This window comes from Lissotriton vulgaris, chromosome 1_1 (genome assembly GCF_964263255.1).
Source record: "Lissotriton vulgaris chromosome 1_1, aLisVul1.2, whole genome shotgun sequence".
NCBI lineage: Eukaryota > Metazoa > Chordata > Amphibia > Caudata > Salamandridae > Lissotriton > Lissotriton vulgaris.
The window spans coordinates 281,665,994-281,738,082 of record NC_141685.1 but is presented as its reverse complement, the minus strand read 5'-3'; the positions used below and the strand labels follow the sequence as shown (position 1 = coordinate 281,738,082).

Sequence of the window (72,089 nt, the reverse complement as noted above, 5' to 3'; positions counted from 1 at the left end):
TGCTTCTTGGCGGGTGGGTTGGCGTGTCTTGGGGCATTCCTGGGAAGGTCTAATACCGGGTAGAAGTGGTTGGGACAAAATCCAGGCCGATTTTTTTTTGGCTATTTCTGACATTTTGCTCAATGTAGCGTTTTCGGGGGCCTGTTTGGGGGGCTTCCTGGTGTTTGTGGGTGGGTTTCGGGGTCTGGGCGCACTGCTGGCTATATATACTTTACTTTGCAAGAGGTTTGAAGCAAATCCATGGTGGCAGAGGGGAGTTAGGGCCTAGCTGCAGAGCACGCGCGGAGTGATTTGTGAAATTTGTGAAAAATTGACTAAGTCCCCATTTTTGTACTTTTGCTCTTTGGCTGTTTGGCAGTCTTCTACTCGTTTTCTCCTGGGTTGACGGCTCTGGGGCCATTGCTGGGAAGCTCTAATACCGGATAAAAGTGTTTTGGACCAAATCCCAGGCGGAATTTTTTTTGTGTTTTTGATGACTTGCTTGCCTTTGAGGTGCTCTTAGGGGGGGTTCCGTCTGTTTGTGGGTGAGTTTCGTGGTCTGGGAGCACTGCTGGGACACTCTAATCTTGATTGCATTTGCTTTTCAGGAAATCCGTCGTGGCAACCCCGACTTATGGCCTAGCTACGCAGCGCGTTTGGACCGAAGGCCGAGAAATATTGCAAGTATGAGATTTTGCTTTCGGCCTGTTTGGGGGTGTTATGCTTCTTGGCGGGTGGGTTGGCGTGTCTTGGGGCATTCCTGGGAAGGTCTAATACCGGGTAGAAGTGGTTGGGACAAAATCCAGGCCGATTTTTTTTTTTGGCTATTTCTGACATTTTGCTCAATGTAGCGTTTTCGGGGGCCTGTTTGGGGGGCTTCCTGGTGTTTGTGGGTGAGTTTCGTGGTCTGGGAGCACTGCTGGGACACTCTAATCTTGATTGCATTTGCTTTTCAGGAAATCCGTGGTGGCAACCCCGACTTATGGCCTAGCTACGCAGCGCGTTTGGACCGAAGGCCGAGAAATATTGCAAGTATGAGATTATGCTTTTGGCCTGTTTGGGGGTGTTATGCTTCTTGGCGGGTGGGTTGGCGTGTCTTGGGGCATTCCTGGGAAGGTCTAATACCGGGTAGAAGTGGTTGGGACAAAATCCTCTCGGAAAAGCCTTTTGGCACTTTTTGTAACTTAGGGTTCGTTAGGGTTAGCCCTAGCAGCAGGATTGCATGTGTTTCGGGGTGTTCTAGATTTTTGCAACTGAGTTCGGGGGTCTTAGAGCACTCGTGAGAATGTGTAATTTTGGTTGCAAGTCATTTGAAGAAAATCCATGGTGGGAAAGGGGGGATTTGGCATAGTTAAAGAAAGCCTTTGCCACTATTCTTAACTTACGGTTCGTTAGGGTTAGCAGTATTTCTATAACATGTGTTTGAGTGGGGGGGATTTTGAGTCTTGGAGCGATGCTGGCTATGGCTACTTTTGCTTGGTTGCTTGCAAGTGGTTTGAATGCAATCCACGGTGGGTAAGGGGTAATTAGGAAGGGGGTACTTCGGCCTACTTTTACTTTCAAAGTAAGTTTTGTCACCAGTTTTCTGCTAGGCCTCGTTTTTTGAGATTTGATTGGGGGTCTTCTACATTTTTGCGACTGGCTTTAGTAAGGGTCTGGGTGGGAGCACTGCTAGGAAGATCTAATTATGTTCTAAAACACAGTTTACAGTACACCTAGCTTGAGGGGCAAGATCCGCTACATTAATTTGCCCATACTTATTTATCCTTCAAAAGGTGACTCAGAGTACGCACTTTCAAAAATATTGTACTGTCTACTAGGAAAATCAAATTGTGACTTTTTGCACTCCACAGCCTACATACCTTATATTTATTTATCAGTGGTGTTGTAATATTATATCACTTCCTGTTTTTCTTTGAATAATCACAGGCCGGGTTTCAGTCTCTGCAATGGGGAAAAAAGGATGGAGTCAGGCTTCACAGTAGCAAGCCACAATTCAGCATCAGGCAGGCAGTGGACAGGGTGTCTTCTGGTGACCAACATCGATGGACGAAGCGTCGGCTGCAATGGAGGAGTGCCGCTAATAGGAGGATTTTTTTTCTGCAGGCAACTTACTTACCACTTCCAACAGGACCACTACAACCACATAGATACAGTATCCCTTGCCTTTTTCTCTGACTGTGACTGCATTTCTTGGATCTCTCTCTGCTTCTAAATTGATCCCTTAACACATCACTTAGTCCACTCCACTATCACATCTGCACCACACATAGTCATTTGTAAGTGCTCCTACGTAATTCGCAAGTCGCAGCACGCCCCAGGCCGTAGAGGACTGGGATGGCCCCAATGATGAAGCATGTCACCAAGGGGCAACCCTGGTGAGTGAGGGGACACCTAGAAAAAAAGCAATTTCTCCTTTTCTATCTACTATACCTTCCAGACCAACCCCACTGAGTGTTGTTGTGAATGGATGTATAGTGACCAGCAAGGCTCTCGGGTATCTGGCTAAGTACAGAGACCTTATGTTGAATATCGTTATCAATAATTCCACACAGGCCCTGTACTGTCGCATTCTTTCTTCCACAGTTGTCGAATGTACTACTTACTTTTCACTGACATGCATGCAGTAGTGCATGCACTTTCAAAGATTGATGGATAGGTTTGTACCCAAAGAATTGTTTATGTTCCATTGTTTGTCTATGCTGTGCTTTTTTTTACAGGGTGTCTTCTGGTGACCAACATCGATGGACGAAGCGTTGGCTGCAATGGAGGAGTGCCGCTAATAGGAGGATTTTTCTTCTGCAGGCAACTTACTTACCACTTCCAACAGGACCACTACAACCACATAGATACAGTATCCCTTGCCTTTTTCTCTGACTGTGACTGCATTTCTTGGATCTCTCTCTGCTTCTAAATTGATCCCTTAACACATCACTTAGTCCACTCCACTATCACATCTGCACCACACATTGTCATTTGTAAGTGCTCCTACGTAATTCGCAAGTCGCAGCACGCCCCAGGCCGTAGAGGACTGGGATGGCCCCAATGATGAAGCATGTCACCAAGGGGCAACCCTGGTGAGTGAGGGGACACCTAGAAAAAAAGCAATTTCTCCTTTTCTATCTACTATACCTTCCAGACCAACCCCATTGAGTGTTGTTGTGAATGGATTTATAGTGACCAGCAAGGCTCTCGGGTATCTGGCTAAGTACAGAGACCTTATGTTGAATATCGTTATCAATAATTCCACACAGGCCCTGTATTGTCGCATTCTTTCTTCCACAGTTGTCGAATGTACTACTTACTTTTCACTGACATGCATGCAGTAGTGCATGCACTTTCAAAGATTGATGGATAGGTTTGTACCCAAAGAATTGTTTATGTTCCATTGTTTGTCTATGCTGTGCTTTTTTTTACAGGGTGTCTTCTGGTGACCAACATCGATGGACGAAGCGTCGGCTGCAATGGAGGAGTGCCGCTAATAGGAGGATTTTTTTTCTGCAGGCAACTTACTTACCACTTCCAACAGGACCACTACAACCACATAGATACAGTATCCCTTGCCTTTTTCTCTGACTGTGACTGCATTTCTTGGATCTCTCTCTGCTTCTAAATTGATCCCTTAACACATCACTTAGTCCACTCCACTATCACATCTGCACCACACATAGTCATTTGTAAGTGCTCCTACGTAATTCGCAAGTCGCAGCACGCCCCAGGCCGTAGAGGACTGGGATGGCCCCAAAGATGAAGCATGTCACCAAGGGGCAACCCTGGTGAGTGAGGGGACACCTAGAAAAAAAGCAATTTCTCCTTTTCTATCTACTATACCTTCCAGACCAACCCCACTGAGTGTTGTTGTGAATGGATTTATAGTGACCAGCAAGGCTCTCGGGTATCTGGCTAAGTACAGAGACCTTATGTTGAATATCGTTATCAATAATTCCACACAGGCCCTGTACTGTCGCATTCTTTCTTCCACAGTTGTCGAATGTACTACTTACTTTTCACTGACATGCATGCAGTAGTGCATGCACTTTCAAAGATTGATGGATAGGTTTGTACCCAAAGAATTGTTTATGTTCCATTGTTTGTCTATGCTGTGCTTTTTTTTACAGGGTGTCTTCTGGTGACCAACATCGATGGACGAAGCGTCGGCTGCAATGGAGGAGTGCCGCTAATAGGAGGATTTTTTTTCTGCAGGCAACTTACTTACCACTTCCAACAGGACCACTACAACCACATAGATACAGTATCCCTTGCCTTTTTCTCTGACTGTGACTGCATTTCTTGGATCTCTCTCTGCTTCTAAATTGATCCCTTAACACATCACTTAGTCCACTCCACTATCACATCTGCACCACACATTGTCATTTGTAAGTGCTCCTACGTAATTCGCAAGTCGCAGCACGCCCCAGGCCGTAGAGGACTGGGATGGCCCCAATGATGAAGCATGTCACCAAGGGGCAACCCTGGTGAGTGAGGGGACACCTAGAAAAAAAGCAATTTCTCCTTTTCTATCTACTATACCTTCCAGACCAACCCCATTGAGTGTTGTTGTGAATGGATTTATAGTGACCAGCAAGGCTCTCGGGTATCTGGCTACAGAGACCTTATGTTGAATATCGTTATCAATAATTCCACACAGGCCCTGTACTGTCGCATTCTTTCTTCCACAGTTGTCCAATGTACTACTTACTTTTCACTGACATGTATGCAGTAGTGCATGCACTTTCAAAGATTGATGGATAGGTTTGTACCCAAAGATTTGTTTATGTTCACAATTGTTTGTCTATGCTGTGCTATTTTTTCTTGTCTCCCAAAACCTTTCCCAAAAACCCCCGTACCCATCCATTTTTCAAACCCTAACCCTCTTCCCCCGGGCTGTGTGGTTTTGATTGATGTGTGACTAAATGACAGCAATAAATCCACACACTTGCTGGGGAGGATAAGGTGATAGCAACAGGCTGGTGAAGAAATCCGAGGATATATTCTTACTCTGCTTGACAAAGAACCATTGCTAATGTGAAAGAACTTCAACCGAATTAGTAGTTATACTTTACCATTTGTTAGGCTACAATGTGGCACTGTTCTACTGTACTTCTGTCACCTGCTATATTCTCAGTTGTACCGTTGAATTGCTCAGGAGGACAAACCAGATTTCATTTTCTTTTTTTTCATAGGCATGCAACTGCCACTGTGTCACACCACTAGTACCACCGCTATGAGGAAATGTTATCCGACCAAGATTGCCAACCATATTCGCTGTTTCCCGTGGAGCCAGCCCTGGGTCTAGCCCTACTTTCAAACACAAATTACAGGTAAGATAAGCGTTTGGTGGTTTGTGGGTATAATGGAGTATTAGTACGAGAGACGAGAGACTGAAGGTAGTACTACTAAAGTCCTAGGACTCTTGGATTCACTTCACTTAGTCTGTGAGAGGCACTTAGTGTTGAAAACATTTGGGGATTTACACTTAAAGGAAGAAAATGGAACTAAACTTTCAGGAAAACAAAGTCAACGTTAAACCCCCACCCACCAGGCAAGCAGTAAGAAACGGGTATGCTCAGATAAAGTTTGAAAAAGTATATTTATATCCCTAACAAAATAATCTCCCGCAAGACCCTCCCTAACCCCAACGATTGTCCTTCAAAAGTCCCCAAAAACCCAACTCCCAATTCCCACCCCCCAAAAGTCTCTAAAAAAGGGGCAAGGGACACTATGGGTGGATGCTGTCAACTTTTTGGGCCAGGGCATCATGCTCCTGGCGGAGCAAGGCGTGCTCTACGCGGAGCCCCTCCAACTGGTTGGAAAAGTGGTGGAGCTCCTGCTGGAGGCGGGACACCATCAGGGTACTGCGGCGCAGGCGTGCCTTCAATGCCTTGTAGGTGCAACGGCTGTGAGAGGAAGCTGTAGCTGTTGTCCTTGCTACTCGGCGGTGGCGTTTGGCTTTGGCAGCCCGGCTCAGTCTGGGTGGACCACTGTGCTGGGTGGCACTGGCAGCCCGTGGGGGAACGGAGGCCGATGCAGACGACGTAGTTGTTGTGGTCGACTGCACACTTTCTTCGTCCTCCAGGGCCACCAGCCGCCGATATTCGGCCACAGTGGCATCGATCCTCCGTTGCCGGGCCGCTCTAGCCAGCTCCTTCCTCCTTGTTCGTTTGGAAGGAGAACCTATATGAAGAAAGAAAGACATAGTCTGTAACCAATGCTCCTTAAGATTAACTCAATCATTCAGCAGAAATTTGTGTTGCACTACAACTAGCAACTTGCAAACGCATTACATAACTATTGAGGCCAGTATCTATCTAACCTCACACTTCTTCATCCTTGCTCTAACATTAGTGGGAGTTTAAGGAACAAATTCTACGAGCACTATGGACTTCCATTGGAGTCGACTATGAAAGTACACCAGTCTTATTCTTCTTCTTGTCTCTTGTTTTGGAAAATTGGTACGTTATCTTCTGCAAGCCGGCATAATGCCAGCGCAGTAAACTTGCACCCGAGAAAAAGAGACGCACGCCATGAGGAGTGACCTAGACTTGCGTTGCGTTACTGTACCCGTCCAGTACATGCAGGTGGTGAAGCTCTTACTTTTCTATTACGGGTGGCACTGAGAATACTCTGTTACAACTCAAGGGCTACTGCTTAATTAATTTAACTTTCACCCTACAGTGGAAATGAGTACTAGAAATGGAAAATTGAAGAAGATAAATAATCGGATTATCTATCACTTCACATGGGATGTTTTTGCTTATATATGGGATGACTTTAGGTGCTTTGCTTTTTATTGAGTGACCAGTGATACATCCACACATGAATGACTGAGTACTACTAAACTTATTAAGAGAGGTAGGGAGTGGCCACCGTAATAACCGGATCTATGCAGTGCTTGCAATACAAACTACTGCTACTATTGATGGTAGTGTTTGGACAAAATTAAAAGTTCTTTTCCTTGCCTTTCCTACACTGGAACGGACGTGCGGGTGCAGTGTTACATGCTCTTCAAAGTTACACTTAGTTCATCCACTGACCGTCTACTCTCTCTAGATCATGGGTACTCACAAACTTTCTCTCAGGGGCTACATTTACAGTGTAGTTTGGGGCCGAGGGCCGCACTGGTGGGGGCGGAGTCAGAGGGGGCGGGGCTAAAGCAAAACGATAACTTGTGACCATGAGGTTGCACACAGGTCCCTGCAGCAGATGCCCTCACCCACTGAGCCACCAGACCCAGCATTTACATACATCTCTCTCCCTCCTGCTCTCCCTCCTGCCTCCCTCTCCATCTCTCTCTCCCTCCTGCCCTCCCTCTACCTCCCCCTCTGTCATCTCACTGTGTGTGTGTCTATCTGTGTCAGCCTTCAGCCCGGGTTGAGACCGCTTCCTCAACGCGCACACACAGACAACAACACCAAAGTACTTAACAGGTCTTTAAAAGACCATTAACATATTATTGAGGCTTTGTTTGTTGTAGCGCCCCTGCTTCTCCACCCTGACAATCACTGCTTGCCCGGCCCCACAGAGCAGAGGCTTTGTTCTATTTCACCTCTTTGTGGCCTTGCATCTCCACTCTGCTCTGTGGGGGCCGGGGAGCAGTGATTGTCAGAGTGGAGATGCAGGGGCGCTAACAGGTGAAATACAAAAAAGCCTCTGCTCTGTGGGGGCCGGGGGAGCAGTGATTGTCTGCAAGGTCTGCGCACCGCCAAGGAAGGCTTGCCGGGCCACCACCGGCCCGCGGGCCGTACTATGAGTACCCCTGCTCTAGATACACATATGCTATCTAAGAGTCAGATAGTAGCATGATCCAGGTATATGGACACATACAGTTTCTGTGTCACCCACCCAGGCTGTTGTCCTTCCACCCATCATTGCTTCATCATTCACCCAGCCATGCATCTCATATTCTTGCCTTCCCAGCTAGTCTTCAATCTCAATAAGTAAGGAATATATAAGAGCTTACCTCTGGCCGCCACCACCACCGTCTCAACTCTCCCAGCCGCCGCCTCCTCCCCTGAAGAATCGCCCTCCGCCTCCGTGTCGAGCACCACCACCTCCACACTGGCCCCGCCACCAGATGTTCCACCTACAAAGTACATTTAAGAATGTTAGAATAAAGCACTCACTAGTCTTTGGTCTAGGAATGAAGACATATGAAAACAATGTAATTTGTGACTGTCTACGTTAAAGTTAAAAAAAATGTCCCTTTTTCCAGGGAAGGTTGTCTTGCTGCACTTTTTGGCACAACTCATGAAGGCTGTTTTTTTAACACGCACCATTTTTCTCCACACAGACAGAAGATGGATTTCTAACAACAAGATCAAGTTGAAACCAGGTGAGAGCTCGGCTCGACCACAAGAAATGTCTTCAATTAATCGTCAGCACTAACCACTTTTCCATTATCAGTTAAACGTTTAGTTTTATTATGACTTCATTTTAATAAATGTGTTTACTTTTAATAAAGCTTTTAAACTTAAATACAATCTGTGTATTTTGGTCCAGACTAGAGTGACTGAGCGAAAGGTTTTGCAATTTTTGCAAGCATGAGTCCAGATAGAACACTTCAAAAGACATTATGGACAATCCCAGAGGACTGCACTAAGTTGATAGAGCTATTGCTGACTAGAATCATGGGAGTTTCGCCAACCGTGCAATCTTAGTTAGCTACACAGACAGACTAATAAGAATAATCTAGTAATACCACAGGGAGTCATAGTAGAGGCAGGATAAGAATTTAGATACAGTCTACAAGAAGAGCAAAGACAATTTTGAAAAAAGTCAAATGAGGAACGCTAGGAAAAATAGGTACTAGTCTAAAATGAAAACTTACTGGGGCCAGCAGAGGAGCCCTCGCCTGCCCGATCCTGGCCCTGTTGAACAGCATCCGCCGCCTGCTGCTCCTGTGTCCTCCTCTCGCCCCTAGGGGGAGCTGACGTACAACATGAAAGAAAGAACAGAAAACATGGATGATTGTTGCTTGTCAATGTCAACCAAATCAAACATTTCAAAACAACAATAACAAAATATTTCCGCGAAATTATAGTGATTAGGGTTAGTTTTCATTTATTTGCGGACCTGTGACTTCGAAAGTCACGTAACTCACTAAACAAAGTACTGAAACGTTCACCTAGGACTGGCAGGCAGCAGTCCGCAGGCAAGACGCAAAGTGACAGACAAACTCCATTGTGATTTCAGTCAGATCAGTGACAACACTAACAGTTGCCTGCTACATTACCAGTCATTTAAATAGTCAAACTATCAATCCACCGCCACTATTTTTCTTATTGACAGGGGTACAAAGGAAGGGGCAGATTTAAGCCCCTTGCGGCTCTTTTGCGCCGTTCTTGCGTGACTTTTGTGACGCAGCAGCTAAACAAAAAAGGGCGCCATGGTGCGGCGTATAATATTATAACAACCTGACGCATTTGGGAGATGCATCCCGTTATAAAGCCCTGCGCCATCAGGGGGCGTTCCGGCGCAAGGGAGGGCATTCCTGCGCTGGAACACATCCTAATAGTGGCTGAGGGAAATCTACAAAATTTCAATCAGTCACCTTTAGGACAATGATGCGTCACACAAACCCTGCACCTGCTTGAAGCAGACGTACGGCTTGACCCAGCATTGGGGAGATAGGGCACCCCAGAGCATTGCTGGAGCTGCGCCATCGTTGCGACGCAACTCCAGCAGTAAAGCTTCGGTGACGTTTTGGGCCCATGGTGCGCCGCATTGCAAATACGGCGCACCATGTTTGGTGGTGGTAGCGGGCCGCACAATTAATGGCGCATCCCTGCTACTTTGCAGGGATGCGGCGGTAATTGCAATTCTGCCCCTTAGGGGCATACTTACTTATGCGTTCTGGTGCATCTCCAGAGATGCGCCAGATCAAATGCGTCACGTAAAACTACCCTTGCGACACGGCAGATGCGCCTCATTTACAATGTGGCGCACCCTGGCGCAAGGGTAGGCACTTGCATCTCGTCACGTAAGAGCGGCGCATCGCTGGAGTCACGTCGCCAACGCAATGCAACTCCAGTAATGCTCAGGGCCACCCAATACTTAACATGCTGTGTCAGTCCTTTCGCCTGCTTCGAGCAGACATAAGGAATTGAATTGACGTAGCAGCGTCGCAGAAGTGCCTGCGTTAAATCTTGTAGATTTCACGCAGGCAATTTTGCGAGGCGCACAGCCGCCGGACCGCCCACCCTGCGTACTAGGAACGCACCCATTGTGGTGCAGGCCCATGGCTTTATAACGTGACGCATCTCCCTAGATGCGTCATGTCGTAAATGACTCGCAGGGATGTGGCACGTTTACGCTGCTGTTGCGTCACACAAGGCAACGTAAACGTGGCGCAAGGGGCTTGTAAATGTAATCTGCCCCCTAGTGTCTAGCATTACGCAGTTCTGTAAAGTACACTCATACATAATAGTTACTCAGGCCAATGAGACCACGAAATAGAAAACAAATAAGCATAGTAGCAACGCCACTGAGAAGGAGAGCAGTGCACCTGAAATGCACAGAAGATTTTGAAATATAATTTAACTACAATGTAATCGTCATCAGCGGCATTATTGGCTTGCTCCATGTAAAAAACAAATATTTGCAATACAACAACACAGAGCAGGAGAAAACATCATAGTAGTGAGTGATTAAATGGCTACTACTACTCACCAAGCCCGGGGATCTCCAAGCCGAGCTGGTCCAGCAGGTCGCGCTCGCGGTCCAGGAGGTCCGTCCAGCGATGGGTGACCTGGCTGTAGGTGCGCTGGACCCCGTAGAGGTGGGATATGGCCCAGCACACCTTCTCCCACCGCTTCCGGCGCTCCCGCATGTTGTAGCCGCCGGCCGCGATCCTGCCGCCTCCCGCGATGGTCCTGGGCAGGCGGCGCTGGACGAAGTAGACCAGCGCGCCCACTTCCTCCGGGCTGAATATCTCCCGCCGCGTCACCTGCTCCCCCCTCAATCTCCCGCATGCTGTCCTGGCACTGGGTCCAGCACTACTCCCCGCTGCCGCTGCGGCCCTCAAGTGCCTGGGCAGCTTCACGGCGCCTGGCTTGACCATGGTCTGGGCAGGTAAGGTAGGAAGAAGTAGAAAATTAAGAAAGAATAGGATAGGGAAGAAGAAAAGAAAAGAGTTTAAAAAAGTAGTTTAAAAGTAAAGAAAAATAGCAGAAAAGACAAAAATATACAGCTAGGAAAAGAGAGGGATAGATAAGAAGCAAAATCGTAAAAAAAAAACTGAAAACAAGCAAAGGATGGCAAAGATACCAAGAGGATTAAACACCATGCCCAGACACAGGAAATGAATGAAAAACAAGATGGCCGGCGCCCGTTCACGAGCGCGAAAGTAAGTTCGCGCGAGATTTTCCTCGCGATCTCGTGCGAACCTCTAGATTTCCCGCGCGATCTCGTGCGAACCTCTACTCGCAATGCGCTTACTGCGCGAGATTATACATAGCGGGCGGAAACGGAAATACGTCACGCAAACAAAATGGCCACGCCCGTACTCGACCTTGGGGTAAATTCGCGTGTTGCGCTGCAAGCGGCTCGCGAATACTGCAAAAAAACTCGCGAAACAACAAGCCGCAAAAAAATAAAATGCTCATTCGCACGAATTGGCGGCTTCCGCGGTCGGTTTCGCACGACGCCGCGCCCCGCGAATAGCGCGAAAAAAACGAAAAACGATTTCAGCAAAAGCAAAAGCAATGAGCAGGTGCAAAAGGTCAACCTCATGATTTGTAACGATTCTCTGTAGTGCTTCCTGAGGGGGCCCTCCAGAATTCGGTTGCCTGCTTGCAACTATTGTGTGACCCTGCTCTGACCTTAACTGTATGCCACAAAGGTCCTGATTTACAGCTAAAGGAGCAGACAAGCAGGTGCCCGGCTGGGACTTGAAATTCTTTCAGTGACACATTAATTAGCCCCTAATTCATTATTGTCAGTTGGGGCAGGGCAGGTGTTGTTAATAAACTAACCCCAAATTAATTCATGTCAGTTCAAGCAGGGCAGGTGGGCTTGCTTTTCCCCCCCATCTTCTACAGTGATGATAAACCAGAGGGTGGCATTGATGTAACAGAGGGTGGCATGGGTCAAAGAGAGGGTGCCAGTGGTGAAACAGAGGTGATGATGAACCAGACGTAGAAACAACATAGTCGCGACCGTTGCGAGCCGACAAGTAAGTTCGCAATTGCGAACTAGTACCAAATCCTCGCGAACTGGTAGAAACACTTGCGAACACAAAAAAAAAAAATCCGCAAATTCGCGAGAATTCGCGGATTTTGCGGATTGCCAATTCGCAAATCCGCAAAATTCGCGAACGCAAGATTCGCAAAATTTGCCCATGCTTAAATGTGTCCCTTTCTGCACATAAGCAATCATTCCCCCATAGCAGTCACCTATGCACTATGTCCAAGGGTGCCTGCGTTCGGGCTAGGCAGCTGTAATTTGCGCCAGGGCAGAAGGAAACACAGGGCTGCAGAGTATTGTTGTAAATGCGTTGGTCCTGCGTTTCCAAAGTGGCGGAGCGTGGCATTAAGCCAAGAATGCTAACGCTGCTCTCAGTCACTTTCCATGTAAATATACCTCCTAATGTTTTAGTGGAGGCTTGAGATGCAAGGTAGGGGGAGAGGAGAAGTTTGAGGGGAACTTTAGACAATGAGCTGTAAAATGTGGCCAAGCTCTTCAAATGAACGGCCTCATTTATGAGGTTTTGGCGCTTAGGGCAGCGCCGCAAACATTCTTAATGCGCTTTGCATTATGAGGCAAATATGACAGAGCCATAATTTTAGAGAAAACATTTGCAAACTAGGATATTTCGCCATTCATGTTTGAACTGCTGTTGTGGAAAAAGGGAGTAGTGCTGATGACAGAAACTTCATGGCTTGGAGACAAATGGCTTGTGTTTCCACATTTTATCGTATTTGGTACATTCTGTGATTAGAAGCATATCCCACTTTGTGAATATATTTTAATATCAATAACTCATTATAACCTTAAATAATCATGTGTATCCATTGGTTGATTAAACTGGGCAGTGAAATGCCAAACAAATACAAAAAATTGGGATGTCTGCGCATTCTGGTTACACCTCTGGCTCCACCCACAGATTCAATCCTTGGGTTATTCCCGCCCTTTTGGTTCTCCACCCACTGTTCCCCATCTATTTTCCCCCCACTTCGACCACTGTGTAAGACTCAGCATCCCTGGACCTGTGATGTGCCGCCACTGCGGGCACCGCATGTGCTACACATTTACGGTGCCAGGCTTCCGCATAAGGGAGCTGGCCATTATTCTATCCCTAAACGAGGACACTTTTTCAGTTTGACATTGACTACACGTAGAGGGACTCTAAGTTTCTTTTAAAAAATATAGCTAACATTTGGACCTATACATTTTATTTTGTATAAATTAATTGATTGTGTGTAAAATTTAGCAATGCCCGGGGAATTCTAGTAAATGGAGCACCGATTGGCAAATCACTAGCGTGTGTGATTGCTAAATTATTTATTACTAACTTTGACGTTGTGCTTTAACTTTGGATAAAAGTTATCATGAATTCTAGCACCAAGAAGGCAATATTGGTAAATATGTGTGCTACAAATAATCCCTAACATACACTGTGCATACAATATATTTAATCTGGTGCTTTAATCATAGGCTGTTTTAAAGTATTCTGATTAAAATTGAATAGTGCTGAAGACAGCCTTGATTGGTGTTGGATCGAGGACCCAGAAATCTGCACACCTAGCACACAGAGATAAAGCACCTATCAGAAAGTTTAGCGTTTTCCCTACAAGTGGTGTTTGTTAGCCTGTGGCAGGGTCAGTCACATGTCCTGGATTCCTGGCATTTAATTGAGTCTATCCCAGTTCTGCGCCCCAGTGTTTCTTGTGCCCCACCTGGCACACATCATGTCGGAGGATGGTGATGATGTTAACATTTTGCCCCCCCCCCCCCCTCCTGGAAAAATGTCTGCGGACACCGCCTGCTGTGACAACGAGTCTCCACCAGCCCTGTCCAGTTGCAGGGCATCGTGAGAGAGGCGCAGGCAGCTAGGGGCTTCAGAACTCTTTAGAAACATAACTGCGCCCGCTCCCTGTGCCGCAAGTGTCCCGGCCTGGCCACGCCCACTAGTAACTAGTATTCTCTCTGCAAAGGAACAATGTTGCAGTCATGTGACTTGAATGCAGCTGCGGTGCAGCAGCCACAAGCGCAGCTCCGAGGTCAGCCTGGAAACGCAGGCATGGAATTTCATGCATTCTCTATAAGTAGAAATGTAACAGAGCAGAGTGCACAGTGTAGTATCGCAAGCACACACTGCGACTGCCAGAGTAGGATGTGGTCTGTCATACTTTGCTCAGAGAGCCAATAGCAGCTCTCCCGTTTCCAGCTTGACAGCAACTTCACGGCGATATAAATGCGTGACTTTGCATTTTAGAGCGGTGATGTGCATCACCACACTAAAATGCGTTAGTCCCACGCCTAATGCGTGATACTTGGCTGGGCTGTCCTCCACAGTTGCTTCGGTATATACAGGCTCCTTTTTCAATTCAATTTCACATCAGCTGTAAAAAGACACAATTCAACTCAATTATATGGAGTTTCGTAAAATATTGTGAAGCTGACCTGCTGTTGCGATAATGTTAGTGGGCCCGATTCACAGAACTAACTTAAGACAAAATCCTAAACTTACAACTTTTGTTATTCACAGAAGTTAGGATTTTGTCTTAAGTTTGTCTTAAGTCAAACTTAAGACAAAATCCTAACTTCTGTGAATACCAAAAGTAGTAAGTTTGTGATTTTTTCTTAAGTAAGTTCTGTGAATCGGCCCCAATATTTTTACCTATTTAAGCGTAAATCAGTGGGTCTCATCAGGACTTGGCGCAAATATAGAGGCAGTAAAGTAAACCTTCATTTCGAATACGAAGAAATTACATCTGTTCTTTTACATAGTTGTCCTGAACACTCCTGGTAGAAACATAATACAGTTGGACAGACTGATGAGAGCAGCTAGTAGACAGACTGATGAGAGCAGCTAGTAGTTTAACAGAAAAAGAGCTCCCTAGACATGTGCGTTAGACGACTTTATCGTCATTCTGTCAAAGGCTTACATTTTACCCCAATCTGTCATGGCCGCTTGTTAGCAACATATCTTACCGTTTGTACGTCATTTAACCCGATCCAGCATGGACGCCACGCCTCTGATTCCAGCAACGTACAAAGAAATGGCGACACGTTCTATGCCAGAGTGGTGTTTAGTTTGTCAAGGACAGTTCTCAAGCAGGGCGTGGCTGTAGTACTTATATTTGCATATTTTCTGTGCAATGACATCTACTTCTTTTCTTTATTTTTCTGTGTTAAATTGACAATTTTAACTTCTGTTAGTACCCTCAGATCTTTTACTCCTCATTTGAATGAAAGTGAATATATCTATACTACTATTATAAAGAGAGAACTTGCACCTTTTGGCCAGGTAAACTCGGAACCACAGCACCAATCACAACACCCAATACAGCGTTGGAAAGGGCAGTTGCAGCAGAAGGACATAGGCTATGCAGACGCCCACCATATACATTTAAAATGTAAAAGAACTGTGCCAGCAAAGTAGTCCCTTGTGGGCGTGTCTGCATTGTGCTGGGGTTGTGTGCTGGGGGCGTGACAATCTCTGGGGGCATTCCGTCACGAGTGTTGTTTTTTCTTCCCAGGTTCTATACATTCCTGCTCCCTTTAAATAGTAATTCAGTGGAGGTCCCATTCTCTTAGAACCACCCCAAGCACAGTTATGGGCAAAAATACAACTAAAAGGCCCTGCAAAGCATTATGGGATAAGCTTAGCATAATTTTTAGCATTCATGAAAGGGTTTCAATGTTTTTGAATTTTACTCATCAGGGACATCTTGGGACGACGAGGTGAACTGCAGCTTGATGTATAATATTTTAAATGCTATTGCATTTGCCTCATCAGGGACATCTAGGGACGGCGAGGTGAACTGCAGTTTGATATATAATATTTTAAATGCTATTGCATTTGCATCATCAGGGACATCTAGGGGCATGAGGTGAACTGCAGCTTGATGTGTAATATTTTAAATGCTATTGCATTTGCCTCATCAGGGACATCTAGGGACCATGAGGTGAACTGCAGCTTGATGTATAATATTTTAAATGCTATTGCATTTGCCTCTTGGGGACAACTGGGGAGAACGAAGTGAACTGCAGCTCTTTGTAGAATTATTTGGATACTATAATATTCACTTCCCACTGCTAATCTTGTCCCATAATGGCTTGCAGGGGCTTGATATCAAAATCATCACCTCTCTCACTGCTTGCTGGAAGCTAATTTCACTTTTGTGAAATGACTATATGCATTTTAGCATGTAGAAATACTTGTTATTTTACCTTGAATATATGAGGTTTCTGTTTTAATAATTGGAAATCTGACGGAACTAAATATTGCGGATTTATTGTACCAAGTTCGCGCCAATTCCGCCCACCCCTACTTTAAATATCCCTGCACCCCATAATCATAACCCACCCTTACTCTATAAAATACCACAACACCCTTAAACACTAACCCATCTTAACCCTATAAATCTACCCTGTACCCCAAAACTCAAACCTATCCCTAAACTCTAAAAATACCCCTGTACCCCAAAACCAAAACCTAGCCCTGAACCCTATAAATACCCCTGTACCTCAAAACCCAAACATACCCCTGAACCCTAAAAATACCCCTGTACCCCAAAACCCAAACCTACCCCTGAACCCTAAAATACCCCTGTACCCCAAAACCCAAACCTAGCCCATAACCCTTAAAATACCCCTGTACCCCAAAACCCAAACCTACCCCTGAACCCTAAAAATGACCCTGTACCCCAAACCCAAACCTAGCCCAGAACCCTAAAATACCCCTGCATCCCAAAACCCAAACCTAGCCCTGAACCCTAAAAATACCCCTGTACCCCAAAACTCAAACCTAGCCCTGACCCCTTAAAATACCCCTGTACCCCAAAACCCAAACATACCCCTGAACCCTAAAAATACCCCTATACCCCAAAACCCATACCTATCCCTAAACCCTAAAACTACCCCTGTACCCCATATCCAAAACTATATCTGAACCCTTAAAATACCCAAACACCCCAAAACATATACCTCAGTACCCCAAAACATATACCCCTATACCCATACTTACCTTATCCAAATATCTTTTAAAAAAACATGCTTTTACCATTCATCCATTTACAACAAATTTCGTTGTAAATGTATGAGTGGTAAAAGCATATAAAATGTAATGCCAAGCGTTATAATGGCATTGCGCAGTCATGGTACTTTCGTAATAAAAGTATGCGGAGTGATGGTATGCGGAAAGAAAGTTGTGGAATAATGGGTGTTTACCCTCCCCCGGTAAGTACATTGGTTGCACGGCAGCTCACATCTCCAGCAACATACTCATATTTTTTCACCACCGATTTGAAAAATGCACAGGTCTCTCTCATTGATGGCCAGCACCGACATACACTTTTAGACACACCTCCCGCCACAAGTTCTAGAATTGCGAACTTTAGAGCTGGGGAGCTACGTTCGAATCTCGGCATCAGCTCAACATCCTGTGATTCCAGGCAAATTGTTTTGTCTCCCCGTGCCTACCACAAATTAATGTGTTCTTCTGTAATGTAAATTGTGCTCATGCCATGTTGTCGAGTTCGCGCTATATAATATTGCAGGGAAAAATAAAGTCCGGAAACTAGAGTTCTCACACTACTGAATGTGCACTCTTAAGTGCATCAGCAGTGCACTGTGAATCGGAGCGTTTCAGAGGCCTGTCAAAGATAAGAAATGCTATCAAAACGAAATCCTACAAAACAATATACTACTGGCCGGCAGCAATTCATATCCGGACAACTTCGGGACGGGCTGCTGGTGAAAGATATAGAGAAAAATATTTGTTGATATCTAAAGTAAAACGGATCACTGAATAGTTATATCTCATTAATTAAATGTTAATATATGTCTTTCATTAAGCAGCAGGTTATACATTTCAATTCATTTTGAAGATATTGCTAACTATGTTAATGAATGATAGATGTTGCGAGGTGATTTTGTAAATACAAACGAAAACAGCCAGTCTCGTCATTGTTGGCCGAAATTGCCCAATTGTACCTTATTTTTAAAGCATGCATTTTTTTAGTCCATGTAACCTCCATTCTAGATTTGCTGCTAAGTAGGATGCTTTGTGAGGGCCCGATTCAAAGAATGAACTTAAGACTCAATCCTAAACTTACCACTATTTTGGTATTCACAGAATGCACTTACTACTTTTGGCATTCACAGAATGTACTTACTACTTTTGGTATTCACAGAAGTTAGGATTTTGTCTTAAGTTTGTCTTAAGACAGACTTAAGACAAAATCCTAACTTAAGTCTGTCTTAAGTCTGTCATAAAACGAGGTGAAGTAAAGCATTTCTGCTCATTACTCCATGTAAAGACCAGGGGCCAGACTTACAAGAACTGGCGCATCTCTGCGTATTAGCAGAGATGCAACAGCGACTTTGCGTGACAGAAAAACTAACCTTGCGCCACCATGGATGCGCCGCATTTACAATGCAGTGCACCGTGGCGCAAGGATAGACAGATGTGTGACGCATCCTTTGTCGGAAAGGCAATGCATTGTTGAAGTAAAGTCGTAAGCACGACACAACTCCAGCAATGGTCAGGAATGCCTATTCCCATCATGCTGCGTCACTCCTTACACCTGCTTCAAGCAGGCACAAAGTTGTGACGCAGTGGCGTCATAAAAGTGACTCAGTGAAATTTTGTAGATTTTACTGTGTCACTTTTACGAGGCTTCCTTGTGACGGAACGCCCACCCGGCATACATTACACCTTGGCGCATGTACGCCAGAGTGGTGTTTAGTTTGTTGATGAGAGATCTCAAGCAGGTCGTGGTCGTAGTACTTATATTTGCATATTTTCTGTGCAATGCCATCAACTTCTTTTCTTTATTTTTCTGTGTTAAATTGTCAATTTTAACTTCTGTTAGTACTCTCAGATCTTTCACTCCTTCCCATTTTAATCAAAGTGAATATATAAATTTTGACCATAATAAAAGTAGGTGTTACTTAGTCCTACGGCGTGAAATTTCAACTTTTCATTTTAAGAATTTAGCTCTTTACTATTTGTCTAGAAGGTTCCTCTTAAAGAGGAGCCACCTATTGATGGTTATTGAAAGATCTTGTTAAAATCTTTTGTACTTCTCTAAACTGAAACGGATTGCTGAATAGTTATATCACATTAATTAAATGTTAATATACTCTTTTCATTAAGAAGTGGAGTATACATTGAGTTTTGTTTGTAGATATTGCTAACTATGTTATTGAATGGGAGACTTTGCCAGTTGATTTTGTAAACACGAACGAAAACAGCCATTCTCGTCCTTGTTTGCCGAAATTGCACAATTTTACCTTATTTTGAAAGCCTGTTTTTTTTTTGTCCATGTAACCTCTATTCTAGATTTGCTGCTCAATAGAATGTTTTATGAGAAGTTGTCTCTCCAGGCATAAATAAATGATTACAACAAGCTTAAAGTTAAACAAAACAGACTTGCAGAGTGTAAAGTAGTGGGCCCTGGGCCCACTCATTGAAGAAACAGTGACACAAGTGACATGGGTACTTACCTAACTGACCACAAGTTAGAGCACCTGGTACTTTTTAGGTTCCACCTGCACAGCTGTGCTTGTGAAATCTATTGTTTATATTATAACGGTAGGGAGACGGTGGCAGTGTCTCCCGGACCCGCTGCTGCACCTGTGAGTACCACCAGAGTGTTTCTAGCGACATTGTTTGGGCTGCGAGAAGCATTATAATCATAGCGGACAGATTTTAAATAGTCGCTTGTTTTAATTTACCTGACAGTTTAACGAGTCCTTTAAATCCTGCATTCTCTCCCATTCAACTTGCTCGCCTGGGCTCGATATTGCAGCCTGCCCGCCCTGGTCCGACTCGGCAAGCAGTGCCGTTGTGCGGAGGGCGGACAGGCAAGAGCCAGGCTGCACTTCCGGTTTCGCCGGAGCTGAGGTTTGCGCTCTACTGGCTACCTCACTCCGGGCCATTTAGGCCGCCCTGACTCTCGGGTTCACGCGGTAGGGAGACGGTGGCAGTGTCTCCCGGACCCGCTGCTGCACCTGTGAGTACCACCAGAGTGTTTCTAGCGACATTGTTTGGGCTGCGAGAAGCATTATAATCATAGCGGACAGATTTTAAATAATCGCTTGTTTTAATTTACCTGACAGTTTAACGAGTCCTTTAAATCCTGCATTCTCTCCCATTCAACTTGCTCGCCTGGGCTCAATATTGCAGCCTGCCCGCCCCGGTCCGACTCGGCAAGCAGTGCCGTTGCGCGGAGGGCGACAGGCAAGAGCCAGGCTGCACTTCCGGTTTCGCCGGAGCTGAGGTTAGCGCTCTAGTGGCTACCTCACTCCGGGCTATTTAGGCCGCCCTGACTCTCGGGTTCACGCGGTAGGGAGACGGTGGCAGTGTCTCCCGGACCCGCTGCTGCACCTGTGAGTACCACCAGAGTGTTTCTAGCGACATTGTTTGGGCTGCGAGAAGCATTATAATCATAGCGGACAGATTTTAAATAGTCGCTTGTTTTAATTTACCTGACAGTTTAACGAGTCCTTTAAATCCTGCATTCTCTCCCATTCAACTTGCTCGCCTGGGCTCGATATTGCAGCCTGCCCGCCCCGGTCCGACTCGGCAAGCAGTGCCGTTGTGCGGAGGGCGGACAGGCAAGAGCCAGGCTGCACTTCCGGTTTCGCCGGAGCTGAGGTTTGCGCTCTACTGGCTACCTCACTCCGGGCCATTTAGGCCGCCCTGACTCTCGGGTTCACGCGGTAGGGAGACGGTGGCAGTGTCTCCCGGACCCGCTGCTGCACCTGTGAGTACCACCAGAGTGTTTCTAGCGACATTGTTTGGGCTGCGAGAAGCATTATAATCATAGCGGACAGATTTTAAATAATCGCTTGTTTTAATTTACCTGACAGTTTAACGAGTCCTTTAAATCCTGCATTCTCTCCCATTCAACTTGCTCGCCTGGGCTCAATATTGCAGCCTGCCCGCCCCGGTCCGACTCGGCAAGCAGTGCCGTTGCGCGGAGGGCGACAGGCAAGAGCCAGGCTGCACTTCCGGTTTCGCCGGAGCTGAGGTTAGCGCTCTAGTGGCTACCTCACTCCGGGCTATTTAGGCCGCCCTGACTCTCGGGTTCACGCGGTAGGGAGACGGTGGCAGTGTCTCCCGGACCCGCTGCTGCACCTGTGAGTACCACCAGAGTGTTTCTAGCGACATTGTTTGGGCTGCGAGAAGCATTATAATCATAGCGGACAGATTTTAAATAGTCGCTTGTTTTAATTTACCTGACAGTTTAACGAGTCCTTTAAATCCTGCATTCTCTCCCATTCAACTTGCTCGCCTGGGCTCGATATTGCAGCCTGCCCGCCCCGGTCCGACTCGGCAAGCAGTGCCGTTGTGCGGAGGGCGGACAGGCAAGAGCCAGGCTGCACTTCCGGTTTCGCCGGAGCTGAGGTTAGCGCTCTAGTGGCTACCTCCCTCCGGGCTATTTAGCCACGCCCTTCCTACAAGCGCGCAGCGGTTGCGCGCAGGGGGCGCCTTCGAGCGCGCCTAAGAAGCGCCGAAGAAAAGCCCGTCTGCGCCCGTCCGCGACAGGACGGGGCGAGGGGCGATGGACCCTGGTCCCTCCCCACAAGCTTTCACCGGTAAGGGTAACCAATCCCTCTCCTACTCCGCCCTCACCTTACGTAGCCTTAGACCATCTACATGCTGTAGTACAGTCATACCCTGGCACCGCATTGTGGGTGCTTTCTCTTGTCTTCAGTGTCGTCGCCTATCTAACATCATTGCGCCCCGCCCAGAGTCCAATACTTCTACTAAGGGTCTGAAAGGTTTTCTTTTAAATGTACGCTCCTTACCTAAACACCAACATCAGGTCTGGGACCTAATACACTCCATCCAACCAGACATATGTTTCCTCGTGGAAACCTGGTTTAAACCCCATACAATTACAGCCATTGCAATGGGGATTCCTTCTGGATATAAGATTAAACACCTAGACAGAGATATTAAAACTGGAGGCGGATTGGCAATTATATATATGGACCATATACAATGTACTATCATTGAACAACACTCAAACTCACAACTAGAAACTCTGCTTTTTAAAATTCACCTAACAAATCATTTCACCTGGAAAGGTGCCTTGGTTTATCGACCCCCAGGAGCAAATCCTAATTTTGCACTCACTCTTCAAGAAATTTTAGCCCCACATATGAAATCTAAAGAAGATTTTTTGCTTCTAGGTGATTTTAATATACATGTAGATCAGCCAATGTTGACCGAATCCACGGCTCTAATCACAGATCTATCGAATCTGGGTTTTGAATTAAAAAATCATGGACCTACCCATGTAGGAGGACACATGCTTGATCTAATTTTCTCTAATTCCACCAAAATAAACTGTTCCCTGGCTAAAAGTATATTGTGGACAGATCACTCTTTGTTGGAATTCACGCTAACAACCCCTGCGAGACCCACAAAGAATGCTCCCCCCCCCCCCTCCTGGAGACGTCAATGGCACAAAGTTAATGCCAACACAGCTCATGAAGCATGGACAGATCCCAACTTTTTGGAATCTGATACAGCAGACATAGCTTTAGCCAAGCTGAATGAATCTATTAAAAAAGCCATCGACACTATAGCTCCCCTAAAAAGACATAAACAACATCCAGTGTCAAAACAAGAAAAATGGTATACAAAGGAATTGAGAGCAGAGAAACAAAAATGCAGACGTGCAGAGAAAGCCTGGAGGAAAACGAAATCTGAAAATAGCCGATTGATTTTTCTCAAGGCCCAATCAGAATACTACAAAAATATAAAGTTGGCGAGAAAACAACAATTAACACAACAAATAGCAGAAGCAGGCAACAGCCCTAAGGAACTCTTTAATATTCTGCAAAACTTCATAAAGCCTATGGCTTGTGAAAGTTCTGACGACTTCTCGCAGGATCTGTGCGACAAAGTCTTGTTGTTTTTTGAAGACAAAATTAACACCATTTATGAAAAAATAGTAGCAGCCAACAATATCAGCAAAAATAAAACCAACATTTGCCCTACCACAATTCCCACCACAGACAACAAACCCTCTTTGACGTCTTTCCCTTCCATTAATCACACAGAGCTTCTTACTCTCTGTAACCATATAAAAACAGGATCCCCTAACGACCTCGTTCCAGCTAAAATGGTTGGTCCTTTGATCCCTTTATTAGGTCCCCATATACTGGAAATGGTCAACATCTCCCTTAGGACAGGCCAGGTCCCGGCAGACTGGAAAAAGGCAGTGGTGAACCCGATAAGAAAAAAGGCATCATCTCCCTGGACAGACCTATCCAACCTACGTCCCATCTCTCTCCTACCTTACTTGGGCAAGATCATGGAGAAGCACGTGAACACCTATCTCTCCCAACACCTCGAAGCGACGGAAGGCCTGGACCATTCTCAATCTGGGTTCAGGCCGAACCACAGCACAGAATCAGCACTTCAAACAGTGACCAATAACATCAAAATGGCACTGGATGATGGTTGCTCTATGATTCTGGTGCTGCTGGATCTTTCCGCCGCTTTCGATACGGTGTCTCACAAGGTGCTTCTCCATCGCCTAAGTGAGGTGGGAATAGAGGGAGAGGCTTTGGCGTGGTTGGAGAGTTTCCTGTCTGGGCGTTCCCAAGAGGTTAGGCTGGGCTCCCATAAATCCACCCACAGGGAGCTCAATAAGGGAGTGCCACAGGGCTCCTGTTTGAGCCCCACACTCTTCAACATATATGTGGCCCCCCTTGCCAACCTAGCAAGATCTTTCGGGTTCACCCCCGTGTCGTACGCTGACGACACTCAACTCCTTTTTCCCTTTAAAAATCTTACACCTGCAATAAAAAGATCTTTTGCAGATGGCATGAGAGCCATTGCAGACTGGATGTCATCAAACTGTCTGCAGTGTAATGTCGGGAAAACCGAAGTTATGTTGTTCGGCCAAGCGATGGCACATTGGTCCTCGGACTGGTGGCCCCAAGAACTGGGTCCTGTCCCCACCCCTAAAAGCAAGGTCAGAAACCTGGGAGTATTATTTGACCAACAACTTACTTTCAAGGATCACGTCAATCAAGTAGCCGGCGCCTGTTTCCGGGCCATAGGGATGCTAAGACGTGTCTTCCCCTATCTTCCGGACCACCACAGAAAAACTCTGGTGCAGGCTCTTGTTATTAGTAGGGTTGACTATTGCAATGGATTGCTCCAAGGAGCCAACGAGGAGCAACTCAAGAAATTGCAAGTTATTCAAAACACTGCAGCAAGGACTGTCATGAATGCCCCACCCAGGACACCATCCTGCCCCCTACTGACTCAGCTTCACTGGCTTCCTGTGAAGAAGCGAGTTCAGTTCAAGACCCTGTGTACCATACACAAGAGCCTAACGGGGATGGGCCCTAAGTATTTCATTGACATCTTTCAGCCCTACATCCCAGGACGCTCTTTGCGTTCCAGCAATCAGCAACTACCTAAAATACCCCGAATTAAGAAAACCAGACAAGGTGGCCGTGCACTGGCTCACACTGGACCCACACTATGGAACTCACTGCCGCCTGAACTGAGGTCCATCACCAACCATATGATGTTTAGAAAAAATCTAAAAACCTACCTGTTTCCCAGCTACTAATGGTCATTTTAGTCCCGGACACTCTTTTACTCTCACTTCCATCTGCAGTTATAGCGCGGAGATACCCCTTCGGGGTCTAGTCTGGCGCTTTACAAGCATATAAAATATAAAAAAATATATAAAATATACCCTAAAATGGGCCTTTCATCCCTAGCCTCTCTTTCCTGGCTTCTGTGCTTGCCACTTACTTTTCCTCAAATCTATTGGTTTTATCATGTTTTCGGCATTTACAAAGGCTTGTTCCTTGTTTGCTTCTCTTATCAGTTTCCGTGGCCAAAATACTTTTAACATCTGCTTTGGTGCCACTCTTTTTTCAGAAAGTCACCCTCTTTTCTGCTTTTTCGTCTTGGAACATATATATAGCATCTGGAGAAAGTGATTTGCCCAGAATCATAGTATGTTGCGCTGCTGAGACGCAAACAGGGATCACCAGCTCTTGAGTCAGCAGCTCTGGCCACTGCACCACATCCTCTCCACTCCCGTGTTACTTGTCAGGGAGGTCCTTCCTTTGTCCCTAGCGATGAGTGATGAAAACAGCATTAAATTCATCACACAGTCTAAACAGATGCATTACCAATGCTTGTATTGACAGGGTCACCTGACTGGTGACGCCTGTGTTGTATATGTGTGTGTTTGAAGACAATTCTGCTAGGGAGGGGCAGATAAATGACATGTCCAGCAGAACATCTGTCAGAAATTGGATTAATGGTGCATTCTACAACACTTGTTTCATTATATATTGAAATGTCTGTGTCTACTGAGGGTCAAGACACTCAGGGGCATATTTACAAGCTCCTGTTAGCTGCCGGAAATTCACTTTCGGTGACGGTCCTGCGGCTCACACTGCAGGGCCATACCTACAAGGTCATTTAAAGCCACCCTACGTGGATTTTATCATGGCCTTGTAGATATGGACTGAGGCAACGCAGCTAAAGTTGCTGTGTTGCTTCACCCTGCAATAAGAAGTGCCATGGGCATTAGGGTGGGTGTTCCCAACTAACACCCATGGTATTGACTTACAAGAATTAATAAACCTGGGTATACGTCAAAAGGCTACACCTCCTAGTGGAGGTGTAATCGAGACGCAAAGAGGAGAAATACCTTAATTTCTTCTCGCTTTTCCTTTTTCTATGTGTGCTGCATTCTTCAGCACACATAGAGGAAAAACGCCTCTCGTAATTGTTTTTGTGCAGGAAGGTGTCTCTTCCTGCACAAAAACAGTCATCCCTGCAATGCAGGCACCCTTGCACCATGGTGCAAGGGTGCTTGCGTTAGCACATGGCAGCCCATTGTGCAGCAGCGCAGGGAAAAGGACAGGAATGCACGTATCTCATAGATTACTGATTCTGCTGGTCCTTTTCTTTTGACTCAGGGCAGCGCATTAAGATTTTTTGCGGCGCTGCCCTAAGCGCCAAAACCTCATAAATGAGGCCGTTAATTTGAAGAGCTTGGCCACATTTTATAGCTCATTGTCTAAAGTTCCCCTCAAAATTCTCCTCTCCCCCTGCCTTGCGTCTCGCGCCTCCACTAAAACATTAAGCTGTATATTTACATGGATAGAAATTGAGAGCGGCGTTAGCATTCTTGGTTTAATGCCACGCTCCGCCACTTTTGGAAATGCACGACCAAGGTATTTGCAACAATACTCTGCAGCCCTGTGTTTCCGGCTGCCCTGCCACAAATTACTGCTGCCTAGCCCCAACGCAGGCACCCTTGGACATAGTGCAAAGGTGACTGCTATGGGGGAATGATTGCTTATGTGCAGAAAGGGATACCTTTCTGCACATAAACAATCATGCATGGCGTTTGTTGTTTTTATGTGTGCTGCATAAACTAGCACACATAGAAACATCAAAAAGGAGGTGATATAAAGCATTTCTGCTCATTACTCCATCTAAAGACCAGGGGCCAGACTTACAAGAACTGGCGCATCTCTGCATATTAGCAGAGATGAGCCAGTTACTTTGCGTGACAGAAAAACTAACCTTGCGCCATCATGGATGCGCCGCATTTACAATGCGGTGCACCGTGGCGCACGGATAGACAGATGTGTGATGCATCCTTTGTCGGAAAGGCAATGTATTGTTGAAGTCAAGTCGTAAGCACGACACAACTCCAGCAATGGTCAGGAATGCCTATTCCCATCATGCTGCGTCACTCCTTACACCTGCTTCAAGCAGGCGCAACGCTGTGACGCAGCGGCGTCATAAAAGTGACTCCGTGGAGGAGGAGCCAAGATGGCGATCGGCATGGAAGTGTAGGCTCCCGGCTCCGTAAGCTTCCGAGCCCCGCAAGGCAATCCTGCCCAAGATCCTGGCATTGCATGGCAGCAGGGCGACAGTGAAAGCGCGCGGATATCGCTTGCGCGATCCCGGCGCCTCTACCGGCCTCACAGACGGAGATATTCACGAAATCGATTGATGGCCTCAAACCACCCTGAGCCGAGACCTCGACTGGTAATCATGGCCAGGCGTTGACTCATCGGCGGCGGCCAGCTGGACCTGGGCGGAGTCGGCCCACCGGGACGCAGCAACTCCAGAGAGATGTTTTCTGAAGGTGCCCTGGTTGTCACACGGTGCGGCTGTAGTGCATACTCGACATGGAGGCTCGGTGGAACTACTACTGATTGCGGAGTGCGGAAGGTGAGCCTGTCGGCTTTGTCTTTGGTCCTGCCCGGTTTTCGCGGGCCGCTCCCGAATTTGTGACTGGTGCCGAATCGGAGAGGGGATGGCCACTGCCGTAGACTGCTTTTCAGGCTTATACTCTGGAAGCCCCCGGAATTCCAGCTGCAGTCTGCCTGAGCCGGACTTGTCCATGCCCTGCCTTTGTTCTCCCGACCAGTTGGAGACGCCTGATGGGTGCCTGAATAAGAAGGAGTACAATACCCTGCCTACTGAAGTGCTGTGTGAGGGTGAGTGCGAGTCACCGAGTAGTTCAGTGATGGGGAAAATACAGCCTGTGCTGTCTCGCAGTGATATTCTTGCTGCCTTGAGTGACTTCCACACCACTTGGAGGGATGGCTCCCGAGCGCTTGGTGGAAAGCTGGACGATATTGCGCTCACACTGGGGCGGCGGCTCCCGGATGGCCCCCAGGTACGCAAGGAATTGCCCCCACCTACATTTGAGGAGGGTACTGTGTTTATACTTGGACGCGGAGGGGAATGGATGATCCCAGACAGTGTGGGTGCCTGTGACAGAATGCCCACATGTCTCTATTGTGCTGAAGGATGCCTTTCCCAGCATTTGATAGTGGCCTCGTCCATTGTAACGCCGCTGAAGACTCGGACACTGGTTCAGCTACTGTTGCCTCCTGTGACTGCTTCCTCTTTCCTGGCCCCTGTACTTCTGCTGTGGAATGCGTCCCCTGAATCGGAACTGGGAGTGCTGGTATTCAGTGAAGGAGACTCTGTCGGTGGTCGGCGACGTCCATTTTGTACTTGCAAGTTGCGCCTCTGCCGTGCGTGGACATTTTGTCTTTATATGTCTGCCGAGACGGGATCTCCGCTGCGGGCATGCCACGGGGGACTTACAAGAACAGGCCAGGGCTAAGTGGTTCTCTCTAATATTTGATGTCTGTGTGGCTGGCGGGGAAGCGGGTTGGCGAGTTCTTAAGATACACCCAATAGCGCATACGTGATGACTCACCCCCATTTTTATTGCACTAAGTGATTGCTGCTTTGACTGTTGCTTCTGGTGTGGAGATTACATTCATGGAAGGGGAGACCGGGAGCCTGTTGGGATGGCCCTCCTCCGGAATTATATAACTTTTTTCTTTTTCCTTTCTCTTTTCTGTACCTAAATTTCGGGCTCCTGTTTTTCGGGCGACAGGCACACTGCTAGGGGGGGGTAGGCCGTAGCCTCTGCATGCGTGCAGGGTGGGGGGTTGGGAGGCGGGTTTTTTTTGTTTTGTCTTAGTTTCTATGGGCCTTATTTTTTCTCTTCTCTTTTCTTGGTTCCTTTCTCTTTTTCTTCCTTCTTTTGGGTCAGTATGGTGACTAGGTGTAGCGTTGCTTATCGTTTCTGTTGTTAGTGTTACCGCTAACATCAGTTAGGATGTTCCACGTTCGTGGGGTGGGTAATGACCAGTATGTACTGTGAATACATGTTTTTTATCCTGATAAGCATATTTTTGTGCCGATCTTCCGATTGTGACTCTTAGCTTCATTGATAACCTGCTGTGTTCATTGCCCACTATGTGCTTTCGGCGGATTGAATGTCGTCTGATCCTTCTTATTTTATAATTTAAAAATTAACCTAATTTATCCTGTACTCGGCGGTCGCTTTTCCCATATGTGATATTTCGAATACTTGCTGCTTTTCATCTCTAGGGACTGCTGAGCTGTTCTATGGTTGTTTTTTGTGCAACAAACTGATTTCGAGGCCGGCCAGAATGGTTGTAGGCCCATACCTGTATGATGCTGTTGCACAATAAAGGTTTCCCAAAAAAAAGTGACTCCGTGAAATTTTGTAGATTTTACTGTGTCACTTTTGCGAGGCTTCCTTGCGACGGAACGCCCACCCGGCATACATTACACCTTGGCGCATGTACGCCAGAGTGGTGTTTGGTTTGTTGATGAGAGATCACAAGCAGGTCGGGGTCGTAGTACTTATATTTGCATATTTTCTGTGCATTGCCATCAACTTCTTTTCTTTATTTTTCTGTGTTAATTTGTCAATTTTAACTTCTGTTCGTACTCTCAGATCTTTCACTCCTTCTCATTTTAATCAAAGTGAATATATACATTTTGACCATAATAAAAGTAGGTGTTACTTAGTCCTACCACGTGAAATTACAACGTTACATGTTAAGAATTTAGCTCTTTACTATTGGTCTAGAAGGTTCCTCTTGAAGAGGAGCCACCTATTCATGGTTAATGATAGATCTGGATAAAAACTATTGTTCTTATCTAGACTGAAATAGATGTCTGAATAGTCATATTGCATTAGGTAAATGTTAATATATTCTTTTCATTAAGAAGCGGGGTATACATTGAAATTTGTTTTGTAGATATTGCTAACTATGTTAATAAATGGGAGATGTTGCCAGTTGATTTTGTAAACACAAACGAAAACAGCCAGTCTTGTCCTTGTTTGCCGTTCTTGCACAATTTTACCTTTTTTTGAAAGCCTGGATTTTTTTAGTCCATGTAACTTCCATTCTAGATTTGCTGCTCAATAGATTGCTTTGTGAGAAGTTGTCTCTCCAGGCATAAATAAATGATTACAACAAGCTTAAAGTTAAACACAACAGGCTTGCAGAGTGTAAAGTAGTGGGCCCTGGGCCCACTCGTTGAAGAAACAGTGACACTAGTGACATGGGTACTTACCTAACTGACCACAAGTTAGACCACCTGGTACTTTTTAGGTTCCACCTGCACAACTGTGCTTGTGAAATCTATTGTTTATATTATAACCTTAAAAAGGGCCTTTCATCCCTAGCCTCTCTTTCCTGGCTTCTGTGCTTGCCACTTACCTTTCCTCCAATCTATTGGTTTTATCATGTTTCCTGCATTTACAAAGGCTTGTTCCTTGTCTGCTTCTCTTATCAGTTTCCGTGGCCAAAATACTTTTAACATCTGCTTTGGTGCCACTCTTTTTTCAGAAAGTCACCCTCTTTTCTGCTTTTTCGTCTTAGAACATATATATAGTATCTGGAGAAAGTGATTTGCCCAGAATCATAGGATGTTGTGCTGCCGAGACGCAAACAGGGATCACCAGCTCTTGAGTCAGCAGCTCTGGCCACTGCACCACATCCTCTCAACTCAAGTGTTACTTGTCAGGGAGGTCCTTCCTTTGTCCCTAACGATGAGTGAAGAAAACAGCATTAAATTCATCACACAGTCCAATCAGATGCATTACCACGCTTGTATTGACAGGGTCACCTGACTGGTGACGCCTGTGTTGTATGTGTGTGTTTGAAGACAATTCTGCTAGGGAGGGGCAGATAAATGACATGCCCAGCAGAACATCTGTCAGAAATTGGAGTAATGGTGCATTCTACAACACTTGTTTCATTATATATTGAAATGTCTGTGTCTACTGAGGGTCAAGACAATCAGGGGCATATTTACAAGCTCCTGTTAGCTGCCGAAAATACACTTTCGGTGACGGTCCGGCGGCTCACACTGCAGGGCCATATTTAGAAGGTCATTTAAAGCCACCCTACGTGGATTTTATCATGGCCTAGTAGATATGGACTGAGGCAACGCAGCTAAAGTTGCTGTGTTGCTTCACCCTGCAATAAGAAGGCGTGCAATGGGCATTATGGTGGGTGTTCCCACGTATCACCCATGGTATTGACTTACAAGAATTAATAAACCTGGGAATATGTCAAAAGGCTACACCTCCTAGGGGAGGTGTAAGTGAGACGCAAAGAGGAGAAATACCTTAATTTCTTCTTGCTTTTCCTTTTTCTATGTGTGCTGCATTCTGCAGCACACATAGAGGAAAAACGCCTCTCGTAATTGTTTTTGTGCAGGAAGGTGTCTCTTCCTGCACAAAAACAGTCATTCCTGCAATGCAGGCACCCTTGCACCATGGTGCAAGGGTGCTTGCGTTAGCACATGGCAGCCCATTGTGCAGCAGCGCAGGGAAAAGGACAGGAATGCACGTATCTCATAGATTACTGATTCTGCTGGTCCTTTTCTTTTGACTCAGGGCAGCGCATTAAGATTTTTTGCGGCGCTGCCCTAAGCGCCAAAACCTCATAAATGAGGCCGTTAATTTGAAGAACTTGGCCACATTTTATAGCTCATTGTCTAAAGTTCCCCTCAAAATTCTCCTCTCCCCCTGCCTTGCATCTCACGCCTCCACTAAAACATTAAGCGGTATATTTACATGGATAGAAATTGAGAGCAGCGTTAGCATTCTTGGTTTAATACTACGCTCCGCCACTTTTGGAAACGCATGACCAAGGTATTTGCAACAATACTCTGCAGCCCTGTGTTTTCGCACACCCTGCCACAAATTACAGCTGCCTAGCCCCAATGCAGGCACCCTTGGACATAGTGCAAAGGTGACTGCTATGGGGGAAGGATTGCTTATGTGCAGAAAGGGATACCTTTCTGCACATAAACAATCATGCATGGCGTTTTGTTGTTTTTATATGTGCTGCATAAAACAGCACACATAGAAACATCAAAAACGAGGTGATGTAAAGCATTTCTGCTCATTACTCCATGTAAAGATCAGGGGCCAGACTTACAAGAACTGGCGCATCTCTGCATATTAGCAGAGATGAGCCAGTTACTTTGCGTGACAGAAAAACTAACCTTGCGCCACAATGGATGCGCAGCATTTACAATGCGGTGCACCGTGGCGCAAGGATAGACAGATGTGTGATGCATCCTTTGTCGGAAAGGCAATGCATTGATGGAGTCAAGTCGTAAGCTCGACACAACTCCAGCAATGGTCAGGAATGCCTATTCCCATCATTCTGCGTCACTCCTTAGATCTGCTTCAAGCAGGCGCAACGTTGTGACGCAGTGGCGTCATAAAAGTGACTCCGTGAAATTTTGTAGATTTTACTGTGTCACTTTTACGAGGCTTCCTTGCGACGGAACGCCCACCCGGCATACATTACACCTTGGAGCATGTACGCCAGAGTGGTGTTTGGTTTGTTGATGACAGATCTCAAGCAGGGCGTGGTCGTAGTACTTATATTTGCATATTTTCTGTGCAATGCCATCAACTTTTTTTCTTTATTTTTCTGTGTTAAATTGTCAATTTTAACTTCTGTTAGTACTCTCAGATCGTTCACTCCTTCCCATTTTAATCAAAGTGAATTTATAAATTTTGACCATAATAAAAGTAGGTGTTACTTAGTCCTACGGCGTGAAATTACAACTTTTCATGTTAAGAATTTTCAGCCTGATTCATGAAGTGAAATTGCGCCCGCAATCGCTGCGAAAACGCAAATGCGGGCGCAATTTCCGTAATCGGCATTCAACAAGAAAATAGCAAATTCGCTAACACATATTTGCGAAGTCGCTAATATAATCGCAGAATCCCTGCTGCTGAGCATTAGCGAATCGGAAATTGCGACACACCACGGAATCTGCGAAAATAATAGCGAATTCGCAATAGAAAATCGCTATCGGCATTCAAGAACAATCGCAATGTGCGAAAAACCCAAAAATCGCTATTTGCACGGCGCAAAATAAGGACAACTCAAAGCAGGTGGTAACCATGAAAGGCATTGAAAAAAATTTTCAAATAACCGTTGTCCTATCACCAACAGGGCCAGGCCTGACCAATCACACATAAGGACATTCAGCAGCAGCATTAGGCCTTCCACAATGCCAGGGATGTACATGGTGGTGAGGCGGCGAAGGCTACAGCGAGCAGCACGGAGGAGACGCATGAGGCAGGCAAGGATTTACCGGCTGCGGGTCACCTTGCTGGGCCAAACCAGAGAACAGATTTATGCTAAATACAGGCTGAATGGGGAAATGATCACCTGGCTGATACAAGAACTCGACCCCATCATGCAGCACCCAACAAGGCGAAACAATTCTGTGCCCACACATGTGCAGGTATTGTGCAGCCTGCACCTCCTGGCCTCCGGCAGTTTCCAGGGCATAGTAGCCGCTGCTGGGGGGATATCCCAGCCCACCATGTCACGCTGCCTCCACACTTTTGTTGACGCCATGCTCAGCCAGCTCCACCGGTACATCGCATTTCCCACGAGCCAACAGGAATTGGACCTCACTAAACTACAATTTTATAATGTTGCCCATTTTCCCCATGTCATCGGCTGCATAGACTGTACCCACGTCGCCATCTGCCCACCAGCTGGCACGGAGTATATGTACCGCAACAGAAAGTGCTACCACTCCCTCAACATACAGATGGTCTGCAATGCCAAGAGCATCATCACTGACATTGTGGCCCAGTACCCAGGGAGTACCCATGACTCCTTCATCTTCAGGCACAGCGGACTCCACACACGACTGATCAGGGGAGAGTTTGGGGAAGGACACCTACTTGGTAAGTACACTTTGTCGACAATGTCACATTGCTATGAAGTAACTGCGCTGCACAGGCAATCAACATCTGCTCCTCTCATTCAGGTGACAGTGGCTACGCCCTACGGGAATACCTCCTGACCCCTTACCTCAACCCTGCCACACCTCAGCAACGGCGCTACAATGTTGCGCACATCCGGACAAGGAACTGTATTGAAAGGACATTTGGCCTGCTCAAGAGCAGGTCCCGTATACTGCACAAGACAGGTGGGGCCATGTATTACAGTCCTGCAGCGTGCTGCCGCATTGTGGCTGTCTGTGCAATGCTTCATAACATTGCTACCAAGCGGCGGATACCAGTTAACATCTCAGGCAGTGAATCTGAGGGGGACGACCGGCCACCAGCAAATGCGCACCATGCACGCGGGGAGAACCCAGCTGAAGGCCACAGATGTCGCAACCACATCACAGATAACAATTTCTAGCCCACCCCCTTCCCCCACCCCACATATCACAATTGCATGCTAAATATAATGATAACACAAGGCAAATGTATGCTTCAAAATAAATGTATTTGTTTGATTCACAACAGAAAAGGGACATGGAAAGAACTATTTACAAAAAAAATACAGTATTCCAGCATACTGCATGTTATTGTGCATGGCAGGCTTATCCTCAGCCTGTGCCTGTGTCCCTGACACAATGTCAATGCTGCTTCCTGCGCACATTTCCCAGCCGCCTTTGAGGCTCCTCATCCTCATCCTGGGCAGATGGACCAGGCGTAGCCCTGGTGCTGCGCCTAGGTGGGGGGGCCTGCGTGGCAGAGTTGCTGCTCACGCTGGAGGCAGCCTCACTCCCATCGTCTCCCCCTACAACGGCCGGTACCACAGGTTGGAGCAGTGGGACCACGGCGGTGGTCAAGTGCTCCAGCACTCGGGTGATCTCCTCGCAGCACTGGACCAGCTGGTGCTGCTGCGTCATAGAGCGCCGGGAGAGCTGGGTGGTGGCATTTGCTGCCACATAATTGGAGCGACTATAGGTTGCCATCTGGCTCACCAGCTGGTGGTGGCGCCTGCGTGCTACACTGCGCTGCTTCCCCAGCGCAGCAGTATTGGCCTCCATAGCCACCGCCATGCGCTCAATGGCCGCCGTCATGCGGTCCACCCGCTGGCCGACTCCGGCCACATTGCGGCCGATCTTCTGCAGCTGGAGCTGGATGGCTCCTTGCTGCTGCGACTGCCTCTGGTGGAGACGGAGCATTCGCCGCTCCACGCTCATGCAGGCATGGAGATGCCCTTTGCCCCTCCTGCTCTGCTGCCGCTGTGTTGCGGATGTGGCTGGGCCAGATCTTGGAGGACGAGCTGCAGGTGTTGTGGCAGCTGGCGTCGCAGGTGCGGCAGGCACTGGAGGCACATTGGTGGGGGGCCTGGCCTTGGCAGGCGGTGGTCCTGCAGATTTTGATGCAGGTAAGGTGGTGGGCCTGGCTGCTGGTGTTGGCGCAGCGGCAGGGGATGGTGGCTGGGTGGCGGGTAGGGATACCTCCTCCTGGGCCTCCTCGACGATCACCAGCCTCTCACTGTCACTGCTATCATCTGCACCTGTGAGGGTAAGTGGATACTCATTAGGTGCATGTGACTGTCAGACGTGCAGATGTTACATGCATGCTGGGTGACATTCCCTGGATGGCTGTGGATTTGTGCGCTTAGGAACCTTTCAGGCCGCATAGTGGTACAACTACATTGTGGACATACTACGTCTCCCACAATGCCTCAGGGCATTTCCTGATGCACAACTTAGGCATGATTAAGGGCCAATGAGTGAGCCTATTTGGGCAGGGACGGTCATAAGGGACAGGGTCGCAGCCGCATGCCACTTACCTTGGGTGTTGTGGGTTGGGCGGGAGGAGTCCAGGGTGGTCACGCCAACACACGCCTCCCTCTCCAGGGTGTCCTCTACCTGGTCCTCCAGGGGGGTGTTGGGTGGGACAGTCGGTCCACCACCTCCGGTGCCAGATGACTCACCGAGACGCGCCGCCACCCTCTCCTTGGCACGCCCTCGGAGGTCGTACCAGCGCTTCTTGATCTCTTCCACCGACCTTGCCGCAACGCCAACTGAGTTCACGCTGGAGGCAATCCCCACCCAGATCCTCCTCTTCTCCTGTTCGGGGACCCTCCTTGAGTTTGCACCAAACAGCTGGGCGTGTTGGGCCACCACCCCTTCAATGAGGTTCTCCAACTCCGACTCGGAGAATTTCAGCTTGCGCTTTCGGCTAGCGCTGTTGCTGGGGCCGGGCAGTGGTTCTTCAGACATGGCGGGCGCAATTTCTGCCGGGTCGGGAGTCGCTATCGGCGGTTTGGCGGCTACTTTCCGTCGTGTCGAGTCGGATGATTGCGTCACTGTGGTGTTTGGGGGTGGGATTTGGCAGCTTCCTGCTTGTGATGTCATCACGGTGCTCGGAATGCGTAATCCCGTATTTCCGGATCCCGCGATAATGCGACACGCAATCCCGATCGCACGGGATTGCGAGTCGCAATCCCGTGCGATCGGGATTGCGTGTCGCAATCCCGATCGCTGGTGGCCGGAAATTGCGATTTTTCTGCGTTTTATGTAGGTCGCTAACGGCTTTTGCGCCCGCGTGCGAGTCGCTATTTTTTCCCTGAAAAATACATGAATGCCGTTTTGCGTTTTCTCAATAGCGAGTCGCTATTATTCGCTATTAGGGACACGCAAAACGGCCCGTACATGAATCAGGCTGTTTGCTCTTTACTGTTTGTCTAGAAGGTTCCTCTTGAAGAGGAGCCACCTATTCATGGTTAATGATAGCTCTGTATAAAAACTTTTGTTCTTATCTAAACTGAAATAGATTGCTCAATAGTCATATTGCATTAGTTAAATGTTAATATATTCTTCTCATTAAGAAGCGGGGTATACATTGAAATTTGTTTTGTTGATATTGCTAACTATGTTAATAAATGGGAGATGTTGCCAGTTGATTTTGTATACACAAACGAAAACAGCCAGTCTCGTCCTTGTTTGCCGATCTTGCACAATTTTACCTTATTTTGAAAGCCTGGATTTTTTTAGTCCATGTAACTTCCATTCTAGATTTGCTGCTCAATAGAATGCTTTGTGAGAAGTTGTCTCTCCAGGCATCAATAAATGATTACAACAAGCTTAAACTTAAACAAAACAGACTTGCAGAGTGTAAAGTAGTGGGCCCTGGGCCCACTCGTTGAAGAAACAGTGACACTAGTGACATGGGTACTTACCTAACTGACCACAAGTTAGAGCACCTGGTATTTTTTAGGTTCCACCTGCACAGCTGTGCTTGTGAAATCTATTGTTTATATTATAACCTTAAAAAGGGCCTTTCATCCCTAGCCTCTCTTTCCTGGCTTCTGTGCTTGCCGCTTACTTTTCCTCCAATCTATTGGTTTTATCATGTTTCCTTGTAAAGTATGGGCGTAGACTTCTTAAAGCTCAAGTTATTTATTGGCAACTCTGCAGTCAGGGGACATCAACATCAACCTCTTCAATCCCTGACTCCTCAACCGTCTCTCTAGCCTCCCCGTACATTCCACCCTCAACACTCCAGATCCCCAGTGATGTCCCCAGTATTCTAACACATCAACTCTATCCCTTCAACCATACCACACACTTCTGATCTCCTTAACTCCACCTCCAACTCACTCTTAACTGCAAACAGAACATCTCTCACTTTAAAACTCACTGCCACAGCATTTTCCTCCAACTCAACTTTGTGTCTAAATTCTTCCAGTGCACCAAACCTCCCCGAAAAAACATCACTAAACTCACACGTAACCTCTTTCCTCATCTCATCACTTACATCAACATCCGAAACCCAAACTTGTACTCTTGTGTTAGGATTTAATATCATATCAAAACTTGCTAGATCCTTCCAACCAAAAACACAAGGGCCTTGCTCTTTAACATACATCCTCCCCTTCACCACTCTACCCTTAAACTCAAATCTCACATCTCTATACCCCACAACCTCACCAGAATAACTCCTTTGATTAATGTCACTCCTCATTAACTTCCCACCAATTTTCCTCTCAAATTTCCTTTTCCACATATCCATATTCACCATAGTGTGAGGTGACCCTGAATCTGCCACCAACATCACCCTTACTCCTACAACATCCATCTCCCATTTTGGTTTGCTGCCACCCTTACTTTTCACATCCATTATAAAATCACTCATTATAAAGATATCATCATCATCTTCTGACTCTTCTTTCAACCTGATGCCAAGCTTGAACTCCTTAAGTACACCAATTTTATCTGAAACTACATCACTGTACTCTCGTTTGATTTTTTTCCCAAACTCATCATCTTCTTCCAGTACCATAACCTGCTCTTTAGCATTGGGATTGAGAATTATTTTCAAACTGGCTTGATCTTTCCATCCTAAGACACTTGGCCCATACTCTGCCACATACATCCTTCCTTCTGCCACTCTCCCTTTAAACACAAAAAAGACATCTCTACACCCAAGAATAGGAATTTTCTTCCCAGTGAATCCTCTCGGATTGATGTCACTTTCCATTAAATCCAAGCCAATTTCTTTCTCAAACTTTTCCTTCCACATATCCAAATTGACAATCGTATAAGGTGATCCTGAATCAGCCACCAATGTCACGGTCACTCCTGCCACCACAATTTCACACTTTGGTTTGCTCGTTCCATTACTCTTCACTTCCAAGATAAAATCCTTTACAATGAAAACGTCATCATCCGAATCGTCTTCTTCATCCTTCTTCTTCCCTTCGTCTTCTGCCTCTGTTACATATTTTATTCTTGTAGACTTCTCCCTTCTATAACAAACTCTAGCAAAGTGACCAACCAATCCACAAACTGTACACTTCTGATCTCTTGCTCTGCATGCTAGACTGTTCGCCAAATGTGCATAACTTCCACATCTATAGCATGCTAAATTGGATCCACCTTCTCTCTTGTATTCATCCTTCGCGCCTTGAAAGTACTTCTTCTCCGACTCCCTCTCATTGAATTTGTTTCTCCTATCTGCACCAACACTGCTCGTCCTTGTCATTTTCCTTACAACACACACCTCCTCCTTTTCTTTTCCCTTCTCATCATCTAAGGCTGCTTTCGCACATCTGACCGATACTTCAGCTTTCCTTACCACGGCTAACACTTTGTTGAGTGTTCCATCTCCCATTGTCCATAATCTTTCTTGAACTCTCTTATTATTTGTTAGCATAATAATCTGATCTCTTATTAACTCTTCCTCAATCTGTCCAAATCGGCATTTCTCCGCCATTATTTTCAGAACTCCTAAATAGTCATCAATTTTCTCATCCTGTCCTTGCTTTCTTCTGAAAAACTTGTATCTATCAATTGCCACACATACTGTTGGCGCATAGTACCTCTCTAAGTCATCCAAAGCATTTTCATATACATCTGCTTCTTCATCACTTCTCTCTTTTTTCTGCATCCTCTCATATTGTCTAATACCTTCCGGTCCCAAAGAATGCAATAGTATTCCCTTCTTAATTTCCGGTGTCATTTCCTCATTTTTTATGGTGAACATGTAATTTTTAAAGTATACCTTCCACTCTTGCCATCTTATTTTTGGTTCACCAGGCTCTGTTAAAAATGGTATAGGCGGTGTCAAAGCGAATGTCTGCGCTGCACACATTTTTTTATTTAATGCAGAACTATTTCCACTTTACTTTACTCCACTTCTTTCTTTATACAGTCACAAGAGTGCACTAATGGGCACTTATTCAACTTATTGTCGCTTGCCTGGGCCTTTAATTAACTTTTTTGCTGCTTTTCATTGTTTCCTTTTTTTTTTAAAACGACAACATTAACTTCTTTTCCGCTTATCGTTGTTTTCTCCCTTTTAAAACCGAGTGCCGACGTGATGACGTCATACGCTGGCCAATCAGTGCCTCTCACCTTCACTGCGCACAGAATATTTCCTTTTAAACAACTGTCTCGAGCTGCAGTACGCGCTTCCCTTCACGCTGCCTCTCGCCTTCACTGGACACAGAATGTTTTCTTTTAAACAACTGTCTCGAGCTGCAGTTCGCGCTCCCTTCACGCACTTTTTTTATATTCAGTTAACAATGCCGCCGACTTTCCTCCTCTTCCTGCTGCTTGCCTCGCGCAGTTGCACATGCGTTCTTCCTTCTAACTCAGATACGTCATAATGCCTTTGACCACAGCCGCTCCGCTCCACAGCTGCTCCGCCGCACTGCTTGCACTTCCTCACGCGCCTGGCTCACGCTCGCAGGTATTTTAAAATTATAATAAATTCCTTCTGCCTCCAGCTCTCACCTTTTCCAGTCAAAGATCATCTTTCCACGGCTACATCAGATACGTCTCCTCCGCCGCTCCTCTGCTCAGCTCGTACTTCCTCAAGCGCTTGGCTCGCGCTCACGGAAAACTTTAATTTGTCACTATTCAAATTCAACTTGCCGCTCTCACCTCTTCTAGCCAAAGTTAATCTTCTCTTGGCAACTTCATTCGACAAACTCCTCTGCCGATACTTCGCAATGCTCACTTCCTTCTCCGCCTCACTCCGGCGCTCTGAATCAGACTTTAAGCTCCGTGGTCTTCTCACAAAGTCCGTGGGTCCTCACACAGAGTTGCCGATCCTCCGTCGCCAACTTGTAAAGTATGGGCGTAGACTTCTTAAAGCTCAAGTTATTTATTGGCAACTCTGCAGTCAGGGGACATCAACATCAACCTCTTCAATCCCTGACTCCTCAACCGTCTCTCTAGCCTCCCCGTACATTCCACCCTCAACACTCCAGATCCCCAGTGATGTCCCCAGTATTCTAACACAGAATACTCCGACATCACATTCCTGCATTTACAAAGGCTTGTTCCTTGTCTGCTTCTCTTATCAGTTTCCGTGGCCAAAATACTTTTAACATCTGCTTTGGTGCCACTCTTTTTTCAGAAAGTCACCCTCTTTTCTGCTTTTTCGTCTTGGAACATATATATAGCATCTGGAGAAAGTGATTTGCCCAGAACCATAGGATGTTGCTCTGCCGAGACGCAAACAGGGATCACCAGCTCTTGAGTGAGCAGCTCTGGCCACTGCACCACATCCTCTCCACTACCGTGTTACTTGTCAGGGAGGTCCTTTCTTTGTCCCTAGCGATGAGTCAAGAAAACAGCATTAAATTCATCACACAGTCCAAACAGATGCATTACCAATGCTTGTATTGACAGGGTCACCTGACTGGTGACGCCTGTGTTATATGTGTGTGTTTGAAGACAATTCTGCTAGGGAGGGGCAGATAAATGACATGTCCAGCAGAACATCTGTCAGAAATTGGATTAATGGTGCATTCTACAACACTTGTTTCATTATATATTGAAATGTCTGTGTCTACTGAGGGTCAAGACACTCAGGGGCATATTTACAAGCTCCTGTTAGCTGCCGGAAATTCACTTTCGGTGAAGGTCCGGCGGCTCACACTGCAGGGCCATATCGACAAGGTCATTTAAAGCCACCCTACGTGGATTTTATCATGGCCTAGTAGATATGGACTGAGGCAATGCAGCTAAAGTTGCTGTGTTGCTTCACCCTGCAATAAGAAGGCGTGCCATGGGCATTATGGTGGGTGTTCCCACGTATCACCCATGGTATTGACTTACAAGAATTAATAAACCTGGGAATACGTCAAAAGGCTACACCTCCTAGGGGAGGTGTAAGTGAGACGCAAAGAGGAGAAATACCTTAATTTCTTCTCGCTTTTCCTTTTTCTATGTGTGCTGCATTCTTCAGCACACATAGAGGAAAAACGCCTCTCGTAATTGTTTTTGTGCAGGAAGGTGTCTTTTCCTGCACAAAAAGCAGTCATCCCTGCAATGCAGGCACCCTTGCACCATGGTGCAAGGGTGCTTGCGGAAGCACATGGCAGCCCATTGTGCAGCAGCGCAGGGAAAAGGACAGGCATGCACTTATCTCATAGATTAGCAGAGATGCGACAGCTACTTTGCGTGACAGAAAAACTAACCTTGCGCCACCATGGATGCGCCGCATTTACAATGCGGTGCACCGTGGAGCAAGGATAGACAGATGTGTGACGCATCCTTTGTCGGAAAGGCAATGCATTGTTGAAGTAAAGTCGTAAGCACAACACAACTCCAGCAATGGTCAGGAATGACTATTCCCATCATGCTGCATCACTCCTTACACCTGCTTCGAGCAGGCGCAACGTTGTGACACAGTGGTGTCATGAAAGAGACTCAGTGAAATTTTGTAGATTTTACTGTGTCACTTTTACGAGGCTTACTTGCGACGGAACGCCCACCCGGCATACATTACACCTTGGAGCATGTACGCCAGAGTGGTGTTTGGTTTGTTGATGACAGATCTCAAGCAGGGCGTGGTCGTAGTACTTATATTTGCATATTTTCTGTGCAATGCCATCAACTTCTTTTCTTTAGTTTTCTGAGGTAAATTGTCAATTTTAACTTCTGTTAGTACTCTCAGATCTTTCACTCCTTCCCATTTTAATCAAAGTGAATATATAAATTATGACCATAATAAAAGTAGGTGTTACTTAGTCCTAGGGCGTCAAATTACAGCTTTACATGTTAAGAATTTAGCTCTTTACTATTTGTCTAGAAGGTTCCTCTTAAAGAGGAGCCACTTATTCATGCTTAATGAAAGATCTGGATAAAAACTTTTGTTCTTATCTAAACTGAAATGGGTTGCTGAATAGTCATATTGCATTAATTAAATGTTATTATATTCATTTCATTAAGAAGCGTGGTATACATTGAAATATGTTTTGTAGGTATTGCTAACTATGTTAATAAATGGGAGATGTTGCCAGTTGATTTTGTAAACACAAACGAAAACAGCAAGTCTTGTCCTTGTTTGCCGATCTTGCAGAATTTTACCTTATTTTGAAAGCCTGGATTTTTTTAGTCCATGTAACTTCCATTCTAGATTTGCTGCTCAATAGAATGCTTTGTGAGAAAATGTCTCTCCAGGCATATATAAATGATTACAACAAGCTTAAAGTTAAACAAAACAGACTTGCAGAGTGTAAAGTAGTGGGCCCTGGGCCCACTCGTTGAAGGAACAGTGACACTAGTGACATGGGTACTTACCTAACTGACCACAAGTTAGAGCACCTGGTACTTTTTAGGTTCCACCAGCACAGCTGTGCTTGTGAAATCTATTGTTTATATTATAACCTTAAAAAGGGCCTTTCATCCCTAGCCTCTCTTTCCTGGCTTCTGTGCTTGCCACTTACTTTTCCTCCAATCTATTGGTTTTATCATGTTTCCTGCATTTACAAAGGCTTGTTCCTTGTCTGCTTCTCTTATCAGTTTCCGTGGCCAAAATACTTTTAACATCTGCTTTGGTGCCACTCTTTTTAGGTCTCGCCCTGGAATTCGCATCCGAAGGATGCGTCCAGGGCGGAGACTTATAGTCGGCTGACACGGGGGAATGAGGGACACAAAACTGTGACGAGCGTGGATTGAGCTGCGTGCACGCGCGTCAACATTCACGCATGCGCACATCACAGCCACACGCATACACAGCACTCACGCATGCGCACATACACACGCATACACAGGCACACCCCCGTCACCTACACGCATACACAGAGACCCCTCCACACACACCAGCCCCTCTCCTCTCGGCTCCACACACACGCACACGCATTTACACTTACACAGACACGCAGGCACCCAGACAGGCAACCCCCCCCCCTCACACACACGCATACACACAGACTCCAGGACACATACACATACACACACACATGCACGCTCACACACATACACAGTCCGCCGCCGCGCGCGCGCACACAGATGCCCCCCGCCCCCCCCAACAAGGCGACGCCCCACTCACCGGCATCCTCAGTGCAGCGGCTCCCACCGGCAGCAAGACTCTTCTTCCCTTCTTCGGCACCGGGGCGCAGGGTAGGCTCCTGCCTGCTCCGGTGCGCCAAACAATCGCGGCTCTTCCGTGGGAGGCGGGGTAGGCTCCCGCCCTCCTACTTCCGGTTGTCCCGCCCGGCCTGCCTGACTTCCTGGTAGAAGACACGGAATGTTCATGGCAAACAGACAGACAAAAAGTGTCTTAAGAATCTTTCGTGCGCCGGTAAAGTCATCGCGGTGCTGACCAGCAGAGGGAATGCACAAGGTAAGCGGCTCGCAAGGAGGTGGTGGGGGTGTGAGGCGAGGGACGTGATCTCGCTTAATTTAGTTTCGAGTAGAGCCCCCTGCCTCCCTCAACCGTGCCCCCTCCCCCGCTTGAAGGGGCCTGTACTATGCCCCTGGTGCCCATTTGGTTTGTATTGTAAGTTCGCAACTCATTATATAACACACGTTAGAGTTGCTCCCTGAGCCTATTCTTCAGGACATTGACACAGTTTAATTCCCTCACAGGTGGCCCGTGTGTGTGTTAATGTGTGTATATGACGTTGCACCTGTAGTTGTGAATGTACGCACGTCTGACTGGCGCGGAGGTGTGCATGCATACGTGTGCATCTATCTCTGGATGCGGGCAAGAGCAGAAATGTCCTCTCTCTATGTGTGCTTCAGTGGCCAGCCACTACTGCCTCTCCAAAGGACTTGCGGATTGCCTTGTGTTGCGATCAAACTCACTTCCGGATTTCAGTAACGCTAGGTGTTACCTGCGCATTATCAGGCAAGGCCTTTCAAGGGATGAGCTCCGGAGCTCATCTTTCTAACAACACGATCCGGCTGGAGCAGCGGGGACGGCTGAGGTGCTGAGAGGACTCGGTGCATCAGAACACTGATGCTGCAATGCAGGTTTTCTCTGAGCACTTACAGTCACTGTCACAACCGGCTTTCGTTTTCACTGTTAACAGCACATATTTCTTTTACAAGTGGGATTAAAGGAGGTAGGCAGAGGACCGTGTTCAACAAAAAGAGGGGACACGTATTGCATGCAATCCTCCAGAATTGGCACCGCTTTTACAATATACGCGCTGCTGTGATTTGAGGCCCTGTTGAACAGCTCCAACATTCACCAGACATCATTTCCTTCATGTAGAGACATGAAGAATGGCGGAGAGGGAGTTTTGAATATGAGGGACTATGTTAATGTAAAAAGGGCATAAAGTACACCCTGCCGTAATTCTGGTGCAGAGTGACTGCAAATCCTCCAGTGAGCCCACACTGAAGGCCAAGATTTGTCTGTGAGATACGGGAGACTCAGGGGCCCTCTTCAAATTCTGCCTGTGGGCCCCCTCCATTTTGCATTGCGTCATAGAGTGTAATGTGCTGTAGGGCACAAGGCGGCTGTCTGCTGCACATGGTACCTTTGTATATTTTCTTGTCTAGAACCAGATATTCCTTAATACTTCCCGGAAAATCTGTTCTTCTCGGAGGAGCTAGTGTGTCACCGAACAGGATGTGACACAGGGGTATCGGAGCTAGGGGAGTCAGAAACGCTAACATCATGGAAGGGCCTTTAATGGTGCAGGTTTGATGATGGAATACCTTTCTGCTCTTACATTATTTAAGGAAATGTGCTCCCTGTGCTTTCCAGTGAGGAGTGTTGAGTGTCCGGTGTAGTACAGAAAAATGGACATGCATCCTCGGATCAGATTGTGGCAGCTAGACATGCAGCAGAAGTTCGTTGTCACTCGCTTCCATTTCTGCACATTCAAGCACCTTGGACCGGAAAACGTACGCTTGTCCCTAATGTAACAAGCGCGAGGCCAGGTGCTGCAGCAACATTACAGTACTCCATTGCCGTGGGCCCAGAGCCATGAACTAGGTTTAAACCTTCTCTAATCTCAGTTCCTTCGTTAATCAGATGCACCGACCAGAGCCGTAGCCTCCATTAGCGCAGCAGGAGCATTGGTGCCGGGGTTCAGAGGCTCTATGTAGACACCCAAACACACACACACGGAGTGACAGTGAGTGCGAAGTGACAGTGAGTGCGGAGTGACAGTGAGTGCAGAGTGACAGTGAGTGCAGAGTGACAGTGAGTGCAGAGTGACAGTGAGTGCAGAGTGACAGTGAGTGCAGAGTGACAGTGAGTGCAGAGTGCGTGCAGAGTGACAGTGAGTGCAGAGTGACAGTGAGTGCAGAGTGACAGTGAGTGCAGAGTGACAGTGAGTGCAAAGTGACAGTGAGTGCAGAGTGACAGTGAGTGCAGAGTGACAGTGAGTGCAGAGTGCGTGCAGAGTGACAGTGAGTGCAGAGTGAGTGCAGAGTGACAGTGAGTGCAGAGTGACAGTGAGTGCAGAGTGACAGTGAGTGCAGAGTGACAGTGAGTGCGGAGTGACAGTGAGTGCAGAGTGCGTGCAGAAACAGTGAGTGCAGAGTGCGTGCAGAGTGACAGTGAGTGCAGAGTGACAGTGAGTGCAGAGTGACAGTGAGTGCAGAGTGACAGTGAGTGCAGAGTGACAGTGAGTGCAGAGTGCGTGCAGAGTGACAGTGAGTGCAGAGTGACAGTGAGTGCAGAGTGAGTGCAGAGTGACAGTGAGTGCAGAGTGACAGTGAGTGCAGAGTGCGTGCAGAAACAGTGAGTGCAGAGTGCGTGCAGAGTGACAGTGAGTGCAGAGTGACAGTGAGTGCGGAGTGACAGTGAGTGCGGAGTGACAGTGAGTGCAGAGTGACAGTGAGTGCGGAGTGACAGTGAGTGCGGAGTGACAGTGAGTGCGGAGTGACAGTGAGTGCAGAGTGACAGTGAGTGCGGAGTGACAGTGAGTGCGAAGTGACAGTGAGTGCGGAGTGACAGTGAGTGCAGAGTGACAGTGAGTGCAGAGTGACAGTGAGTGCAGAGTGACAGTGAGTGCAGAGTGACAGTGAGTGCAGAGTGCGTGCAGAGTGACAGTGAGTGCAGAGTGACAGTGAGTGCAGAGTGACAGTGAGTGCAGAGTGACAGTGAGTGCAGAGTGCGTGCAGAGTGACAGTGAGTGCAGAGTGACAGTGAGTGCAGAGTGACAGTGAGTGCAGAGTGACAGTGAGTGCAGAGTGACAGTGAGTGCAGAGTGCGTGCAGAGTGACAGTGAGTGCAGAGTGACAGTGAGTGCAGAGTGACAGTGAGTGCAGAGTGACAGTGAGTGCAGAGTGAGTGCAGAGTGACAGTGAGTGCAGAGTGACAGTGAGTGCAGAGTGCGTGCAGAGTGACAGTGAGTGCAGAGTGACAGTGAGTGCAGAGTGACAGTGAGTGCAGAGTGACAGTGAGTGCAGAGTGACAGTGAGTGCAGAGTGACAGTGAGTGCAGAGTGAGTGCAGAGTGACAGTGAGTGCAGAGTGAGTGCAGAGTGACAGTGAGTGCAGAGTGACAGTGAGTGCAGAGTGACAGTGAGTGCAGAGTGACAGTGAGTGCAGAGTGACAGTGAGTGCAGAGTGCGTGCAGAGTGACAGTGCGTGCAGAGTGACAGTGAGTGCAGAGTGACAGTGAGTGCAGAGTGACAGTGAGTGCAGAGTGACAGTGAGTGCAGAGTGACAGTGAGTGCAGAGTGAGTGCAGAGTGACAGTGAGTGCAGAGTGAGTGCAGAGTGACAGTGAGTGCAGAGTGAGTGCAGAGTGACAGTGAGTGCAGAGTGACAGTGAGTGCAGAGTGACAGTGAGTGCAGAGTGACAGTGAGTGCAGAGTGACAGTGAGTGCAGAGTGCGTGCAGAGTGACAGTGAGTGCAGAGTGACAGTGAGTGCAGAGTGACAGTGAGTGCAGAGTGACAGTGAGTGCAGAGTGCGTGCAGAGTGACAGTGCGTGCAGAGTGACAGTGCGTGCAGAGTGACAGTGCGTGCAGAGTGACAGTGCGTGCAGAGTGACAGTGAGTGCAGAGTGACAGTGAGTACAGTCACTCAGCACCACCACATTATCAGTCAGAACCACCACAGCATCACTCAGAACCACCACAGCACCACTCAGCACCACCACAGCATCACTCAGCACCACCACAGCACCACCATAGCACCACTCAGCACCACCACTGCATCACTCAGCATCACCACAGCCCCATTCAGCACCACCACAGCATCACTCAGCACCACCACAGCACAAATATGTTCTCTCAATGTTTCAAGCTTTATTACAAATGTCACAAAAAGATGTTAATATTTCACTTCTGTTCTTGGATTTTGTTACAATAAAATACACTGAACATAATCTTCACAAAAGTTATTTACAAAAGTTTAAGCTATTGCCATTATAAATTACAATCACTTTTATTAAGTATTAAAAAAAATTAAAAGCCATTGTTATTTGTAATATCAATACATCTAAGTCACGTAAATACAAATGTTGCATTACAAATGCTATAGGTGTCACATTTGCGAAAGTTATAACTACTGGCATTGTAAATGACAAAGCTATTAATTTAGCTATTTTCAAAACCAACACATAAATGAACGTTTGGTGAATTTCCATTAAAATATTTGACTTTTTTTACTAAGATATTATTATACTGTTTTATGCAAACAAAATTTAGATACTGCATAAATAACTTTAATAAAACATATTTTATATGAAGCTTTTTATGTAAAAAAAATATATAGCATAAAGCAAAAAACAATTGCCATTTACAATGCTAATAGCTCAAACTTAAATAATGCGAGACCTATTGCATTGCAAATGCTTGTTTCAGAAAGTCACCCTCTTTTCTGCTTTTTCGTCTTAGAAAGTATATATATAGCATCTGGAGAAAGTGATTTGCCCAGAATCATAGGATGTTGCGCTGCCGAGACGCAAACAGGGATCAACAGCTCTCGAGTCAGCAGCTCTGGCCACTGCACCACATCCTCTCCACTCCCGTGTTACTTGTCAGGGAGGTCCTTTCTTTGTCCCTAGCGATGAGTGAAGAAAACAGCATTAAATTCATCACACAGTCCAAAGAGATGCATTACCAATGCTTGTATTGACAGGGTCACCTGACTGGTGACGCCTGTGTTGTATGTGTGTGTTTGAAGACAATTCTGCTAGGGAGGGGCAGATACATGACATGTCCAGCAGAACATCTGTCAGAAATTGGATTAATGGTGCATTCTACAACACTTGTTTCATTATATATTGAAATGTCTGTGTCTACTGAGGGTCAAGACACTCAGGGGCATATTTACAAGCTCCTGTTAGCTGCCGGAAATTCACTTTCGGTCACGGTCCGGCGGCTCACACTGCAGGGCCATATCTACAAGGTCATTTAAAGCCACCCTACGTGGATTTTATCATGGCCTTGTAGATATGGACTGAGGCAATGCAGCTAAAGTTGCTGTGTTGCTTCACCCTGCAATAAGAAGGCGTGCCATGGGCATTATGGTGGGTGTTCCCACGTAACGTCCATGGTATTGACTTACAAGAATTAATAATAACCCTGGGAATACGTCAAAAGGCTACACCTCCTAGAAGAGGTGTAAGTGAGACGCAAAGAGGAGAAATACCTTTATTTCTTCTCGCTTTTCCTTTTTCTATGTGTGCTGCATTCTTCAGCACACATAGAGGAAAAACGCCTCTCGTAATTGTTTTTGTGCAGGAAGGTGTCTCTTCCTGCACAAAAACAGTCATCCCTGCAATGCAGGCACCCTTGCACCATGGTGCAAGGCTGCTTGCGTTAGCACATGGCAGCCCATTGTGCAGCAGCGCAGGGAAAAGGACAGGAATGCACTTATCTCATAGATTACTGATTCTGCTGGTCCTTTTCTTTTGACTCAGGGCAGCGCATTAAGATTTTTTGCGGCGCTGCCCTAAGCGCCAAAACCTCATAAATGAGGCCGTTAATTTGAAGAGCTTGGCCACATTTTATAGCTCATTGTCTAAAGTTCCCCTCAAAATTCTCCTCTCCCCCTGCCTTGCGTCTCACGCCTCCACTAAAACATTAAGCGGTATATTTACATGGAAAGTAATTGAGAGCGGCGTTAGCATTCTTGGTTTAATGCCACGCTCCGCCACTTTTGGAAACGCACGACCAAGGTATTTGCAACAATACTCTGCAGCCCTGTGTTTCCACCTGCCCTGCCACAAATTACAGCTGCCTAGCCCCAATGCAGACACCCTTGGACATAGTGCAAAGGTGACTGCCATGGGGGAATGATTGCTTATGTGCAGAAAGGGATACCTTTCTGCACATAAACAATCATGCATGGCGTTTTGTTGTTTTTATGTGTGCTGCATAAAACAGCACACATAGAAACAACAAAAACGAGGTGATATAAAGCATTTCTGCTCATTACTCCATGTAAAGACCAAGGGCCAGACTTACAAGAACTGGCGCATCTCTGCGTATTAGCAGAGATGCGACAGTTACTTTGCGTGACAGAAAAACTAACCTTGCATCACCATGGATGCGCCGCATTTACAATGCGATGCACCGTGGCGCAAGGATAGACAGATGTGTGACGCATCCTTTGTCGGAAAGGCAATGCATTGTTGAAGTCAAGTCGTAAGCACGACACAACTCCAGCAATGGTCAGGAATGACTATTCCCATCATGCTGCGTCACTCCTTACACCTGCTTCAAGCAGGCGCAACGTTGTAACGCAGTGGTGTCATAAAAGTGACTCTGTGAAATTTGGTAGATTTTACTGTGTCACTTTTACGAGGCTTCCTTGTGATGGAACGCCCACCCGGCATACAATAATCCTTGGAGCATGTAAGCCAGAGTGGTGTTTGGTTTGTTAATGACAGATCTCAAGCAGGGCGTGGTCGTAGTACTTATATTTGCATATTTTCTGTGCAATGCCATCAACTTCTTTTCTTTAGTTTTCTGAGGTAAATTGTCAATTTTAACTTCTGTTAGTACTCTCAGATCTTTCTTTCACTCCTTCCCATTTTAATCAAAGTGAATATATAAATTATGACCATAATAAAAATAGGTGTTACTTAGTCCTACGGCGTCAAATTACAACTTTACATGTTTAGAATTTAGCTCTTTACTATTTGTCTAGAAGGTTCCTCTTAAAGAGGAGCCACCTATTCATGGTTAATGAAAGATCTGGATTTAAACTTTTGTTCTTATTTAAACTGAAATGGTTTGCTGAATAGTCATATTGCATTAATTAAATGTTATTATATTCTTTTCATTAAGAAGCGCGGTATGCATTGAAATTTGTTTTGTAGATATTGCTAACTATGTTAATAAATGGGAGATGTTGCCAGTTGATTTTGTAAACACAAACGAAAACAGCCAGTCTTGTCCTTGTTTGCCGATCTTGCACAATTTTACCTTATTTTGAAAGCCTGGGTTTTTTTAGTCCATGTAACCTCCATTCTAGATTTGCTGCTCAATAGAATGCTTTGTGAGAAAATGTCTCTCCAGGCATATATAAATGATAACAACAAGCTTAAAGTTAAACAAAACAGACTTGTAGAGGTAAAGTAGTGGGTCCTGGGCCACACTCGTTCAAGAAACAGTGACACTAGTGACATGGGTACTTACCTAACTGACCACAAGTTAGAGCACCTGGTACTTTTTAGGTTCCACCTGCACAGCTGTGCTTGTGAAATCTATTGTTTATATTATAACCTTAAAAAGGGCCTTTCATCCCTAGCCTCTCTTTCCTGGCTTCTGTGCTTGCCACTTACTTTTCCTCCAATCTATTGGTTTTATCATGTTTCCTGCATTTACAAAGGCTTGTTCCTTGTCTGCTTCTCTTATCAGTTTCCGTGGCCAAAATACTTTTAACATCTGCTTTGGTGCCACTCTTTTTTCAGAAAGTCACCCTCTTTTCTGCTTTTTCGTCTTAGAAAGTATATATATAGCATCTGGAGAAAGTGATTTGCCCAGAATCATAGGATGTTGCGCTGCCGAGACGCAAACAGGGATCACCAGCTCTCGAGTCAGCAGCTCTGGCCACTGCACTACATCCTCTCCACTCCCGTGTTACTTGTCAGGGAGGTCCTTCCTTTGTCCCTAGTGATGAGTGAAGAAAACAGCATTAAATTCATCACACAGTCCAAACAGATGCATTACCAATGCTTGTATTGCAGGGTCACCTGACTGGTGATGCCTGTGTTGTATGTGTGTGTTTGAAGACAATTCTGCTAGGGAGGGGCAGATAAATGACATGTCCAGCAGAACATCTGTCAGAAATTGGATCATTAGTGCATTCTACAACACTTGTTTCATTATATATTGAAATGTCTGTGTCTACTGAGGGTCAAGACACTCAGGGGCATATTTACAAGCTCCTGTTTGCTGCCGAAAATTCACTTTTGGTGACGGTCCGGCGGCTCACACTGCAGGGCCATATCTACAAGGTCATTTAAAGCCACCCTACGTGGATTTTATCATGGCCTAGTAGATATGGACTGAGGCAACGCAGCTAAAGTTGCTGTGTTGCTTCACCCTGCAATAAGAAGGCGTGCCATGGGCATTATGGTGGGTGTTCCCACGTATCACCCATGGTATTGACTTACAAGAATTAATAAACCTGGGAATACGTCACAAGGCTACACCTCCTAGGGGAGGTGTAAGTGAGACGCAAAGAAGAGAAATACCTTAATTTCTTCTCGCTTTTCCTTTTTCTATGTGTGCTGCATTCTTCAGCACACATAGAGGAAAAACGCCTCTCGTAATTGTTTTTGTGCAGGAAGGTGTCTCTTCCTGCACAAAAACAGTCATCTCTGCAATGCAGTCACCCTTGCACCATGGTGCAAGGGTGCTTGCGTTAGCACATGGCAGCCCATTGTGCAGCAGCGCAGGGAAAAGGACAGGAATGCACTTATCTCATAGATTACTGATTCTGCTGGTCCTTTTCTTTTGACTCAGGGCAGCGCATTAAAATTTTTTGCGGCGCTGCCCTAAGCGCCAAAACCACATAAATGAGGCCGTTAATTTGAAGAGCTTGGCCACATTTTATAGCTCATTGTCTAAAGTTCCCCTCAAAATTCTCCTCTCCCCCTGCCTTGCCTCTCACGCCTCCACTAAAACATTAAGCGGTATATTTACATGGAATGAAATTGAGAGCGGCGTTAGCATTCTTGGTTTAATACCACGCTCCGCCACTTTTGGAAACGCACGACCAAGGTATTTGCAACAATACTCTGCAGCCCTGTGTTTCCACCTTCCCTGCCACAAATTACAGCTGCCTAGCCCCAACGCAGGCACCCTTGGACATAGTGCAAAGGTGACTGCTATGGGGGAGTGATTGCTTATGTGCAGAAAGGGATACCTTTCTGCACATAAACAATCATGCATGGCGTTTTGTTGTTTTTATATGTGCTGCATAAAACAGCACACATAGAAACATCAAAAACGAGGTGATATAAAGCATTTCTGCTCATTACTCTATGTAAAGACCAGGGGCCAGACTTACAAGAACTGGCGCATCTCTGCGTATTAGCAGAGATGCGACAGTTACTTTGCGTAACAGAAAAACTAACCTTGCGCCACCATGGATGCGCCGCATTTACAATGCGATGCACCGTGGCGCAAGGATAGACAGATGTGTGACGCATCCTTTGTCGGAAAGGCAATGCATTGTTGAAGTCAAGTCGTAAGCACGACACAACTCCAGCAATGGTCAGGAATGCCTATTCCCATCATGCTGAGTCACTCCTTACACCTGCTTCAAGCAGGCGCAACGTTGTGACGCAGTGGCGTCATAAAAGTGACTCCGTGAAATTTTGTAGATTTTACTGTGTCAATTTTACGAGGCTTCCTTGCGACGGAACGCCCACCCGGCATACATTACACCTTGGAGCATGTACGCCAGAGTGGTGTTTGGTTTGTTGATGACAGATCTCAAGCAGGGCGTGGTCGTAGTACTTATATTTGAATATTTTCTGTGCAATGCCATCAACTTCTTTTCTTTATTTTTCTGAGGTAAATTGTCAATTTTAACTTCTGTTAGTACTCTCAGATCTTTCACTCCTTCCCATTTTAGTCAAAGTGAATATGTAAATTATGACCATAATAAAAGTAGGTGTTACTTAGTCCTACAGCGTGAAATTACAACTTTACATTTTAAGAATTTAGATCTTTACTATTTGTCTAGAAGGTTCCTCTTAAAGAGGAGCCACCTATTCATTGTTAATGAAAGATGTGGATAAAAACTTTTGTTCTTATCTAAACTGAAATGGATTGCTGAATAGTCATATTGCATTAATTAAATGTTAATATATTATTTTCATTAAGAAGCGGGGTATACATTGAAATTTGTTTTGTAGATATTGTTAACTATGTTAATAAATGGGAGATGTTGCCAGTTGATTTTGTAAACACAAACGGAAACAACCAGTCTTGTCCTTGTTTGCCGATCTTGCACAATTTTACCTTATTTTGAAAGCCTGGACTTTTTTAGTCCATGTACCCTCCATTCTAGATTTGCTGCTCAATAGAATGCTTTGTGAGAAGTTGTCTCTCGAGGCATAAATAAATGATTACAACAAGCTTAAAGTTAAACAAAACAGACTTGTAGAGTGTAAAGTAGTGGGCCCTGGGCCCCCTCGTTTAAGAAACTAGTGACACTAGTGACATGGGTACTTACCTAACTGACCACAAGTTAGAGCACCTGGTACTTTTTAGGTTCCACCTGCACAGCTGTGCCTGTGAAATCTATTGTTTATATTATAAGCTTAAAAAGGGCCTTTCATCCCTAGCCTCTCTTTCCTGGCTTCTGTGCTTGCCACTTACTTTTCCTCCAATCTATTGGTTTTATCATGTTTCCTGCATTTACGAAGGCTTGTTCCTTGTCTGCTTCTCTTATCAGTTTCCGTGGCCAAAATACTTTTAACATCTGCTTTGGTGCCACTCTTTTTTCAGAAAGTCACCCTCTTTTCTGCTTTTTCGTCTTGGAACATATATATAGCATCTGGAGAAAGTGATTTGCCCAGAATCATAGGATGTTGCACTGCCGAGACGCAAACAGGGATCACCAGCTCTCGAGTCAGCAGCTCTGACCACTGCACCACATCCTCTCCACTCCCGTGTTACTTGTCAGGGAGGTCCTTCCTTTGTCCCTAGCGATGAGTGATGAAAACAGCATTAAATTCATCACACAGCCCAAACAGATGCATTACCAATGATTGTATTGACAGGGTCACCTGACTGGTGACGCCTGTGTTGTATGTGTGTGTTTGAAGACAATTCTGCTAGGGAGGGGCAGATAAATGACATGTCCAGCAGAACATCTGTCAGAAATTGGATTAATGGTGCATTCTACAACACTTGTTTCATTACATATTGAAATGTCTGTGTCAACTGAGGGTCAAGACACTCAGGGGCATATTTACAAGCTCCTGTTAGCTGCCGAAAATTCACTTTCGGTGACGGTCCGGCGGCTCACACTGCAGGGCCATATCTACAAGGTCATTTAAAGCCACCCTACGTGGATTTTATCATGGCCTAGTAGTTCAGTTCAGTTCGTTTATTTGTTTCGAAGGTTAAAAACCATCATGAAAATACACAATAACAACAATACATAATCTCAAATACAAAACTTTCTGAACGACATGACATTGTTTAAAAAAAAGGCATCAAATTAAAAAAGGGATTTTTGTGAATAGTAGGACCAAAGTGCAAATGTGAATCAAGACCCCGTATAACCAGTTAGATACCTCCCAGACCCACCAATTTCATCAGCCCCTTGTATTTCTCAATTTAAAAGCAATTTTAAGAAAACTTATAATGGCACATAGAGTTCACATTTCAGTGGCTCTTTGCAAAAACAGTAAGGCATATTTGGCATGGATTATATTTGAGTCTTTCAAAACACCTACTAAGAATCTTTGACGCGGTGTTTTATAAAAAGAGCACAATAATACAAAATGAAGGGTGTCCTGCGGAGACCTATTGTCGCAGCCGCAGGCACCCTTCTGCTCAATTGTTGGAGTAAACCCTGATGGATAGGCTAAGATATGGTGCAACAAATTGAGCCTAAAACGAGTCATTAAAAACCTCTCGTGCTGACTATGCATTAAAAAGAGGTACGGTTCCATGCCTGCTTGATTAGATACTAGCGAATGAGCAACTGTCGAGGATTTAATAGAGTCCAGCTCCCTCCTCCTGCCATTATATTTATCCAGCAATTGCCCTTGTACTGAGTGTCTGGAATATATATCCACCAAGGAGGGGTCCAAGAATAGCCTTCGTTCATCTATTTCCCCCAGGGTATCTTTAACATATTTCAGCCAGGGAATTTGAAGGCATTTCTCTTTCGTCAGGCAATCCTGGATGATCTGTCTGGATAGTTCCGCGTTGGGGTTTGACCAAATTTTGATCCAGGCCAGTATAGGTCTCAGTCTAATCAGATCAGCTATATATGTGATTCCCAGCTCTTTGTGTATTATTGCTGCGGGGATGCTCGGCGGAAGTTTTAACAGTTTTTTTTAGAAATGTATCTTCCTCACTTTGGATTAGTTGAGCATCTCTGAAGCCCCAAACTTCAGCTCCGTAGATGGTCTTTGAGATACTGACTGATCTATACAAAGTCATCACCTGCTCTGGGGACCAACGTCCAATTCGACGGGCAAAATTTAGTATGGCTCCATTAGCTGAGACAAGTCTCCTCGCCCTCTCCTCTATCAGAGGGGCGAACTTTAGCTTCTCGTCGAATAAAAGACCTAGATATGGAAATGTTTTGACACTGTCCAAGACATGATCCCCTAGTTTGAATACGAATTTCTTCTGTGGTTTCTTCCCTACTATCATGATGAAGGATTTTGTCATGTTGACGGAGAGGTCCAGTTTCCTCATGAAATCCGCGAAACCCTTGATTAAGAGCTGCAGGGCAACAGCCGTTCGCGCTAGGAGGACCGCGTCATCGGCGTACAAAAGTACTGGCAGGTGACGCATGCCCACCTTTGGGCAGTCAGTTCCCAGTGCTGTCAGGTCACTCTCCAGGCCATTTATATAGAGGGAGAACAGGAATGGCGCCAGGATACACCCCTGCCTCACCCCGCCCGAGCACAGGAAGGGATCAGTGCTCACCGACCCCGCACTGTAGCGGACCTTGGCAGTGGTGTTCCAGTGAAGCTCCCTCAAGATGTTAATAAGGTCCGGATCAATTCCCAAGTTGAACATGAGCGACCATAGTTTGGCTCTGTTGACATTGTCAAACGCCGCTGCTAAGTCCATGAACCCCATGTAAATGGTGCCATCAGACGCCTTGGTGTACTTGGCAGTAAGGAGGTATAGGTTGAGGCACTGGTCGCTAGTTGACCTGCCAGTTCTGAACCCATACTGGGTGTCCACCAAGATGTTATGGGTGTCAGTCCATTCTAATAGGAGGTTGAGAAGTGCCCTCCCAAGCACCTTGGCCGAGACGTCAATAAGCGAGATAGGTCTGTAACACTGCGGGCTGTCCCTACAGCCTTTCTTGTAAATCGGGACAATCACCGCAGTGGACCATGATCTCGGCAGACCCGTTTTGATAGCTGCATTCAGTACTCTCGTTACCATTGGGGCCCATAGCTCCGTGTTGCTAAGAAATAGGTCGGGGGGGGGGTCCCGTCCGGGCCCGGGGCTTTGTTTTGTGTTAGCCCTAGGATTGCTTTGAGTACTTCATCCAGGGATAATTCAAATGTTTCCGCCCTTGGCCCCCTCCATATTCCATCACCAATGTCTACCTCCTGTTGGTTGTACAGGGATTTAAAATGGGCAATCCATTGTTCCGGCAGAATATTTGAGCTGATGACTGGGGAGCTTAAATCGTGAAAACTTGGTCTGTTTATAATTTTCCAAAACTGGGCATAGTCCTTATTTTCGCCGGCCTCTCTTAAGTCTGCCCAAACTTCTTTTTGGAGGGTGCTTTTCCTGATCTTGACCTGGGTTTTATAGTTCTGTCTACAACGAGTGATTTTGACCTTGTCCCTTGGGGTCTTTTTTAAGCTCTGTTTTAGGTCTCTTAGCGCTTTAGAACAGTTAGAGTCAAACCATCTTGGCGTGGATAGCTTTTTTACGGGCTTCTTGGTTATCAGGAGTTTCTCTACAATTTTAGTTAAAGATTCGAACGCCTCTACAACTCCTCTGCCCTCTATTGTATGATCTAGACAGATCTCTATGTGGGCTTTCCCTTCATCCACTAATTTGACATAAAATTCTTGGGGGTTAATCACTGACCACCTTAGGCGTCTCCCTTGGTCTGTTGGTTGGATTTCTGTTTGATGGATCACCCCTAGGTCTTTTCTAATGAAATCGTTCCCTTTAATTTCTTTTAGAATGGGATTGTGGTCACTGAAGGGACTCCACTCTGTTCTGGTGTTTAGGATCTTTTCCCTAGCACAAGCGGATATCATGACGTAATCTATTATGGACCCCCCACCTTTACCCTTAAATGTCGGTATTGGGGATTCACCTGCCTTAAGTGCGGTTAGATCCATGACCTGAGTGAGGGCAAAGTTGTCTAATAATTTCATCAGAATAGTACCCTCTTTAGTGTGTGAAAAATGGGGGCCCTTTTCTAAAGGACAAGCTGACCAATCGGGAGTTAAAGGAAGTAGTTTGGGGCATAGGTGGCAATTAAAATCCCCCATTAACAGGACAGTTGGTTCTGGCCCCTTCCTCCTTAGATCTAGTTCCTCATTTAGACAGTTTTCCAACTGCGCTATGATTGGGAAATTCCCCTCCACCGGCCCGGAGTTATAGAAGTTCACAAACAGTAGACTCTCCCCCAGATGTGAAAGTCTAGCTGCTTGTATATTATCTGATGGGCAATCAGTGTATGACCAGGAACCTTTCAGGTCTAAGTCCACATATAGTACTAGACCTCCTTTTGCTCTACCCGAATTTGTACCTTGTGCAGGTTTAAAGAAACACTTGTAACCCTCCAGTTGACAAGGGCCCGGATCCCTCGCCCAAGTTTCTTGGAGCGCTATCAGATGAAATCGCTTTATGAATTCTACCCATTCCTTGCTTTTTAATTTGGCTTCCAGCCCTGCGATATTCCAAGATAAGATGGTCAAACACTCCCTCTTCTCTTTGCCTCTTGTCATGTGGGTTTCAGTTACTCTATCCTCCCCATCTGTTAATGAGTCTATTTTGGTTATTTTCTTTTCCCCCTGGCCCCGGGGTGAGTCTAGTCTCCCGGTTAGTATACTCTCCTCGCTCCCACGTTCACCCCTATTTCTGGGCCTGGATGACTACTAGTGGTCAAACTTCCTGCGATGTTATTTTCTGTGGGTGTAAGTCAATCGTTATCCTCTAGTGATTGAAATGGGGAAAATCTATTTCTCCATTGAGAGAAATCCCGCTGGGAGTAGGGCTGTTCGGGGTGGCTTGCTAGTCTGGGTCTATATGGGCGCTGTGGTCTACCCATCGTCCACCCTCCCTCATCACCCACACGATTTTTGTTCCGGGTCCTTGGGTAAAAATACCCAAGTGGGAGTGCGCAGATCGTGCTGGTTTGATTCCTATTTGCACTCTTCAGGATGTACTCTACCAGACTAGTGTCCGTAAAGTGTGCGACTATGCAGTCTCCTCTAATATCTTTGTTTCTTCCCCCGACCCAGTTTGCCCTTCTTACGCTTGCTATCTCTCCTCGTTCCCCATTATTTAAGGGTCTGTGGATATTCAGCCACTTCGAAATTTTGGAGATCAATTGGTGGTGTGTTTCTCTCTCGTTGGGCCTATTTTATGGTACCCCTGCAAATATTATTACAAAAGGACTCGCCTCGGGGGGTAAATCTATGTGTGGGGCCTGAGTATTGGTATTATAAAAGGGATCAGGGTCTGTATGACAGTGATTATAATTCCCTTCCCTCTGACTACGATCATCTTGTCTCCATTGCATTAATGGTTGCAGGGGAGGTTTCTCCCTCTGAGAGTTGTTCGCACCTTGATTGTGTCTCCCTCTAAAGTTGTCGTTAGTTCCCCCTTTAGGGTTTTGGGCAGTTTTAGGGGCCTCGTGAATCTGGGCTATAGCCTGTTGAGAGTGGCTGACACAGTTGTTATTTTGGGCTCTCTTTGTGTTTGCCTTGTCATTTGTAGCTTCCTCAGTTAGTTGGAGTGGGTCAGCTGGAGTTTTTGCGAGTGTGTGCTCTAGCGCCTTGGATTGTTTAGAGAGCTCACACATTATTTTATCCACATTGCTTATGATAGGCTTTAGTTGTGCTGCTAAGAAGGATTCTAGCTGTTTTTTGATATCTGTGACTACTGACTCGATCCATGCTGGGGGAATGGATTCTACCTGGGAATTATTTTCTACTGATTTATAATCTTGAATACATATTGGGGAATTGATTCTTAGAAATGCTTTCCTCTGTCTCTGATAACCCTTGTTCCTCCCCATACGCTTCCTTGTTTTCCGATGGGTCGTGTCATTAGGTTCAGGGGTTTCTGGCCCTGAGGTTTGTGCACATGGGACGTCCTCTGTATCATTATTTGTTTGGGATACACTGCCCTGGATGTTTGAGCTATCGACTAGTAGTACGGCTCTAGAGGGTGTTTGAGTGATAGCATTGAGATTGGGCGAGGAGGATAAACTCCGTTCCATGCGTTCAATTTCCCCTGTGACTTTCTTTAGCATTAGGTCAATTGCTGTAGGTTTGTTCCCCTTTGCTTGGGCGCCCTCCTTTATTTCCCCCCGTATTGATTATGGGGTTGTTCTTTTATTTAACTTGTTCCCAGCCGAGCGTGTATTGGGGTGGGTGGACATCGTTCCCTTATAGACTCCTGCCTTATCGCAACCACGCTGTACTGCTTAGGTTTCTACCAATCCTCTTGGGTGATGCCGTAAGGGTTACGAAAATAGTTTTAAAAAGGCTTCAATACCCTGTGCAGATTCCCTATGCACTCCGAGCAGTACCTGGGTGTTTTTTCAGTAGAGCGTAGGGGCCAATGGGGGTGGCCCGTCCCGTCCCTCGTCGTCCCCGGACGGCCACAGACGGCCCGCCCTCTGCCCGGGCTCCGCCCGGCGTCGCCCGCGCGCGTCCCGCGACGCGGGAGGAAGGGCTTGCAGAAGTACGCCTCCCGGCGGAAGCCCCAGCTGGCAGGCGGCGTCCCCGCGAAGCAGGGGGCGCTGGGGATTGTCGTTTTTCCCGCCCAGCCCCTCTCGGCGGCCGCGAGTGGTTTGTGGCAGCGGGGGCGGCAGGGAAGGCTGCAGTCCTGGAAACACAGCAGACAGATGGTGGTGAGCCCCGAAGGTGGTGATAATGGTCCCCGCTCTGCCTAAGGAAGGGCTTGCAGAAGTACGCCTCCCGGCGGAAGCCCCAGCTGGCAGGCAGCGTCCCCGTGAAGCAGGGGACGCTGGGGATTGTAGTTTTTCCCGCCCAGCCCCTCTCGGCGGCCGCGAGTGGTTTGTGGTGGCGGGGGCGGCGGGGAAAGCTGCAGTCCTGGAAACACAGCAGACAGATGGTGGTGAGCCCCGAAGGTGGTGATAATGGTCCCCTAGTAGATATGGACTGAGGCAACGCAGCTAAAGTTGCTGTGTTGCTTCACCCTGCAATAAGAAGGCGTGCCATGGGCATTATGGTGGGTGTTTCCACGTAACACCCATGGTATTGACTTACAAAAATTAATAAACATGGGAATACGTGAAAAGGCTACACCTCCTAGGGGAGGTGTAAGTGAGATGCAAAGAGGAGAAATATCTTAATTTCTTCTCGCTTTTCCTTTTTCTATGTGTGCTGCATTCTGCAGCACACATAGAGGAAAAACGCCTCTCGTAATTGTTTTCCTGCACAAAAACAGTCATCCCTGCAATGCAGGCACCCTTGCACCATGGTGCAAGGGTGCTTGCGTTATCTCATGGCAGCCCATTGTGCGGCAGTGCGGAAAAAAGGACAGGAATTCACATATCTCATAGATTACTGATTCTGCAGGTCCTTTTCTTTTGACTCAGGGCAGCGCATTAAGACTTTTTGCGGCGCTGCCCTAAGCACCAAAACCTCATAAATGAGGACAATAATTTGAAGACCTTGACCACATTTAATAGCTCATTGTCTAAAGTTCCTCTCAAAATTCTCCTCTCCCCCTGCCTTGCGTCTCCCGCCTCCAATAAAACATTAAGCGGTATATTTACATGGAAAGCAATTGAGAGCAGCGTTAGCATTCTTGGTTTAATGCCACGCTCCGCCACTTTTGGAAATGCACGATCCAGGTATTTACAACAATACTCTGCAGCCCTGTGTTTCCGCCAACCCTGCCACAAATAACAGCTGCCTAGCCCCAATGCAGACACCCTTGGACATAGTGCAAAGGTGACTGCTATGGGGGAATGATTGCTTATGTGCAGAAAGGGATACCTTTCTGCACATAAACAATCATACATGGCGTTTTGTTGTTTTTATATGTGCTGCATAATTCAGCACACATAGAAACATCATAAAACGAGGTGATGTAAAGCATTTCTGCTCATTACTCCATGTAAAGACCAGGTGCCAGACTTACAAGAACTGGCGCATCTCTTCGTATTAGCAGAGATGCGACAGCTACTTTGCGTGACAGAAAAACTAACCTTGCGCCACCATGGATGCGCCGCATTTACAATGCGGTGCACCGTGGCGCAAGGATAGACAGATGTGTGACGCATCCTTTGTCGGAAAGGCAATGGATTGTTGAAGTAAAGTCGTAAGCACGACACAACTCCAGAAATGGTCAGGAATGACTATTCCCATCATGCTGCGTCACTCCTTACACCTGCTTCAAGCAGGCGCAACGTTGTGACACAGTGGTGTCATAAAAGAGACTCAGTGAAATTTTGTAGATTTTACTCTGTCACTTTTACGAGGCTTCCTTGCGACGGAACACCCACCCGGCATACATTACACCTTGGCGCATGTACGCCAGAGTGGTGTTTGGTTTGTTGATGACAGATCTCAAGCAGGGCGTGGTCGTAGTACTTGTATTTGCATATTTTCTGTGTAATGCCATCAACTTCTTTTCTTTAGTTTTCTGAGGTAAATGGTCAATTTTAACTTCTGTTAGTACTCTCAGATCTTTCACTCCTTCCCATTTTAGTCAAAGTGAATATGTAAATTATGACCATAATAAAAGTAGGCGTTACTTAGTCCTACGGCGTCAAATTACAACTTTACATGTTAAGAATTTAGGGCCATATTCATGAACACATTTTCCCATAGACACAGAATGGGCAAAACCCTTTGATGAATCAGGCCGTACGCTCTTTACTATTTGTCTAGAAGGCTCCTCTTAAAGAGGAGCCACCTATTCATGGTTAATGAAAGATCTGGATAAAAACTTTTGTTCTTATCTAAACTGAAATGGATTGCTGAATAGTCATATTGCATTAATTAAATGTTATTATATTCTGTCATTAAGAAGCGCGGTATACATTGAAATTTGTTTTGTAAATATTGCTAACTATGTTTATAAATGAGAGATGTTGCCAGTTGATTTTGTAAACACAAACAAAAACAGCCAGTCTTGTCCTTGTTTGCCGATCTTGCACAATTTTACCTTATTTGGAAAGCCTGGAGTTTTTTTAGTCCATGTAACTTCCATTCTAGATTTGCTGCTCAATAGAATGCTTTGTGAGAAAATGTCTCTCCAGGCATATATAAATGATTACAACAAGCTTAAAGTTAAACAAAACAGACTTGCAGAGTGTAAAGTAGTGGGCCCTGGGCCCACTCGTTGAAGAAACAGTGACACTAGTGACATGGGTACTTACCTAACGGACCACAAGTTAGAGCACCTGGTACTTTTTAGGTTCCACCTGCACAGCTGTGCTTGTGAAATCTATTGTTTATATTATAACCTTAAAAAGGGCCTTTCATCCCTAGCCTCTCTTTCCTGGCTTCTGTGCTTGCCACTTACTTTTCCTCCAATCTATTGGTTTTATCATGTTTCCTGCATTTACAAAGGCTTGTTCCTTGTCTGCTTCTCTTATCAGTTTCCGTGGCCAAAATACTTTTAACATCTGCTTTGGTGCCACTCTTTTTTCAGAAAGTCACCCTCTTTTCTGCTTTTTCGTCTTAGAAAGTATATATATAGCATCTGGAGAAAGTGATTTGCCCAGAATCATAGGATGTTGCGCTGCCGAGACGCAAATAGGGATCACCAGCTCTCGAGTCAGCAGCTCTGGCCACTGCACCACATCCTCTCCACTCCCGTGTTACTTGTCAGGGAGGTCCTTTCTTTGTCCCTAGTGATGAGTGAAGAAAACAGCATTACATTCATCACACAGTCCAAACAGATGCATTACCAATGCTTGTATTGACAGGGTCACCTGACTGGTGACGCCTGTGTTGTATGTGTGTGTTTGAAGAAAATTCTGCTAGGGAGGGGCAGATAAATGACATGTCCAGCAGAACATCTGTCAGAAATTGGATTAATGTGCATTCTACAACATTTGTTTCATTATATATTGAAATGTCTGTGTCTACTGAGGGTCAAGACACTCAGGGGCATATTTACAAGCTCCTGTTAGCTGCCGGAAATTCACTTTCGGTCACGGTCCGGCGGCTCACACTGCAGGGCCATATCTACAAGGTCATTTAAAGCCACCCTACGTGGATTTTATCATGGCCTAGTAGATATGGACTGAGGCAATGCAGCTAAAGTTGCTGTGTTGCTTCACCCTGCAATAAGAAGGCGTGCCATGGGCATTATGGTGGGTGTTCCCACGTATCACCCATGGTATTGACTTACAAGAATTAATAAACCTGGGAATACCTCAAAAGGCTACACCTCCTAGGGGAGGTGTAAGTGAGACGCAAAGAGGAGAAATACCTTAATTTCTTCTCGCTTTTCCTTTTTAGGTCTCGCTAGACCTATTGTTACCGAGTTCCTTGTCAAGCGACCTAGATCTGGCCACGAGCGCCGATTACACCTCGTGGACGCGCCCCCTGGCCCCGCCCCCCCAGCCGTGCACATCTCTTGCTCCAACTGTGCACAGCAAGGCAGCCTCTCGCCTCTCAATCACGCGCACACACACACACACACACACACAGGAGCGCACAGAACACCCCCCCCACACCCCCACCCCACTAAGCATGGGCGGAAAATCCGTTTCGCTCATGGATTTTGCGGATTTTTGGTAAATTCGCAATCCGCGAGATTCGCGAATCTCCCGCAAAATCCGCAAATCCGCGAGCAGCGGATTTTGCTCGCACTGTTCGCGTGAGTTCGCGGCTTCCCAGTACAACTTCGCGCCCCGCGAATAAGTGCAAAATTGCAGAAATACGAGCAAAACTGAAACTACTTACCAGGTTCAAAAGTTCAGGCTCATCATTAGTAGCCATTTCCTGTAGTGCTTCCTGAGGGGCCCCTCCAGAGTTCAGTTGCCAGTTGCAACTATTATGTGACCCTGCTCTGAACCTCAGAATAGTTACACATATGCCACAAAGGTCCTGAATTACAGCTGAGGGAGACAAGCAGGAGCCAGGCTGGAAGTTCAAATCCATTAATCAGCCCCTAATTCATTATTGTCAGTTGGGGCAGGGCAGGTGTTGTAACTAATTTTGCAACAATGAAAGCACTTAGCAAGTGCAAAAGATCACTAATCAGGAAGCACTAAGGAAGCAGGTGCCAGCTAAAAAAATATTCTGTGACACATTAATCAGCCCCAAATTAATTCAGGTCACTTGAGGCAGGGAAGGTGTGCTTGCGTTGCCACAATAATGTACACTGACTGGACAACCAGAGGGTGCTGTGATGAAACAGAGGGTGGCATGGGTGGGCCAGAGGGTGGCATGAGTAGTCAGAGAGTGGCAGTGGTGACAGAGAGTGGCAGTGATGAAGAAGAGTGTCCCAAACAGGCTGGACACGTAGAAACAACAAGTTCGCGAAACTTGCGACCCGACAGGTAAGTTCGCAATTTGCGACATTGTACAAAACCCTCGCCAACTGGCAGAAACCCGCGCAAACACACAAAAAAAATCCGCAAATTCGCGAGAATTCGCGGATTTTGCGGATTGCGAGTTCGCAAATCCGCAAAATTCGCGAACGCGAGATTTGCAAAATTCGCCCATGCTTACACCCCACACAACTAAGCGGCACACTCAGACACATGCACACACACATTCCACCACCAATACCACACACCCCCACTCACCTGGCTCTTTCCGCGTGTCACTCTCCCTCTGTAGCAGGTCAGTCTCGGCATCGGCATCAGGCTCCATGTCTTCTCCGGCGATCCTCCCCTGCTTACGTGCACGCTCACGGCGGCGTCTCGAGCTCTCCAACCTCGTGCACTACTCACGCCTGAACCTGGGGAACGGGATCGTTTTTGCGGTGTCTCGCGCTGGTGCGCGTGCAGCAGTTCGTTTGACTTTAGTGTTTTTTTGTTCTCGGCCTCCGCATCTACTAAAAAAATGATATTAGTCCGGTTGAGCTTATTATTGTTGGCGTCCGACAAGCTGGGGGGTAGAAATGCGTTACAGGGAAGAATTTTGCTTGCTTTATTACCTGAAGCAATGGCTAGTCGTTTCTGAGATCACTGAGCTTAAGTAAACAATATTTTTTGTATCAGCATGACAGCTGGTAACAAAAATAGAAACATTATCGCATAATAAAGTTGTTCCTAGCGCCTTTAAAACTCGCAGATCTTTGTCTATTCTCTTGCATCCACTGCCTTTATGGATTTCCATCATACAACTTGTCACGTGTTCTCTGGGCATCGTGCACGACTAAATCCATTTTGCTACAAGCATTTACATACATGTTTACATATTTCCAGTCTAAAAGTCATAGAGATTAAAATCTTCAGATGCTAGTAGTAGAGTAAACACAGAATTTAGGGTGTTTTTAAATTTGAGGCTGCAAACGCATTACGTGCTAAAAAAACAGAATGTCATGTTGTTAGACAAAAATCAATCCTAAAATTATTCCAATTTCTGTGCGGCTGCCGGTGACAGCTCAGCGTGAAAGGAATCCACTGTGCCAGCGATCTTATGTAATTCGCTGGTTACAGGTTTGACTCCCAACAGGCCAATCTGGAGTTTATTTTAACACTCCCAGTAATGTTCAAGAGGGGGGTCGGGAGAGGGTGGGGGTAATGGCAACACATTTACAGGTGAAGTTTAACCTTCCTGCGCAATACAAATCTTTCTAAAAATTATCAGGCGCTGTGACGGTAATGCTGCACGAATTAATCGCTCTGACTTCAAGGAAATGACAATCACGTCTCCAGCTGGACTCTTTTTTCAATAGTAGGTAATTATTTCTGCCGATTATTGCTCAAAATCTTTGTACAGGTTTAAAATACTGGGGGAATGACTCGGGTGATAATACTGGACAGAGAATTCTTGAGAAATGTTAAAGCAGATTCGTGGCCTTCCACCTTCTGAGATCTCTAAACTTCATATGGTGGACATGGGAAACAATAACATCAGGAAGTGCCAAGACACACTTGAGCAACGGTGTACAGGTCACAACAGGTCAATTTTACTGCTGTTCTACACAAACTCACAATTTGGTTTCATGATGATAACTTATCCAACGCTGGAGCGTTGCCAGCAGCATCTTTTTAACGGCACTCAAACGTATAGGCCCCAGAACTGCCAACATAACAAATAAAACAAGGATTTGCAATGCAATAGGTCTCACAATTAGGCGAGTTTGAGCTATTGGCATTCTAAACAACAATGCCTTTTTATTTTGTTTTGCTTTTTAAAAACTTAAATAAAAGGCATTGTTATTTACAATGCCAATAGCTTAAACTCTCATAAATGCGAGACCTATTGCATTGCAACAGGTCTCGCATTTACCCGAGTTTGAGCTATTGGCATTTTAAATAACAATGCCTTTTATTTATGTGTTTGATTTTGAAACATAAATGAAACGCATTGTCATTTACAATGCTAATAGGTTAAACTTGTCTCATATAGAAATCATTGTTTTCACGTTAGAGCAAGAGAAGTGAACTAGAACTACAGTCCCCAGAATGCACAGTAAAATCCAGGACTAAAGCACTGCGTTCTTAATGACATGTAGTTTCCTGCTGATCTTCTCAGGCTGCCCCTACAGCACGCCACTTCGCTCTCTAAGCTCATGTTCACATTAGCTGTTCACAACTCAGGAACGCACCCTTTTTCTGCTTTCAAGTAAGGGCAGACTTGTGTTTTAGACTGTGTGAAAAGTAAGCAAAGACCCTCGAAGAGCATCTGCGCTCGCTGCTGAAAAATGAGGCGACACACTACTTTAGTACACTGCGCCCACACACTACTTTAGGCCACACACACTGCGCCCACACACTAATTTAGGCCACAAACACTACGCCCACACACTACTTTATGCCACACACACTGCGCCCACACACTACTTTAGGCCACACACACTGCGCTCACACACTACTTTAGGCCACGCACACTGCGCCGACACACTACTTTAGGCCACTCACACTGTGCCCACACTACTTTAGGCCACACACACTGCGCCCACACACTACTTTATGCCACACACACTGCGCCCCACACTACTTTAGGCCACACACACTGTGCCCACACCCTACTTTAGGCCACACACACTGCACCCACACACTACTTTAGGCCACAAACCCTGCGCCCACACAATGCAGCCACACACACTGCGCCCACCCACTACTTTAGGCCACTCACACTGCGCCCACACACTACTTTAGGCCACGCACAATGTGCCCACACACTACCTTAGGCCACACACACTGCGCCTACACACTACTTTAGGCCACACACACTGCGCCTACACACTACTTTAGGCCATGCACACTGCGCCCACACACTACTTTGGGCACACACACTGTGCCCACACACTACTTTAGGCCACACACACTGCGCCCACACACTAATTTAGGCGACAAAAACACTGCGTCCACACACCAATTTATGCCACACACACTGCGCCCACACACTACTTTAGGCCACACACACTGCGCCCACACACTACTTTATGCCACACACACTGCTCCCCCACACTACTTTAGGCCACACACACTGTGCCCACACCCTGCTTTAGGCCACACACACTGCACCCACACACTACTTTAGGCCACACACCCTGCGCCCACACAATGCAGCCACACACACTGCGCCCACACACTACTTTAGGCCACTCACACTGCGCGCACACACTACTTTAGGCCACGCACAATGTGCACACACACTACTTTAGGCCACACACACTGCCCCCACACACTACTTTAGGCCACACACACTGCGCCTACACACTACTTTAGGCCACGCACACTGCGCCCACACACTACTTTGGGCCACACACACTGTGCCCACACACTACTTTAGGCCACACACTCTGCACCCTCACACACTTTGCACCCTCACACACTCTGCACCCTCAATGCAACATATACTCCAACTACCACTCAGTGCCACATAATTACATGCCACGTAATTACACTGCACTCAATGCAACATACACTCCAAATACCACTCAGTGCCACATAATTACACGCCACATAATTACACTGCACTCAATGCAACATACACTCCAAATACCACTCAGTGCCGCATAATTACACGCCACATAATTACACTGAACTCAATGCAACATTCACTACAAATACCACTCAGTGCCACATAATTACATGCCACATAATTACACTGCGCACAATGCAACATTAACTCCAAATACCACTCAGTGCCACATAATCACACACCACACAAACCCTGCTCTCAAAATACAAGGCAGACATCTTGGAAAGAAAGGCTGCTTTCTATGAGGGAAGAATTAGGGAGGCTACTAACATTCAGTGAGAGACATTTACCATTCTAAGGGAACTTACACAACGTGAAGGGAAAATTTCAGTGGGTGACTAACCTGACGGTGACTCCTTTCAATCCTTCTTCCTTCAGAAGGTACAGGATATCATCACTGACATCAATGCACGGACAGTCACAACCATGCTGCCTAGCCAGAATGTTCAGGTGCCATCCATGGCTTTGGATAGCTTCCCTCCAATTAACGACAAGTGCTTAGCGCAACTGGTCGCTCAAACTAAATCAGGCTCTAGCATAGATCCATGTCCCCCCAGAATCTTTAAAATGGCTCTGCCAGGCATTCAGCCTCAGGTACTGAGTCTACTGAATAACTCACTTAACTCAGGCTATCTGCCAATTCAGATGAAAGAAGCCAGGGTTTCCCCACTTCTGAAGAAAGCAGGAACAGACACGACAGCCTTAAAAAATTACAGGCCCATTTCGCAGCTGCCTTTTCTAAGCAAGATCCTAGAAAAGCACGTTCTCAGCACTCTAGCCGGCCATCTGGAAGAACACCATCTCCTTCATACCAGGCAGGCTGGGTTCCGGCCCCAACATAGCACAGAATTAGTCATGGCCTCGGTCGCCGATGAGTTGAGAGTCAGGGCAGATAACAAACAGCCCTGTGCCCTGATTCTATTAGACTTATCGGCGGCTTTCGACACGGTCAGCCACACCATCTTGCTGGACCGTGTCGCAAAATTGGGGATCACAGGCCAGGTGCTAAAGTGGCTAGAATCCTTCCTGTCAGGTCGAACCCAGAGAGTGCAGCTAGGAGACCAACTGTCTGAGATCCGCGACGTGACCTGGGGGGTGCCCCAGGGGTCGGCGTTATCCCCCCTGCTTTTTAATATCTATCTACAACCACTGGTGGAGGAGCTTATGCGTATGAACTGCGAAATCTTTAATTACGCAGATGATACTCAGCTCTTAGTCTGGCTGGACAACACCAAAGAGGCCCAGGATTCAGTGAGGAATCTGCTCTCATTCACAGTCAACTGGATGACTAACAATCTGTTGAAAGTGAATGCTGATAAGACGGAGGTGCTGGTGATTAGCAACAAAGAGGATCCCTGGAGTGACCTGTACTGGCCCCCCGAGCTAGGAACCACTCCGTCTCCTGGCTCTGTGGTAAAAAGCTTGGGGTTAAGGATCGATGCAGACCTCTCAATGGCCCCTCAAGTTTCTGCTGTCGCAGGATTCTGCATAGGTGTGTTGAGGCAATTGCGAAAGCTAGTCCCCATCTTATCTGCCTCCACCCTGCAATCGATCGTATCCGCCACAGTCATTTCGAGACTTGATTATGGTAATGCCTTATACCTAGGCCTACCACAGAAGCTGTTGAGGAAGCTGCAGGTAATACAAAACGATGCGGCCAGGCTGATCCATTCTTTGCCTAGAAACGCGCATGTAACCCCACTGCTTCAGAAGCTGCACTGGCTCCCAGTGAAATTCCGAGTGCAGTTCAAATGTCTCTGTGTGGCCCATAAGGCACTCTTTGGGAAAGCCCCAGAGTACATTAAGCAACGTCTAAAGAGGTACACTCCGGGGAGGCTACTGCGCTCAGGAACAACCTCCAACCTGTTTCAACCTAGGTTCAAATTAAAGACCAAAGGAGGCAGGGCCCTGTCCGTGCTCCTTCCACAACTGTGGAACGAGCTTCCACCTACCTTGAAAGCGGAATCGCAACTTCTACCTTTCAGAAAGAAACTAAAAACTTATCTTTTCAGAAAGGCCTTCATGACATCATAGGAGGTGAAACAACTGAGGTTCTAGGGTCATTAGGGTGTTATGTTCTTTCTGGTTAAGCGCTTAGAGACCGGCGGTGATAGGCGCTATACAAGCAATCCCTAACATAATATAACATAACATAACATAATTACACTGCACTCAATGCAACATTCACTCCAAATATCACTAAGTGCAACACAATTACACGCCACATAATTACACTGCACTCAATACAACATGAATGAAATGAAATGAAAAAGGATTTATAAAGCACATGGCGGCCCGGGAGCGTCCCATACACTCCAAATTATTATTATTATATAATTATTATTATTATTATTATATAAAATTTATACCGCGCTCAGTTACCCAGGGGCATCCCGGCGCTGTAGACACAAGAAGGAAAGCTCTACTCAGTCACTACACCGGAAACAGATGCGTCTTCAAGAGTTTCCTAAAGTGCAAGATATTGGGCTCTGAACGAATCTTAAAGGGCAAGGAGTTCCACAGTGCCGCCACTTGCACTGAAAAACGCCGGCCCCCAGAGCGAGCTCTTTTTATTCTAGCTGACTGTAGAAGATGTCTATGGTCCGAACGCAGTGGGCGTGTGGGCTTGTAGGGGCGTGCCATAGTGGACAGGATAGAGGGGCCCTTGCCATGCAAGATCTTATGGGCTGTGCATAACGCTTTGAGTTTCACCCGCTCATACCACTCAGTGCCATATAATTATAAGCTACATATATACACTGCGCTCAATGCAACATACACTCCAAATACCACTCAGTGCCACATAATTGCACACCAAATAATAACTCTATCCATCTATCTAGCACCCTCACTCTATCTATCGCCCTCACTCTATCTATACCCTCACTCTATCAATCTATCTATCGCCCCTCAACATCAATCTATCTTATCTATCGCCCTCACTCTATCTATCGCTCTCACTCTATCGCCCTCTATCTATCAATCTATCACCTTCACTCTATCGCCCTCACTCTATCTGTCTATCTATCGCACTCACTCTATCTATCGCCCTCACTCTATCTGTCTGTCTATCGCCCTCACTCTATCTATCTATCACCCTCACTTTATCT

General features: G+C 46.3%; 7 pseudogenes; all 7 read left to right on the top strand.

Moving 5' to 3' along the window:
* The first annotated feature begins 19,134 nt into the window (after positions 1-19,134).
* LOC147747046 (U7 small nuclear RNA) lies at positions 19,135-19,189 on the top strand (annotated as a pseudogene).
* Positions 19,190-29,562: 10,373 nt separating this feature from the next.
* On the top strand, positions 29,563-29,617 carry LOC147747045 (U7 small nuclear RNA; annotated as a pseudogene).
* A 6,854-nt stretch (positions 29,618-36,471) lies between these two features.
* Positions 36,472-36,525, top strand: LOC147747044 (U7 small nuclear RNA; annotated as a pseudogene).
* A 5,802-nt stretch (positions 36,526-42,327) lies between these two features.
* On the top strand, positions 42,328-42,382 carry LOC147747043 (U7 small nuclear RNA; annotated as a pseudogene).
* Positions 42,383-50,586: 8,204 nt separating this feature from the next.
* Positions 50,587-50,641, top strand: LOC147747042 (U7 small nuclear RNA; annotated as a pseudogene).
* Positions 50,642-53,637: 2,996 nt separating this feature from the next.
* Positions 53,638-53,692, top strand: LOC147747041 (U7 small nuclear RNA; annotated as a pseudogene).
* A 9,030-nt stretch (positions 53,693-62,722) lies between these two features.
* LOC147747040 (U7 small nuclear RNA) lies at positions 62,723-62,774 on the top strand (annotated as a pseudogene).
* The last annotated feature ends 9,315 nt before the right edge of the window (positions 62,775-72,089 follow it).